This window comes from Hemiscyllium ocellatum, chromosome 11 (genome assembly GCF_020745735.1).
Source record: "Hemiscyllium ocellatum isolate sHemOce1 chromosome 11, sHemOce1.pat.X.cur, whole genome shotgun sequence".
NCBI classification, from domain to species: Eukaryota; Metazoa; Chordata; class Chondrichthyes; order Orectolobiformes; family Hemiscylliidae; genus Hemiscyllium; species Hemiscyllium ocellatum.
The window spans coordinates 12,219,869-12,291,957 of record NC_083411.1 but is presented as its reverse complement, the minus strand read 5'-3'; positions in this window follow the sequence as shown (position 1 = coordinate 12,291,957).

The window sequence follows — 72,089 nt, the reverse complement described above, 5'->3', positions numbered from 1 at the left end:
AGACTGCCTGACATTTCACAATTTCATTTCTGCATACTAAAAATAATGGACTTTCATTGATTGGACACTTTTCACAGGTACCAACCCTTCTAACAGCCAATGAAGTACTTCGGAAATGTTGTTACATGCAAAATAGATATTTCGTATTCTGCCAAACAATATGGCAGACAATATGTTCTCAGAAAACCTCCACAAACAACAATCTAATAAAGACCACTGTAGGGATTCTATTCTATGACTCTACTAGATAACTTGTTTAAAGTTTTGATTGAGGGATAAATATTGCACAGAACATCGGGAACAGCTCCACTGTTTTTCTTCAAGAGAATTCCTTGGGATCTTTTATCTGCACCTCAACAGACAGATACAGTATCAGCTTAAAGTTTTTGCCAAAAGAAGACATGTCCCTCGGTACTGTACTGGAGTGTCAGCTTGAGTTGCCTGCTCAAACAATGTGAATTGCAGAGTAGCTAACATAACCCCACTATTTAGAAAGGAGAGAGAAAACAAGGAAGTATAGAGCACTCAGCCTGACATTGGTAGTGGAGAAGCTGCTGGAGTCCATTACAAGACTTTTATAACAGGGGACTTAGAAAGCAATAGTAGAATCAAATACAAACAACATGGATTTACAAAAAAGAAGTCATGCTTGACAAATCTACTGGAATTCTTCATAGGTGTAACTCATAGAGTTGGTAATGAGGAGCCAATGGATGCTGTTGATTTGGACTTTCAGAAGGTTTTTGACAACGTCTCACACAAGAGACTACTGTGTAAAAATAAAGCCCATTTCATTAAGGGCAGTGCATTGAGATGGATGGAAAATTGCTTAGCAGACTGGAAACAAAATGTAGGAGCAAAGGGGTCTTTTTCCGAATATCAGATAGGCGGTTTTGTCGGGGTGAGAGAGACTCGTGTTTGGTATGTTGCCTCCCAGGTGCAAGGGTACGTGATGTCTCTGATCGTGTTTTCTGGGTCCTTAAGGGGGAGGGGGAGCAGCCTGAAGTCGTGGTCCACATTGGCACCAACGACATAGGTAGGAAGAGGGATGAGGATGTTCGGCAGGCTTTCAGGGAGCTAGGTTGGAAGCTCAGGGCTAGAACAAACAGAGTTGTTGTCTCTGGTTTGTTACCCGTGCCACGTGATATAGAGTCGAGGAATATGGAGAGAGAGCAGTTCAATGCGTGGCTACAGGGATGGTGCAGGAGGGAGGGATTCCGGTTTCTGGATAACTCGGGTTCTTTCTAGGGAAGATGGGACCTCTATAAACAGGATAGTGTACACCTGAACCTGAGGGGCATCAGTATCCTTGGGGGGAGGTTTGCTAGTGCTCTTTGGGGGGGTTTAAACTAACTCTGCAGGGGCATGGGAACCTAGACTGTAGCTTTAGGGTGCAGGACCTGGAGTGTAGGGAGGTTAGGAACATGGCATCAATCTCGAAGGAGGGTGCCTGTAAACAGGAAGGTGGCTTGAAGTATGTATACTTCAATGCGAAATAAGGTAGGTGAACTTGCAGCGTGGGTTGGTACCTGGGATTTCGATGTTGTGGCTATTACGGAGACATGGGTAGAACAGGGACAGGATTGACTGTTGCAGGTTCCAGGGTTTAAATGTTTTAATAGGGTCAGAGGTGGGGGTAAAAGAGGGGGAGGTGTAGCATTGCTTGTCAAAAATAGTATTACAGCAGTGAAAAGGACAATGGATGAAGACTCGCCATCTGAGGTAGTTTGGGCTGAGTTTAGAAATAGGAAAGGTGAGGTCACCCTGTTAGGAGTTTTCTACAGGTCTCCTAATAATCCTAGAGACGTAGAAGAAAGGATTGCAAGGATGATTCAGGAGAAGAGTGAAAGTAATAAGGTGGTTGTTATGGGAGACTTTAACTTTTCAGATATTGATTTGGAAAGCTATAGCTTGAGTACGTTAGGTGGGTCGGTGTTTGTACAATGTGTGCAGGAGGGTTTCCTGGCACAATATGTAGACAGGCCAACAAGAGGTGAGGCCATACTGGATTTGGTTCTGGGTAACGAACCAGGCCAGGTGTTAGAATTGGAGGTAGGTGAGCACTTTGGGGACAGTGACCACAATTCGGTGACTTTGACTCTAGTGATGGAGAAGGATAAGTGTGCACTGCATGGCAAGAGTTATAGCTGGGGGCATGGAAATTATGATGCGGTGAGGCATGATGTAGGATGTGTGGCTTGGAAAAGTAGGCTTCAAAGGAAGGGTGTAATCGATATGTCTAGCTTGTTCAAGGAGCAACTATTGAGTGTCCTTGATAAGTATGTACCTGTCAGGCAGGGAGGAAAGGGTCGTGTGAGGGAGCCGTGGTTTACTAAGGAATTGGAATCCCTTGTTAAAGGGAAGAGGGCGGCCTATGTAAAGATGAGGCATGAAGGTTCAATTGGGGTGATTGAGAGTTATAAGGTAGCCAGGAAGGATCTAAAGAGAGAGCTAAGAGCAGCAAGGAGGGGACATGAAAAGTCCTTGGTTGGTAGGATTAGGGAAAACCCAAAGGCTTTCTATAGGTATGTCAGGAATAAAAGAATGACTAGGGTAGGAATAGGTCCAGTCAAGGATAGTAGTGGGAAGTTGCGTGTAGAGGTTGAAGAAATTGGGGAGACACTGAATGAATACTTTTCGTTAGTATTCACTCAGGAACAGGACATTGTTGCCGATGTGAATATTGAGTCACAATTAATTAGAATGGATGGCTTTGAGGTATGTAGGGAAGAGGTGTTGGAAATTCTGGAAAGGTTGAAAATAGATAAGTCCCCTGGGCCTGATGGCATTTATTCTGGGATTCTCTGGGAAGCAAGGGAGGAGATTGCAGAGCCATTGGCCTTGATTTTAATGTCCTCGTTGTCTACAGGAGTAGTGCCAGAAGACTGGAGGATAGCAAATGTGGTTCCCTTGTTCAAGAAGGGGAGTAGGGATAACCCTAGTAACTATAGGTCGGTGAGTCTCACTTCTGTTGTGGGCAAAGTCTTAGAGAGAATTGTAAGGGATAGGATTTATGAACATCTGGATAGGAATAATGTGATCAAGGATAGTCAGCATAGTTTTGTGAAGGGCAGGTCGTGCCTCACAAACCTTATTGAATTCTTTGAGAAGGTGACTACGGAGGTGGACAAGGGTAAAGCGGTAGATGTGGTGTATATGGATTTTAGTAAAGCGTTTGATAAGGTTCCCCATGGTAGGCTACTGTGAAAATACGGGGGTATGGCATTGAGGGTGAGTTGGAGGTTTGGATTAGGAATTGGCTGGCTGGAAGAAGACAGAGGGTAGTAGTTGATGCTGAAAATGTGTTGCTGGTTAAAGCACAGCAGGTTAGGCAGCATCCAAGGAACAGGAAATTCAACGTTTCGGGCCAGAGCCCTTCATCAGGAATGAGGAGAGGGTGCCAGGCAGGCTAAGATAAAAGGTAGGGAGGAGGGACTTGGGGGAGGGGTGATGGAGATGTGATAGGTGGAAGGAGGTCAAGGTGAGGGTGATAGGCCGGAGTGGGGTGGGGGCTGAGAGGTCAGGAAGAAGATTGCAGGTTAGGAGGGCGGTGCTGAGTTCGAGGGAATCGACTGAGACAAGGTGGGGGGAGGGGAAATGAGGAAACTGGAGAAATCTGAGTTCATCCCTTGTGGTTGGAGGGTTCCCAGGTGGAAGATGAGGCGCTCTTCCTCCAACCGTCGTTCTGGCGATGGAGGAGTCCAAGGACCTGCATGTCCTCGGTGGAGTGGGAGGGAGAGTTAAAGTGTTGAGCCACGGGGTGGTTGGGTTGGTTGGTCCGGGCGTCCCAGAGGTGTTCCCTGAAGCGTTCCGCAAGTAGGCGGCCCATCTCCACAATATAGAGGAGGACACATCGGGTGCAGCGGATGCAATAGATGATGTGTGTGGAGGTGCAGGTGAATTTGTGGCGGATATGGAAGGATCCCTTGGGGCCTTGGAGAGAAGTAAGGGAGGAGGTGTGGGCGCAAGTTTTGCATTTCCTGCGGTTGCAGGGGAAGGTGCCGGGAGTGGAGGTTGGATTGGTGGGGGGTGTGGACCTGACGAGAGAGTCACGAAGGGAGTGGTCTTTGCGGAACGCTGATAGGGGAAGGGAGGGAAATATATCCCTGGTGGTGGGGTCCGTTTGGAGGTGGCGGAAATGACGGCGGATACGGAGGTTGGTGGGGTGGTAGGTGAGAACCAGTGGGGTTCTGTCTTGGTGGCGGTTGGAGGGGTGGGGCTCAAGGGCGGAGGAGCGGAAAGTGGAGGAGATGCGGTGGAGGGCATCGTCGATCACGTCTAGAGGGAATCTGCAGTCCTTGAAGAAGGAGGCCATCTGGGTTGTACGGTATTGGAACTGGTCCTCCTGGTAGCAGATGCGGCGGAGACGAAGGAATCCGGAATATGGGATGGCGTTTTTGCAGGGGGCAGGGTGGGAGGAGGTGTAGTCCAGATAGCTGTGGGAGTCAGTCGGTTTATAGTAGATGTCTGTGTTGAGTCGGTCGCCTGAGATAGAAATGGAAAGGTCTAGGAAGGGGAGGGAGGAGTCTGAGACAGTCCAGGTGAATTTGAGGTCGGAATGGAAGGTGTTGGTAAAGTTGATGAACTGTTCAACCTCCTCGTGGGAGCACGAGGCAGCGCCGATACAGTCATCGATTTAGCAGAGGAAAAGTTGGGGGGTGGTGCCAGTGTAGTTGCGGAAGATGAACTGTTCCACATATCCTACGAAGAGACAGGCATAGCTGGGGCCCATGCGGGTGCCCATGGCAACTCCTTTAGTTTGGAGGAAGTGGGAGGATTGGAAAGAGAAGTTATTCAGGGTGAGGACCAGTTCAGTCAGTCGAAGGAGGGTGTCACTGGAAGGGTACTGGTTGGTGCGGCGGGAAAGGAAGAAGCGGAGGGCTTTGAGTCCTTCGTGATGGGAGATGGAGGTGTACAGGGACTGGATGTCCATCATGAAGATAAGGCATTGGGGACCGGGGAAGCGAAAATCATGGGGGAGGTGGAAGGCGTGGATGGTGTCCCGAACGTAGGTGGGGAGTTCTTGGACTAAAGGGGGCAGAACCGTGTCGAGGTACGCGGAGATGAGTTCGGTGGGGCAGGAGCAGGCTGAGACAATGGGTTGGCCGGGGCAGTCAGATTTGTGGATTTTGGGCCGGAGGTACAAACAGGCGGTGCGGGGTTGTGGGACTATGAGGTTGGAGGCGGTGGATGGGAGATCCCCTCCCCCCACCTTGTCTCAGTAGATTCCCTCGAACTCAGCACCGCCCTCCCAACCTGCAATCTTCTTCCTGTCCTCTCCGCCCCCACCCCACTCTGGCCTATCACCCTCACTTTGACCTCCTTCCACCTATCACATCTCCATCGCCCCTCCCTCAAGTCCCTCCTCCCTACCTTTTATCTTAGCCTGCCTGGCACACTCTCCTCATTCCTGATGAAGGGCTCTGGCCCGAAACGTCGAATTTCCTGTTCCTTGGATGCTGCCTAGCCTGCTGTGCTTTAACCAGCAACACATTTTCAGGTCTGATCTCCAGCATCTGCAGACCTCACCTTTTACTCGAAGATTTTAACCTACTGCGAATCCTCTTGCAAGGATGCCTTCCTTGAAGAAGCTCTCTTCCTCCCTCTACAAGGATTTCAGTGAGTCTCTCTCTCACTGCACCCCCCAGGTCATCTCCTCTGCACAGAAGCTCTTCAGCCACATTCTCAAACAGACCCGTTACCACAGCCACATCTCCTTCCTCAGCACCTGCCTACGGAACCGACTGATCCCGCACGGACTCCGGACTACATTCCAACCAACAAAATTTGGACCCAACCAGGACAACCTGTACCTACAACAAATCCGAAGCCTCCAGCAACAGACCTCCCTCCGGATCCTCCGCTCCACCCTTGCAGCCATGCGTCACGACCTACATTCCCTGCAATCAGCCCTACCCCAGCTCAGGACAACACTGTCACAGACCTGCAAAGGACCTCTACTGTTCTTCATCTACAGAAGAATCCATACACTAAACAAACAGTTCTTCCTAGCCATATCAGAAATTAAAGACAGTAAGTACCGAAAACTTTCATGTACTTACCCCCACACTCGTGGTTCCTCAACTGTTCCAGAATCTTCCATCGGCCTCTACAATCTGTCGGACGCCATTACACACGCGGCCGCTACAGTGCCCGCGGCACCAACGGCCGACGACGACCGTGACTTCACTTCCGCCCCCACCGACCTCGCAGCCTCCGCGATCGCCGCCCAAACAACTGCCCCTGCGATCGCCGCACAGACAACCGCTTCCACGATCGCCAGGAAGATCGCCGACGGACTCGCGACCCCCGCGGCTAACGGAAATGACAACGGTTCTTTCGTCGCCACAACCATTTCCGCCCCTTCGGTTGCCGTCGCCGCAGCCACTTCCACCCCCACTGACATCACTAACCTGCAGGACCACAACGCCTCAGGTGTCTCCGCCCCCACGCCAACTTTCGTCACCACCCGTAACCCCGCCCCCACACTCACTTCCGTCACCACGCGTGACCCAGCCCCCAAGCTTAACCCCACCCCCACCCCAAGCTTCGTCACCACGTCTAACCCCACCCCTACGACGATCTCTGTCCCCGCCCCTAACCCCGCCCCCACTCCCAGCTCCAGTCCCACACCAGGTCCTAGCTCCCAGCCATGCCGGATCTTCACCATCCCTCCAGACCTCCCCCTCTCTGAGGATGAAAAATCAGTCCTCAGCAGAGGCCTCACCTTCATTCCCCTACGCCCTCGGATTAATGAGTTCAACACACGGCGAGATATTGAACAATTCTTCAGCCGCCTTCGCCTCCGTGCCTACTCTTATAACCAAGACTCCCGCCCACCCTCTGACAACCCCTTCTCCCACCTCCAACACACCCCATCCACCTGGACACTCCGTGCTGGCCTCTTACCCGCCCTCGATCTATTTATAGCCAACTGCCACCGCGACATTAACTGACTCAACCTGTCCACCCCTCTCACCCACTCCAACCTCTCACCCTCAGAACATGCAGCCCTCCACTCCCTCTGCTCCACACCTCCTCCCACCCTGCCCCCTGTAAAAACGCCATCCCATATTCCCGATTCCTTCGTCTCTGCCGCATGTGCTCTCAGGAGGACCAGTTCCAATACCGCACAGCCCAGATGGCCTCCTTCTTCAAGGACCGCAGATTCCCCCCAGACGTGATCGACGATGCCCTCCATCGCATCTCCTCCACTTCCCGCTCCTCCACCCTTGAGCCCCACCCCTCCAACCGCCACCAAGACAAAACCCCACTGGTTCTCACCTACCACCCCACCAACCTCCGTATCCGCCGTCATTTCCGCCACCTCCAAACGGACCCCACCACCAGGGATATATTTCCCTCCCCTCCCCTATCAGCGTTCCGCAAAGACCACTCCCTTCGTGACTCCCTCATCAGGTCCACACCCCCCACCAACCCAACCTCCACTCCCGGCACCTTCCCCTGCAACCACAGGAAATGCAAAACTTGCGCCCACACCTCCTCCCTTACTTCTCTTCAAGGCCCCAAGGGATCCTTCCATATCCGCCACAAATTCACCTGCACCTCCACACACATCACCTATTGCATCCACTGCACCCGATGTGGCCTCCTCTATATTGTGGAGATGGGCCGCCTACTTGCAGAACGCTTCTCTGGGACGCCCGGACCAACCAACCCAACCACCCCGTGGCTCAACACTTTAACTCTCCCTCCCACTCCATCGAGGACATGCAGGACCTTGGACTCTGCCATCGCCAGAACATAACAACATGACGGTTGGAGGAAGAGCGCCTCATCTTCCGCCTGGGAATCCTCCAGCCACAAGGGGTGAACTCAGATTTCTCCAGTTTCCTCATTTCCCCTTCCCCCTTCACCTTGTCTCAGTCGATTCCCTCGAACTCAGCACCGCCCTCCTAACCTGCAATCTTCTTCCTGTCCTCTCCGCCCCCACCCCACTCCGGCCTATCACCCTCACCTTGACCTCCTTCCACCTATCACATCTCCATCACCCCTCCCCCAAGTCCCTCCTCCCTGCCTTTTATCTTAGCCTGCCTGGCACACTCTCCTCATTCCTGATGAAGGGCTCTGGCCCGAAACGTCAAATTTCCTGTTCCTTGGATGCTGCCTGACCTGCTGTGCTTTAACCAGCAGTACATTTTCAGCTCTGATCTCCAGCATCTGCAGACCTCACTTTTTACTGGTAGTAGTTGATGGTAAAGTTTCATCTTGGATTGCAGTTACAAGTGGTATTCCGCAAGGATCTGTTTTGGGACCATTGCTATTTGTCATTTTTATAAATGACCTGGAGGAGGGGCTAGAAGGTTGGGTGAGCAAGTTTGCATATGATACGAAAGTCGGTGGAATTGTTGACAGTGAAGAAGGATGTGGCAGGTTACAGTGGGTATAGATAAGCTGCAGAGCTGGGCAGAAAGGTGGCAAATGGAGTTCAATGTAGGTAAGTGTGAAGTGATTCATTTTGGTAAGAGTAACAAGAAGATGGACTACTGGGCTAATGGTTGGATACTTGGTAGTGTGGATGATCAGAGGGATCTTGGTGTCCATGTACACAGATCTCTGAAAGTTGCCACCCAGGTAAATAGTGCTATGAAGAAGGCATATGGCGTACTGGCTTTTATTGGTAGAGGAATTGAGTTCCGGAGTCCTGAGGTCATGTTGCAGTTGTATAAGACTCTGGTGCGGCCGCATCTGGAGTATTGTGTGTAGTTTTGGTTGCCATACTATAGGAAGGATGTGGAGGCACTGGAACGGGTGCAGAGGAGGTTTACCAGGATGTTTCCTGGTATGGTAGGAAGATCGTATGAGGAAAGGCTGAGGCACTTAGGGCTGTTTTCATTGGAGAAAAGAAGGTTTAGGGGTGACTTGATAGAGGTGTACAAGATGATTAGGGGTTTAGATAGGGTTGACCATGAGAACCTATTTCCACGTATGGAGTCAGCTATTACGAGGGGGCATAGCTTTAAATTAAGGGGTGGTAGGTATAGGACAGATGTTAGGGGTAGATTCTTTACTCAGCGAGTCATGAGTTCATGGAATGCCCTGCCAGTAACAGTGGTGGACTCTCCCTCTTTATGGGAATTTAAACGGACATTGGATAGGCATGTGGAGGATAGTGGGCTAGTGTAGGTTAGGTGGGCTTGGATCGGCGCAATATCGAGGCCTAAAGGCCATGTACTGCGCGTATTTTTCTATGTTCTATGTTCTATGGCATAGTAGACAATAGATCAAATGCAGTTAAGTGGGATTTTTGAAGGTTGGTGTTTGTTTTTTGCCATAGATTAGATTAGATTAGATTCCCTACAGTGTGGAAACAAGCCCTTCGGCCCAACCAGTCCGCACCGACCCTCAGAAGAGTAACCCACCCGCACCCATTTCCCTCTGACTAATGCACCTAACGTTATAGACAATTTAGCATGGCCAATTCACCTGGCCTGCACATCTTTGGACTGTGGGAGGAAACCCACGCAGACACGGGGAGAATGTGCAAACTCCACACAGACAGTCACCTGAGACTGGAATCGAACCTGGGACATACGGCGGGCCGAAGGGTCTGTTTCTATGCCGCATGATTCAGTGGAAAATATCTCAAAATTTGGCAAAGACACAAAGCTGGGTGGAAGGGTGATCTATGAGGAGGATGCAGAAATGTTGAACATGATTAGGCAGAGTGAGGGGGCAAATGCATGGTAGACGCAGTGAATAAATGAGGATAAATGTGAAATTATCCAGTTTGGTAGCAAAAATAGAGAAGCGGATTATTTGTTGAATTTTCAAGAGCTAGATTTCCTCCTGCAACAGTCACTGAAAATAAGCATGTAGTTGCAGCAGGCAGTAAAGGAGTGTGTTGGCTTTCATAGCGAGAAAATTTGAGTACAGGAATTAAGATGTCTTGCTGCAATCATGCAGGGCATTGGTAAGGCCACATTTGGAATATTGTGTAGCAGTTTTGGTCTCTTTATCTGAGGAAGGATGTTCTTGCTACAGAGAGAGTTCAGCAAAGGTAAACCAAATTGATTCCTGAGATGGCAGGACTGACCTATGAGGAGAGAGTGTATTCACTACCTACTGCACCCTCCCATGCTTTCTTTCAATGATTGGTGCACCGGGGCACCCAGGAGTCATTGAACATTCTCCTTTCTCAATTCACTTTCATTCAACTAATAACCTGCTTTCCTGTTTTTGCTGCCAACCTGGATAACCTCACATTTATCCACATTATAATGCACTTAGGAAAGAGTGAGGAATGCAGTTGCTGGAGAGTCAGAGTCGAAAAGTGTGGTGCTGGAAGAGCACAGCTGGTCAGGCAACATCCGAGGACCAGGACAGTTGACATTTTGGGCATAAGCCCTTCAGCAGGAACGTGGAGGTGGAAGCAGACTGAGAGATAATAAATAGTGGGCTGGGGCTGAGTTTCCAAATCTCCCTTCCCATCACCTATTCCCAGATCCAACCCTCCAACTCAGCACCCCCCTCTTGACCTGTTGCCCCTGTCTGTCCTCCTTCCTACCTATCCGCTCCACCCTCACCTCCACCCTATCACAATTACCCTCCACCTGTACCTACCTATAACCTTCCCCCAGGCCCATCCCCAAGCCCCATTTACCTTCCCAAACCCCTCCCCCCTTCACATTCTGGTTGTAGGGCTTATGACCGAAATGTTGACTCTCCTGCTCCTCGGATGCTGCCTGACCTGTTGTGCTTTTCTAGCTCCACCCTTTTCAACCATTATACTGCATTTGCAATGTATTTGACCACTCACTCTGCCTGTCCAAATTATGTGAAAACATCTCTGCTCCCAACAACTCTCACAGCCCAAGAATGGAACATAAAGACTCATCATCGACTACTCAAAGGCAATTAGAAATGGTTCAAGAACATCAGTGACATTTCTTTAAAGAATACAACAAGAAACACTGCCAGTAGTAGGCCCGAAGCTAATTTGAATCAACAATAGCATTACAAGAAACAGGCAGAATAGATTCAAAAAGGGAGGGTTTTATGTGGCAAGTTTCCTTAACTTCTTTGTAAATGTTACAAACATAGTAGGCAGGAGAATTACTTTGAGTCATAGAGGTCTACAGTGCAGAAAAAAAGGCCCTTCAGCACATCGAGTCTATGTTGTCAACAACAAGCAGCTAACTATTTTAATGACTTTTGTTATACTTTTTTGGAATTTTGAAGAGATATTTTCCATGCAGAACCTTTAGTAATGGTATTAACCATTTGAGTTCAGGATATTGAATGATATATCACAAAATAAAATGCTTGAATAATGTGGGAATTTCAGGATAAATTCAGTAACTACTGGTTCCAGATGAGGATCCCAATTCAATTGGAGTCCAGGTCAGGGGATCAACCAGACAATGTTGCCATCCCTAACCATCTTAAACTCCTTTTAATTTCCTTGCTGGAAGGATGAATTTATTCTGACATTGTTTAACACAACAGTTAGATTAAAGTTCTGATAGAGATTTGACATCTGAAATGTAACATGGATGTTCTTTTGACAGATGTTGATGGTCTTTTTGTGTATTTTCAACATTTTTAATTTATCTGGTTGGAAATTAATAGCTACAGTGGTCTTTCTATAATATTACTGCAACTCTCATTTGAGAGTCAGTAATAAAATTTTCTTTAACATTATACTGATCTACATTTCCATTGATCAGGATAAATCACATCCTAAACATGTCACAGACTGACTTAATTATAGCCCTTAAAGCATGTCCCCCAACTTCATTGATATGCTGTTAATGCCTTTTATTGTTTTATATCGCTGAGTCAGATCATCTCAACTATCGTCATGTTTATGAATTACAAATGAAAATTATGAATATACTGATTATAGTTATTTTTAATTCCTTCATCTGAGTGTCTCTGGGTGATGTAACCCATTCTAGTACCACTATTGGCCATCTGGTGCAGCTACATCATCACATTTGTCAGAAGCGAGTTCCAGATCTTTGACCAGGAGATAGCGAAAGTATAGCGAGAGAGTTTCATGTCAAGATATTTGGAGCAAAGCTTGCAGATGGTAGTGTTCCCATGCATCTGCTGTCCCTGTTGTTTCAGCAGGGCCCAGACAAAGGGATATATCAATCATTAATAACAGGGTTCTAATGGTCCCAATGTTGTTAGGTCAGGGTGGGGCTGATATTTGTGGGTCAGGGGCATCCCTGGGATCTCCGTAATTTTTGTCCCTGCCATTGGTTTCTCGAGAGGTTGTATTGAGGTGAGCCAGGTGGACCTCAAAGGATATGAGTTCGCTTACTGGGATTTTTAACCTGGTCCTGTCAGGGAGCCCTGGCTGACAGATATAAGCAGAAGTGTCAGAGGCTCTGTTCATTCTGACAGCTGGCTTTGAGGGAGCTGGGTCAGTGTCAAGGACTCTCCACTTGTACATAAAGGGTGACTTGGTGACTGGATGTTCGCCCCTGTAGAGTTATTTCAGTTTCTAGGTGGTTTTTTTTAAGCTATTGGTTCTGAAAGGCTTGGTGATTAATTTCACTAAAACCACACAAATATCACGCATCGTCTTTTGGTAGTAACAAGGAGTTCTAGGGATTTCATAAAGAGCAAATGTATTCTGCACAACTCCTGAGAGTCCTTAGTTCCTATGTCTGACCAGTGCTATAAGTTGTACTTGCTGTTCTAATGCAATAAACTGTCTTGTGAACTAAGGCAAGTGCCTTTTATGTTTAAACTCATCAGTGATCCATTCTCTACCACTGATAATTAGACAGATCCTTGACACAGTATAGACAAATGAGAATTGGTGGCAGAAAATACCTTAAATAATTCTGACCCTGTGTCATATGCTTGAAGAGATGGCAAATGGTGTAAGTTACTTGCAGTGGTAATCAGGGTAATTCAAATTCTATGAAGTGACCACCACTATGAGGATAACTTTCCAGAGAAGCCATAAGCAACAACTGAAGAAAAGCGAATTTACCACTGTAAAAACATGCTGTATTTAAGATGATAACACAGTTAGCAGCTGAAATGTGGCTATCGAAGGCGACAACTGCAGTGTGGAAGCATCAATAAAGCAAGCTCAGCACTCCAAAGATAAACCGTCAGCAATAAGTGGAAAAAGATACAAGGGTAGGAGAATGAGCTAAGGGAAGAGAGTATAGGAATGTCACACTTTGGAAACAACAGAGGCCAGAGCAAAGAGGACTCTGAAAGGAGCAGGTAAAGACTCTAATGTAAAGGGTGAGAGAAAGCTCTTGGAATTAGTTGGATTTTTCCGAGGTGAAAATATGACAACTTTATGAAAATGGCATAAAGACTAGAAGGGGAAAGCAAATACATGTAAAAGTGTCACATCTACAACATGCTTCACCACTATTGAGAGTAGGCTGCACAAGGCAAACCTGTAAGGGGCAGTGAAAGGGCAAGTGACAAACTGGAAGACACTGAACCTATCTGTGTAAATGTACATCCTATGAAGTTTAAACTTGATGCAGGCAAAGAAATTATCACCCTATCCCCATTACCATGTCTGTAGAAGCAGACATTATTGCCGACAGGATTGAGACTATATGTTGTAGATGACTTGACTGTCAAGAGCACTAAAATGTTGCAAGGTACAATGCAATGCATTACTTAGAAGTGAACTGAGCCTGTAAATTATTTCCAATCTAAATCTTCACTTTTGAGATTATATGCATGTTTCAACCTCAAATTCAACAGAAGAGTGGAAGGAGGCCAATAATCTCCCAGAGAACAGGTGGTGCCGGAGCAAACGATGTTCCTCTAACCAGTCAAGGGATAACCAGGAGAATTCATTGGGCTTCCGAGAGCCATAGCAGAACCTAAACAAGAGAAAGGATCCATTGGGACTGGAGAGAGGTTTCATATTGTCAATGTAGATGAAGTCACAGACTTCATAGAATTAGTAGAAATATTCAGTCTCTTGTCTTCTGCAATAGAGAGTCGGTTCCAATGATAGATGTAGCGCTGAACAAGCAGCAGTTGATAACACAACTGAAAGTCTGAACAACTGGTCAAGCACAACAAGAGAGCAACTGAAGATATTCAACCTGATCAACAAATTGCGAGAAATGAGTTGCATGTAATTCCATATCAGCCAGACTAGTGTCTAAAGGTACAAGACAGGGTCAAAGCAAAGAAATTGCCTTGCAGAATACTGCAAAAGCAGGATTCTTCTTCCATTCAGAAAACTCCAGAACTCCAGCAAGAAATAAAATGTATGTTTTGACAGGGCAGCTTTGCTTTCCATGATGGACATGCATGGGTTTAAAGCTGCGTCCAGGTGATCTTATGGGGCACCTACTGAGTTAACACTAATAGAGTTCCACTTCAGGAAAACTGAGTAATTAAAGATCCTCTGAATACTCAAAAAGATCAATGACAACGGTTATAAGAAATGATACCCTCTAGAAAAGATATTTGACTTACAAAGAATCTCCAGTGGAGAAATGATATATGGATCTGACCCAAGATCACTGGTTCTCAAGCAGATGATTTAACATGTTTCAAAATCTAAAATTTTGAACAATGGGAAAATTATGAAATGTGCAGAAATTAAGTCATAGACTTTGGAGCGGGGGAGTGCGATGAGACAAGAATATAGGTGACACAATTACATCCGTGATTGTGTAATAAGTTAAAAATGGAAAATATGCTCGGGAAAACATTGTATCAGGTGTTAATTTTAATAGTAAATATTGAAGTTACATTATCTCTACCCAATCTGATGATATCACACACAGTCTTTGAATTTTTCAATAGAATTCAAATGGAGCAGATGTTTTACTAAGGACATGGGAGCTGTACAGAAAACAGCCTCAAGATACAAGACAAAATCTGTGTCTTAATCTATGTCTTAATTTCTGTACATTTGATAATTTTCCTACTCTTCAAAATTTTAGATTTTGAAGAATGTTAAGTCATCTGCTTGAGAACCAGTGGTGATAGGTAACAGACGATATAACCGATGCCTACTGCTATCATGCAATAAGCCATCTTAGTAACTAAGATTAGTGCATCGCTGTGCTGAAAATGTGTTGCTGGAAAAGCGCAGCAGGTCAGGCAGCATCCAAGGAGCAGGAGATTCGACGTTTCAGGCATAAGCCCTTCTTCAGGAATGGTGCATCATCTGTTTCAACTCATCTGTGGTCTACATCTACAGCTGATAATTAGACAAGCCCCTAGACACAATATAGGCAAAAGAAGTTTGTAAGTTTGCTCACTGAGACATTGCGTCACTGTGGTAGGTAACATCACCAGTGAGCCTCCAGTGAAGCACTGATGTCCAAACCGTCCAGTTTGCTATTGATTTCCAGTTCTTTTTCTCAGACGTTGGTAAATGGGGTCCAAATCAATGTGTTTATTGATGGAGTTCCGGCTTGAATGCCAGACCTCTATGAATTCCCATGTGTGTCTCTGTTTAGCCTGTCCCAGGATGGGTGCGTTGTTCCAGTCGAAGTGGTGTCCTTCTTTATCTGAATGTGAGGATACTAGTGATAGTGGCTCATGCCTTTTGGTGGTTAGTTGGTGCTCATGTACCTTGGTGGATGGTTTCCTGCTGTCTGTCTGATGTAGTGTTTGTTACAGTCCTTGCAGGGTATTTTGTAAATGACATTAAATTTGTTGATTGTTGAGAAAGAGTCCTTTACGTTCATCAGTTACGTTTCAGTGTGTTGATAAGCTTGTGGGCTACCATGATGCCAAGGCATTGAAGTAATCTGGTAGTCATCTTCAAGATGTCCTTGATGTATGGTCGTGTGGCTAGAGTTTCTGGGCATGTTGCTTGTCTACTTGTTTGGGTTTGCTTTTTAAGGATTGGCAGGCTGTGTTTGTCGGATACCCATTCTTTTAAATGCACTGTATAGATATTTTTCTTCTGCTGCTTGTAGTCCCTGATTGCTGCACTGTGTTGTGGCCCATTTACATAATGTGCTAATCCATTTGTTGGGATGATTGCTTCTGTAGTTGAGTATATGGTCTGTGTGTGTTGCTTTCCTGTAGAAGCTGTTTTTTTTCAATGAGAAGGCCTACAAACAAATCAACAGATTAAGGGATCACCCAATATCAGGATTCTTAGCAGAAGCAGTTATGCAGAGACTTGAAAGAACAGCCCTCCACACAATCCTTCCCAGACCTTAGGTCTGCTACATGGACGACACCATTGTCATCACAAAAGAAAACAAATTCGAGAAAACTACAACATCCTTACTGGCATAAATTTCATAAAGGAGAACAACAACAGACTCCCCTTCCCAGACGTTACCGTGGAACAAAAAGTTAATGGAGAACTGCAAACCAGGTCTGCAGGAAAGCAGCACACATAGACCAGATACTCAACTACAGGAGCAATCATCCCAACTACAGGAGCAATGATATAGAAGATGGTATCAGCAATAACATTAGCAAATTTGCTGATGATACAAAGCTGGGTGGCAGGGTGAAATGTGATGAGGATGTTAGGAGATTACAGGGTGACCTGGTCAAGTTAGGTGAGTGGGCAGATGCATGGCAGATGCAGTTTAATGTGGATAAATGTATGGTTATCCACTTTGGTGGCAAGAACAGGAAGCCAGATTACTACCTCAATGGAATTAATTTAGGTAAAGGGGCAATACAGAGAGATCTGGGTGTTCTTGTACACCAGTCAATGAAGGTAAGATGCAGGTACAGCAGGTAGTGAAGAAGGCTAATAGCATGCTGGCCTTCATAACAAGAGGGATTGAGTATAGAAGCGAAGAGGTGCTTCTGCAGCTGTACAGGGCCCTGGTGAGACCACACCTGGAGTACTGTGTGCAGTTCTGGTCGCCAAATTTGAGGAAAGACAGTCTGGCTATTGAGGGAGCGCAGCGTAGGTTCATGAGGTCAATTCCTGGAATGGAGGGATTACCTTACACTGAAAGACTGAAGCGACTGGCTTGTATACCCTTGGGTTTAGAAGACTGAGAAGGGAAAAGATTGAGACATATAAGATTATTAAAGGATTGGACACTCTGGCAGCAGGAAACATGTTTCCGCTGATGGGTGAGTGCCGAACCAGAGGACACAGCTTAAAAATACGGGGTAGACCATTTAGGACAGAGATGAGGAGAAACTTCTTCACCCAGAGAGTGGTGGCTGTGTGGAATGCTCTGCCCCAGAGGGCAGTGGAGGCCCAGTCTCTGGATTCATTTAAGAAAGAGTTGGATAGAGCTCTCAGGGATAGTGGAATCAAGGGTTATGGAGATAAGGCAGGGAGCGGATACTGATTAGGAATGATCATCCAAGATCATATTGAATGGCGGTGCAGGCTCGAAGGGCTGAATGGCCTACTCCTGCACCTATTGTCTATTGTCTATTAACACCAACAAATGAAGCTGTATCAACACATTATTTAAACAGGCCACGACACACTGTAGCACCCAGGGGCTATGAGTAGCGGAAGAAAAATGCCTATATAGCGTATTCAGGAAGAACAAGTACCCAATAAACACAGTCCGTCGATTCTTAAATAACAAACTCAAACAAGTAGACACGACCCAGCCAGAAACTTTAGCCACACTACCATACATCAAAGATATCTCAGAGATGACTACCAGACTACTCTGACCCCTTGGCATCATGGTAGCCCACAAACCCATCACTCCTCCCTCTGAACTATCACCTTCTCCCTCACCTTCTTCCACCTGTTACTTTCCCAGCTATCTTTCCCACAAGCTCACCCCCTCCCATTTATCTTTCAGCCCGACCAACAAAAAACCCTCCCAAAGTAACAAGGACCAAACCATCCTGGTCCTCACCTTCTATTCCACCAGCCTCCATATACATTGCATCATCCTCTGCCACTTCCGCCACCTCCAAACGGATCCCATCACCAAAGATATATTTCCCACCCTACCCCTATCAGCATTCCGGAAAAACTATTCCCTCCACAACTCCCTCGTCAGGTCCACATCCCCCACCAACCCACACCTTACTCCTGGCACCTTTCCCTGCCACTGCAAGAAGCGCAAAACCTGCGCCCATACCACTCCCCTCACCTCTGTCCAAGGCCCCAAGGGATGCTTCCATATCCCTCAGACATTTACCTGTACCTCTTATCAATGTCATCTACTGCATCCATTGCACCTCGTGTGGTCCTCTCTACATCGAGGAGACAGGATGCCCTCTTGTGGATCGTTTCAGAGAACATCTCTGCGACACCCGCACCCACCAATCCCACCGCCCCGGGGCTGAATACTTCAACTCCCCCTCTCACTCTGTCAAGGACATGCAGGACCTGAGCCTCTTACATTACCAAACCATTACCACTTGATACCTGGAGGAATGAACTCCTCATATTTCGTCTTGGGACCCTGCAACCACACGGATTTCAACAACTTTCTTATTTTCCCTCCCTCCACATTATGCCAGTCCCAAACCTCCAACTTGGCACTGCCCTCCAGACTTGTCCATCATTCCTCCCTCTGAGCTGGGCAGGACTGGCAGCTTAATGTTCCAGGAGACAAATGCTACAGGAAGGATAGAAAAGGAGGCAAGAAAGGAGGGGGAGTGGCATTTTTGGTAAGGGATAGTATTACAGCTGTGCTGAGGGAGGATATTCCCCCATCCAGGGTAGTTACTTGGGTGGAACTGAGAAATAGGAAAGGGATGATTACCTCATTGTGATTGGATATTAGACCCCCTAATAGTCAGAGGGAAATTGAGAAACAAATTTGTAAGGAGATCTCGGTTATCTGTGAGAATAACAGGGTGGTTATGATAGGGAATTTTAACTTTCCAAACAGTTTAACTATCTAGACTGGGACTGCCATAGTGTTAAAGGTTTAGATGGAGAGGAATTTGTTAAGTGTGTACAAGAAAATTTTCTGATTCAGTATGTGGATGTCCCTACTAGAGAAGGTGCAAACTTGACCTACTCTTGGGAAATAAGACAGGGCAGGTGACTGAGGTGTCAGTTGGGGAGCACTTTGGGGCCAATGACCATAATTCTATTAGTTGTAAAATGATGATGGAGAAGGATAGACCAGATCTAAAAGTTGAAGTTCTAAATTGGAGGAAGGTCAATTTTGACAGTATTAGACAAGAACTTTCAAAAGCTGATTGGGCGCAGATGTTCGCAGGTAAAGGGACGGCTGGAAAATGGGAAGCCTTCAGAAATGAGGCAACGAGAGTACAGAGACAGTATATTCCTGTCAGGGTGAAAGGAAAGACTGGTAGGTATAAGGAATGTTGGATGACGAGAGAAATTGAGGTTTTGGTTAAGAAAAAGAAGGAAGCATATGTCAGGTATTGACAGAATGGATTGAATGAATCCTCTAAAGTGTATAAAAGCAGAGGGAAATTAGGAGGGCAAAAAGGGGACATGAGATAGCTTTGGTAAATAGAGTAAAGGAGAATCCAAAGTGTTTTTACAAATACATTAAGAATAGGGCTCCTCAAAGGTCAGCAAGGTTGCCTTTATCTGGAGACATAGGAGATGGAGGAGATACAAATTAATATTTTGCATCAGTATTCACTGTGGAAAAGTGCATAGAAGATATAGAATGTAGGGAAATAGATGGTGACATCTTGCAAAATGTCCATATTACAGAGGGGGAAGTGCAGGATGTCTTGAAATGCATAAAACATAGAACATAGAACATAGAACATAGAAAAATACAACGCAGTACAGGCCCTTCGGCCCTCGATGTTGCGCCAATCCAAGCCCACCTAACCTACACTCGTCCACTTTCCTCCATATGCCTATCCAATGCCCGTTTAAATGCCCATAAAGAGGGAGGGTCCACCACTGTTACTGGCAGGGCATTCCATGAACTCACGACTTGCTGAGTAAAGATGGATAAATCCCCAGGACCTGATCAGGTGTACCCTAGAACTCTGTGGGAAGCTAGGGAAGTGATTGGTAGGCCTCTTACTGAGATATTTATATCAACAATAGTCACAGGTGAGATGCCGGAAGACTGGAGGTGGTCTAACGTGGTGCCACTGTTTAAGAATGGTGGTAAGGACAAGCCAGGAAACTATAGATGAGGGAGCCTGACATTGGTGGTGGGCAAGCTGTTGGAGGGAGTCCTGAGGGACAGGATGTACATGTATTTGGAATGGCAAGGACTGATTAGGGATAGTCAACATGGCTTTGTGCATGGGAAATCATTTCTCACAAACTTGATTGAGTTTTTTAAAGAAGTAACAAAGAGGATTGATGAGGGCAGAGTGGTAGATGTGATCTATATGGACTTCAGTAAGGCATTCGACAAGGTTCCCCATGGGAGACTGATTAGCAAGGTTAGATCTCACAGAATACAGGGAGAACTCGCCATTTGGATACAGACTGGCTCAAAGGTAGATGACAGAGGGTGGTGGTGGAGGGTTGATTTTCAGACTGGAGGCCTGTGAGCAGTGGAGTGCCACATGGATTGGTGCTGGGTCCTCTACTTTTCGTCATTGATATAAATGATTTTGATGTGAGCATAAGAGGTATAGTTAGTAAGTTTGCTGATGACACCAAAATTGGAGGTGTAGTGGACAGAGAAGAAGGTTACCTCAGATTACAACAGGATCTGGACCAGATGGGCCAATGAGCTGAGAAGCGGCAGATGGAGTTTCATTCAGATAAATGTGAGGTGCTGCATTTTGGGAAAGCAAATCTCAGCAGGACTTATACACTTAATGGTAAGGTCCTAGGGAGTGTTGCTGAACAAAGAGACTTTGGAGTACAGTTTCATAGCTCCTTGAACATGGAATCGCAGTTGATAGGATAGTGAAGAAGGCATTTGGTATGCTTTCCTGTATTGGTCAGAGTATTGAATACAGGAGTTGGGAGGTCATTTTGAGGCTGTACAGGACATTGGTTAGGCCACTGTTGGAATATTGTGTGCAATTCTGGTCTTCTTCCAATCAGAAAGATGTTGTGAAACTTGAAAGGTTTCAGAAAACATTTACAAGGATGTTAGGCGAAAGTGAGGACAGCAGGTGCTGGAAACCAGAGTTTAGATTAGAGTGGTGCTGGAAAAGCACAACAGGTCAAGCAGCATCCAAGGAGCAGGAAAATCAGGCCAGGGTTGGAGGTCAGGGTTAGGGCGGCACAGTGGCACAGTGGTTAGCACTGCTGTCTCACAGCGCCAGAGACCTAGGTTCAATTCCCAACTCAGGCGGCTGACTGTGTGAAGTTTGCATGTTCTCCCCATGTCTCTGGGTGCTCCGGTTTCCTCCCACAGTCCAAAGATGTACAGGTCAGGTGAATTGGCCATGCTAAATTGTCTGTAGAGTTAGGTAAAGAGGTAAATGTAGGGGGATGGGTGGGTTGCGCTTTGGCGGGTCAGTGTGGACTTGTTGGGCTGAAGGGCCTATTTCCACACTGTAAGTAATCTAATCTAATCTGATGACTGGTTTGCTGGTCAAGTGAGTTTTTTGGTCGTGAATGTGTTTGAGCATCCTGAGTGATATTGGGAGCTGTCGTCGTTCAGACACGTGGGTCATATTCCATCCATCTCCTGACTTAGATTGAGAAAAGGCTTTGATGAGTCAGGAGTTGAGAAACTCACCATCAAATTCCCAGTCCGTAATCTATTGTGACAGCTAAAGTATTTGAATGTCTGGTCCTATTATACTTCATTAAGAGAGGGATAGTCGAGAAATCAAGAGGTGTTGGCAGATCAAGGGAAAGGATCAGTATGAGTGATTGGTGAGGTTAGTTCCATAGCTACCCAAGAGTTAGATGAAGATTTTTCTACCCAATCCTTCCTGGGTGACTATTCAGATGAGTTGACACTGTCTGTCAGAACTCGACACAAATCCATATAACTACAGATGCAGTGGAATTGCATGTCAGAAGTTCAAACTTCTCTGATCATTCCCGTGATATCTCAAAGGATTTTGATGCACATTTTCAGCTTGATATCTGGTCTCTAACTTTTTGGAGACTGGGCAATCTGGGTCAATGCATCAAAGAAGACGACAACGTTTGCACAAGCACTGTTGCATGTTTATATGCTGTGGGTCGATTTTTGGAACAGATGCAAACATTGTGAAAACTGTGTGCCACACAAATTGATTCCCTAACCTTTATGGTCAATGCTGATGTGAGTAACATTATTGACAATGGCCTAGAGGGATGTATGGATACTTTAGGCTTGCAATGTCAACATTGTGGAGGCATTGACTATTAATCTATTTGTAAAGAATCACATGTTGCAGCCCCTGTGTGATCACCTGGTGAAGGGACAGTGCCAACAGTGCTCACTGTTCTGTGAGGGGACGGAATGACTGTAATTGAATAGTGCTGTGCATGGGCAGTATGACTGCCACAACTGAATAGTTGGAGATAAAACAGGCCAGCCAAGGATGTGGGTGATGTTGGCAGCATTGGTAGGTTTATAAGGAATAGGAGCTGAAAATGTATTGCTGGAAAAGCACAGCAGGTCAGGCAGCATCCAAGGAACAGGAAATTCAACGTTTCGAGCATAAGCCCTTCATCAGGAATGAGGAAAGTGTGTCAAGCAGGCTAAGATAAACGATAGGGAGGAGGGACTTGGGGGAGGGGCGATGGAGATGTGATAGGTGGAAGGAGGTCAAGGTGAGGGTGATAGGCTGGAGTGGGGTGGGGGCGGAGAGGTCAGGAAGAAGATTGCAGGTTAGGAAGGCGGTGCTGAGTTCGAAGGATTCAACTGAGAAAAGGTGGGGGGAGGGGAAATGAGGAAACTGGAGAAATCTGAGTGCATCACTTGTGGTTGGAGGGTTCCCAGGCGGAAGATGAGGCGCTCTTCCTCGTGTTGCTATGGTCTGGCGATGGAGGATTCCAAGGACCTGTATGTCCTTGGTGGAGTGGGAGGGAAAGTTAAAGTGTTGAGCCACGGGGTGGTACATCAATGACTGTATCGGCGCTGCCACGTGCTCCCATGAGGAGGTTGAACAGTTCATCCACTTTACCAACACCTTCCGCCTGGACCTCAAATTCACCTGGACCGTCTCAGACTCCTCCCTCCCCTTCCTAGACCTTTCCATTTCTATCTCGGGCGACTGAATCAACACGGACATCTACTATAAAACGACTGACTCCCACTGCTACCTAGACTACAACTCCTCCCACCCTGCCCCCTGTAAAAACGCCATCCCATATTCCCAATTCCTTCGTCTCCGCCGCATCTGCTACCAGGAGGACCAGTTCCAACACCGCACAACCCAGATGGCCTCCTTCTTCAAGAACCGCAGATTCCCCCCAGATGTGATCGACGATGCCCTCTACCACATCTCCTCCACTTCCCGCTCCTCCGCCCTTGAGCCCCGCCCCTCCAACCGCCGCCAGGGCAGAACCCCACTGGTTCTCACCTACCACCCCACCAACCTCCATATACAAAGTATCATCCGCCGTCATTTCTGCCACCTCCAAACGGACCCCACCACCACAGATGTATTTCCCTCCCCTCCCCTATCAGCGTTCTGAAAAGACCACTCCCTTCGTGACTTCCTCATCAGGTCCACACCCACCACCAACCCAACCTCCACTCCCGGCACCTTCCCCTGCAACCGCAAGAAATGCAAAACTTGGGCCCACACCTTCTCCCTTACTTCTCTCCAAGGCCCCAAGGGATCCTTCCATATCCGCTACAAAATTCACATGCACCTCCACACACATCATCTATTGCATCAGCTGCACCCGATGTGGCCTCCTCTATATTGGGGAGACAGGCTGCCTACTTGTGGAACGTTTCAGGGAACACCTCTGGGACACCCGGACCAACCAACCTAACCACCCTGTGGCTCAACACTTTAACTCTCCCTCCCACTCCACCAAGGACATGCAGGTCCTTGGACTCCTCCATCGCCAGACCATAACAACACGACGGTTGGAGGAAGAGTGCCTCATCTTCCACCTGGGAACCCTCCAACCACAAGGGATGAACTCAGATTTCTCCAGTTTCCTCATTTCCCCTCCCCCCACCTTGTCTCAGTCGAACCCCTCGAACTCAGCACTGCCTTCCTAACCTGCGATCTTCTTCCTGACCTCTCCGCCCCCACCCCACTCCGGCCTATCACCCTCACCTTGACCTCCTTCCACCTATCACATCTCCATCGCTCCTCCCCCAACCTGCTGGACACACTTTCCTCATTCCTGATGAAGGGCTTATGCCCAAAACGTCGAATTTCCTGTTCCTTGGATACTGCCTGACTTGCTGCGCTTTTCCAGCAATACATTTTCAGCTCTGATACTCCAGCATCTGCAGACCTCACTTTCTCCTTAAAAGGAATAGGTATGAGTATAAGGATGCTTGGCATGAGTACCCAAGGCTGTTGCAGAGTAATTGATAGGAATCAGAGAAAGATCAGAATTAACATTAAAGAGGTCTGTTCAAAAATCTGATAACAACAGGGAAAAAACTGTTCTTGAATCTGTTTGCTCGTGTATTCAAACGATTATATCTTCTGCCTGACGGAAAAGGGTGGAAGAGGGTATATCGAGGTGGGAGGGGTCTTTGATTATTTTGATTGCTTTCCTGAGGCAGCGGGATGGAGTTAATGAATAGAAGGCTGGTTTGCATGATGGACTGGGCTGTGCCCATGACTCTCTGTAGTTTCTTGCGCTCTTGAGAACAGCTGTTGCCATACCACACTGTGATGCATCCAGATAGGATATTTCTTATGGTGCCTCTACTAAAAATTGATAAGAGTCCTTGTGGACATGTTGAATTTCCTTAGCCTCCTGAAGCTGTAGAGACATTATTGTATTTTCTTGACCATCGTGTCAACCTGAACGGACCAGGTACAGATGGTTGGTGATCGTCACTCCCATGAACTTGACACTCGCAAGTATCTCCACCTCAGAATCACTGATGTAGACAGGGCATGCCGTCCACTCCCCTTCCTGAAGTCAAAGACCAGCTCATTTGTTTAGCTGATATTGATGGAGAGATGGCTGTCTTTATACCATTCCAGTAAGCACTCAATCTCTTTCTTGCATTCTGTCTTATCATTGTTGAAGATGTGATCTACAATGGTGGTGGCATAAGCAAATGTGTAAATGGAGTTAGGGTGGAATTTGGCCACACAGTTGTGCATAAGGAGTATACCAGGGGCCTGAGTACACAGCTTTGCTGGGAACCAGTGTTGAGGATTATGGTAGAGGAGGCATTGACGTCTATCCTTGCTGGTTGTGGTCTATGGGTTAGGAGTTCAAGGATCTAATTACAAAGGGGCAGGAATCCATGATCCGGGCATCAGAGTCTAGATATGAATTTGTTTGGAATCATGGTGCTGAAGGCAGAACTGCAGTTAATAATTAAGAGTCTGACGTAGGTATCCTTATTATCCAGATGTCCCAGAGATGAGGTAAGGCCAAGGAGCAGGCGTCTGCTGTGAATCTATTGCTAAGAATCAAGGCTGGAACTTGTGCAGCATGCAGTCTTCCGCACACTTGCTAATGTAACAGTAGTGGCACACTCATTTGGAAGAATTTCCATTGCCTCAGACAAACACTGCACAACTTTCTGTCCTGGGACCTTATGATTCAGTTTCTGCTTGTAAGCCGGGAGGAGGAAAACAACATTATGATCTGATTTTTCAAAATATGGTGCTATGGACCAGGCCAGACCACTCAAAACATTCTTCAGCAGGCAGCCCAGACCATAACTTTGTAATTTGTTTCGGTAAAACAGAAATAAAACAAAAAATAGATGCAAACCACAGAGAGCAGGACAGTACAGGGAGAGGGATCAGGAAGTGTGAGAGATAAAGAGCAGTCATGGGGTGGAGGAGAGGGAGGGGGAGGGGAAGAGAGGCAGGAGCGGGGGGTGAGGAGGTGAGGTGAGGGTGAGACAAGGAGAGGAGGGTGGGAAGAGTGGGGCCAAGGGGGAGGTTGATGATGGGTGAGGGAGAGACAGGGGTTTGAGGGTGGGAGAGGGTTGAGGGGGTGAGACGTTGAGGGTAAGGTTTGAGGGAGAGGTGGGTTGAGAGTGAGGGGAGCAGGGTGGGGGGGTGAAGGGTGGGTGCTAGAGGGGAGGGAGGATTGAGGGTGGGAAGTGGTGGGAGGAGCATGAGGGTGGGGGGTGGAAAGGGTGAGAGGGGGTGAGGGTCAGAGACGTCAAGAGAGGCAGGGGTTGAGGGTGGGGTCGGCAAGGGTGGGGTTAACGGTGGGGATGGGGAGGTTGAAATAGGAAGTCAGAGAGGTTTAGGTTGGGACAGGGGTTGAGAGAGGGGAAGGGGTGTAATGGCGGTTGGGGTGGAATTGGGGTCAGCTGGGTGGGGTGTGCATTGAGGGATAGGGAAGAAAAAGATGAACTTGTGAAGTGGAGAAGGGTGGAGAGGGATGGGTGGGGAGAGGGGAAAAGGCAAGGCTGGGTGACGGGTGAGCAAAGGAGCGGGAGCAAGTGGGTAAAGGGTGGGAGGGTGATCAGAAGGGGTGAAGGGGAGAGCGAGGGGGTAAAGGGTGGGAGGTTGGACAGGAGGAGAGAAGGGAGGGGAAGGAGGAAAGGGTTAGGGCTAGAGAAGGTACGGGTTGAAAAATGGTTTGGGAGAGGGAGGGCAGCTGGGTGGAGAAAGGAATGAAAGTGAGGGGAGGGGTTGAGGGGGGATGCAGAGGAGGGGCTTATAGGTGCAGGTAAGAGAGAGGCAGACAAGGGGATGAGATGAAGGGAGGTGAGGAGTACAGGATGGAGTTGTGGGTGAGTGGGTAGGGAGGCGAGAGAAGGAATGGGTTTGGTGGATGAGAGAGGAGGAGGTGAAGAGACAGCGAGTATGAGTGAGGTTGGGAGGATTAGGAGGTTGGGGAGAGATGGGTTAGAAGGCAGTTTGGGGAGAGGGAGTGGGGAGTGAAAGGGTTGTAGGGGACGGAGTGAGAGAGGGAGGAGAGAGTGAGAGAGGGGTGGTGGGTTTGACAAGAGAAGAGAGAATGGGAGGTTGTCAATGAGGAGGAGGGAGGGAAGAGATTGGAAGAGAAAGTGTAAAGAGGGAGGGGGTGGAAGGGGAGAGTAGCGGAGTGTAATAAGAGGAGGGAAGGTGAAAGAGTGGAATGGGAGAGAGTGCAGATAGGGAATAAGGGAGTGAGTTTAGAGGAGTGTGGGAGGCGAGGGTGGAAAGAGGGCGATAAAGAGAGAGACTGATAATTGAGAGGTGAGCCAGGTAGGGAATGGGAGAGGGTTGGTGTCAGAGAAGGGATGGAGGCAGCAGGGACTGGGACAGAGAGCAAGATGTGGAGAGGAGGGGAGAGTACATGATGAGTGAAGAAGCAAGGGAGAGATTGTGCAGGGATGGAAGGAAAAGAGAGTGGGTGGGCAAAAAGGAAGGGAAGAGGGGATTAGGCAAGTGGGGCATTTCTACTCCTCAGCTGGCTGTGAAACATCCCAGAGCACAAACTCAAGAAAGGAGTTGGAGTTTCCGAACTCTCTCGCATTGTTGTCCTCAGCATCGGCTAAAACAATTCTGCTGGTGTATGGGATCTTTCTATGTGCAGGTTTTTTTTGCTGCATTATGCTTTAGAAGTGCCTCATTAGTTGTAAGGAGCTCAATAATAGCTTGAGGTCATAAAAGGTCCTATAAACATACCAGTCTCATTAGTTTGTGCTTAATTCTTTATATCACTGATTTCTTGAATAGAGGGGGTCAAGAACCTGGCTGATATGAAATATATGCACAAGGAGATTGATGAGAGTCCCAAATGGGCTCCAAAGCACCATTGATTAGCTGCTGCTGATATGTTAGTTAAAGGCAAGCATGAGGTAACATTGTTCCGTGTAAAGTGATCCACAGTTGAACTGGTTTACCGTGTTTAGCAGTGTAGGTGAAATCAAAGTTCATTGTTTCCTCTGAGCTGGCTAGTCACTGAGCAACCTTTCAGTCTCCCTCACACATGTCTGACTCATTTAAGTTAACTGAAGTGCTGCAAATGATTTAAAGGGGCCTCTAGTAAAATTTCCCACACTCTCCCAAAGCCAACTATTGGATCGACTGGATAGAGTGGGCTGTATAGGTCCCCTCACTTTAATGTACCAAGAATGTCAAAACCTCATCCCATTTGTAGGTCACATCTAAGCTTATTGTAACTGACTCATCAAGGTAGTCTTATTTCTTTTGGGTGTTCAAAAGAGAATCTTCTTTCCAGACTGCTAGGTACTTCCCTGAACCTGAAACCTTACTTTACAACTGCTTCTGCCAGCCATTGTGCTCGCTAGTTCCCAGGCTTGAGTCTTCCAACTCTCCATGCTTTCCCCTCCCCAATCATCTTTCAAAACCTTCCCCCTTAGAAATAGTTTTCTCCCGATTCAAACCAAAATCCTGTTTTTCTCTGCCCTTTGGGAACATACAATCACAAGCCTGGTTTGCTTGTTTCTTTCCCTTCGTAAAATAAATAGCAAGCACGAGGCAAAATGACCCTTTGAACCCACTCTGCCTTTCGACAAGATAATGGCTAGTCTTCAACTCCCCACCTGATTTCCAACTCCCTTAATTGCCTTGGTGTTGATCTATCATATTGGGTATCTGTTAGCTCAGTTGGCTGGGTGGCTGGTTTGTAATGCAGAGTAGCAGTAATAGCATGGGTTCAGTTCACGACTGAGATTACCATGATGGGCTCTCCTTCTTAACTTCTCCCCTCTTCTAAGGCCTCAGGTTAAACCACCACCAGTCGTGTCCCCCTCTAAAGACGGAGCAGCCCTATGTTCCAGTCATATACAGTCCCTAAGATGACTTTATGTTTGTGATCTTTAGTAACTCATTGAATTTAACAAAAATGTTTCCTCATGTTAACTCTTTTTTTTAAAGTGTTTACAAGTAAAAATAGCCCAGTGGCCTGTGGAGAATGCACAAGTGGACACCATGCTGGAATTTCATTATCAAAGTAGGCCTGAGACAGAAGAATATAATGTCCTGACTTTTTCTGCTGCATTGGATTGAACCCATTCTAGCCTTATTTTCATGCTCTGTCAGCGAAGATGTCTACCTGGATAAATCTGATTACGCTAAAGGTGTTCCCACTTAGATAGATCGAATATTTTGATCATAACCAGGTTAGTTAGGAAACTTGCAGAGATATTAAATTGAGTTCGGCAAAATTCACATATTTTGGTTGAAGCACTTCAGATAGAATTAGCCAGATGTACAACTTTACATCTGGCTCAGTGGTTAGCACTGCTGCCTCACAGCACCAAGGACCGAGGTTCGATTCCAGCTTGGGCGACTGTCTGTGTGGAAGTTGTATGTTCTCCCTGTGCCTGTGTGGGTTTCCTCCAGGTGCTCTGGTTTCCTCCCAAAATCCAAAGATGTGCAGGTCAGGTGAATTGGCCGTACTAAATTTCCCATAGTGTTAGACACAGTAATCAAGGGTAAATGTAGGGAATGGGTCTGGGTGGGTTACTCGTCAGAGGGTTGTTGGGCCAAAAGGGCCTGTTTCCATACTGTGGGAATCTAATCTAAAAAAAAGTGTACAGTAAAAATTACCTGGAGTAAGGTAGCTAGGATGACTACCAAGTTTTAAAACATACAATTTTATTCACAAAATAACACAAAGAACAGAATAAAGAACACCTACATAACTCAGTCTATCCAAACTAGAATTAATTATGCTGTTCCAAATATACACAACAGTCCCAATAAGCAAATCCCCTTAAAACACGGTTTAAAAAATGGAACAGATGCTTACAGGTTGAAATTAGAAGGGTTGAAAGAGCTAGAGAGTTTCCACATAGCTCAATTTGAACTCCCAACTAGTTCTGGAATGAACTGATCTGCTCAGCTAGAGACCATTCCCCTTTCATTGGACAGGTCACTTCTAAAACATGACCCCTTTGCTCAAGTCTTACCTGTTTACATATAAACAAAAAGGCCTCAGAATACCCTTTAATCTCTGTACCAAACCGGTCTAATCAGGGGAGCATTTACAACCCCTGTGAGAAAAAACCAAGGACATAGTGTCCTTGAGAAAAGGAACACTTTTAGAAAAAAGGGACCAGCATTGTGACAGTGGACAGAGGATGGAGCAATGGGCATACTTGATAGTTGGGTAGCAATGATCAAAGATGCTCCATCTCCTGTCTGCATTTTGGAAAATCACACTGTGCTCCACCTTACAGGCAGGAATTGGAGTGTGAGGACCCAGCACAGAAAGAACATAAGAACAATAAGAACTAGGAGCAGGAGTAGACCATCTGGCCCTTCGAGCCTGCTCCACCATTCAATAGGATCATGGCTGATCTTTTTTGTAGCCTCAGCTCCACTTACCCACCCTCTCACCATAATCGTTAATTCCTTCACTGTTCAAAAAAAAAGTATCTGTCAAAACATTTATTGAAATAGTATCAACTAGTTCACCTGGGCAGGGAATTCCACAGATTCACAATTCTCTGGGTGAAGAAGTTCCCTCTCAATTCTGTTCCAAATCTCCTCCCCCTAATTTTGAGGCTATGCCCGCTTGTCCTAGTTTCACCCACCAGTGAAAATATCCTCTCTATTTGTATCTTATCTATTTCCTTCATAATTTTATATGTTTTATAAGATCCCACCCCCCCCCCCCCATTCTTCTAAATTCCAATGAATATAGTCCTTGTCTACTCAGACTCTCCTCAAAGCCAACTACCTCAACTCCAAAATCAACCTAGTGAAATTCCTCTGCACCCCCTCCAGTGCCAGTACTCCAGGTGTGTCCTCACCAGCACCTTGTACAGCTGCAATATAACCTCCCTGCTTTTAAACTCAATCACTTTAGCAATGAAAGACAAAATTTCATTTGCCTTCGTAATTCCCTGTTGTACCTTCCATGATTCATGCACAAGGCCCCTCTGCATAGCAGCATGCTTCAAATTTTTCAAGTAATAATCCTTTTTACTGTTATTCCTACCAAAATGTATGACTTCACATTTATTAACACTGTATTCCATTTGCCAGACATTTGCCCACTCACTTAAAGTATCTATGTTCCTCTGTAAAGTTTCACAGTTCTCTGCACACTTTGCTCTGCCACTCATCTTGGTGTCATCTGCAAACTTTGACACACTACACGTGATCCCCAATTCCAAATCATCTGTGTAAATTGTGAATAATCACAATTCCGACACTGAACATTGAGGCACACCGCTAGTTACTGATTGCCAACAAGAATAGCATTCATTTATCCCCACTCTTTGCTTCCTGATCATCAACCAATCCTCTATCAATGTAATACTTTACCCTTAAAGCCATGCATCTCTATATTATGCAGCCGCATTTTATATGGCATCTTGTTGAAGGCCTTTTGGAAATCTAGATACACCACATCTTCTGGGTCCCTGTTGTACACCATGCTTGTAATGTCTTCATAGAATTCCAGTAGATTAGTTAAGCATGACCTGCCCTCCATCAACCCAAGCTGCATCTGCCCAACAGGACAATTTCTACCTAGATGTCTTGCAATTTCTTTCTTGATAATAGACTCAAGCATTTTCCCCGCTACAGAAGTTAAGGTAACTTGCCTATAATTTGCCATCTTTTTTCTACTGTCCTTTTTAAACAATGACATCACATTTGCTGTTATCCAATCTGTGGAACTGCCCCAGCGTCCACTGAATTTTGGAAAATTACCACAAGTGCGCTTGCTATTTCTCCCACCATCCCTTTTAGTACCCTGGGATTAATTCCATCAGAGCCAGGAGACTTGTCTATCCTGAGCTCCATTAGATTACTCAACGCTACCTCCTCTGTAATTTTTTCCAGGTCCTCACCTGCCTTCGTCTCTTTGTCAACGACTAGCTTGTCCTCCACCGTGATTACTGACACAAAATACCTATTCAATGCCTCAGCTATTTCATCATTTCCCATGACTAAATGCCCTTTATCATCCTCTGAAAGACCAACGTTTACTTTAGCCCTCTTTTTCATTTTATATTTTTATAGAAACTTTTGCTATCTGACTTTCTATTCTGTCATAATTTTTTCTCATGTTTACCTTACTTTTCTTTATATCTGGTTTTGTGACTTTCTATTGACCTTTAAAGCTGTCCCAACTTTCTAGTTTCCTACTGATCTCAGTCACTTTGTATGCCTTTTCTTTCAAATTGATAGCCTCCCTTACTTCCTTAGACAAACATGGCAGATTACCCCATTTTCCTACAGTACTTCCTTTTCACTGGAATACACTTATGCTGAACAGTTTTAAAAATTGCTTTGAAGGTTGTCCACTGCTCATCAACTGTCCCACCATAAAGAATTTGTTTCCAGTATACTTCAACCAACTCCTCCCTCATCCTATTGTAGTCTTCCTTGTTTAAGCACAGGCCTCGGTTCTGCATTTCTGTGATGAGGTCAGGCTTGCGGGAAGCCCTTCATTCACCTGCACTTGCAGTTCCAACGACGGTTGTAGAATCTTTAAACCTGAAAGTAAATTTAAGAGAACATTGTTAGCAATTTTGATTGTCCGAAAACTGTGGTTTAGATTAGACTTACAGTGTGGAAACAGGCCCTTCGACCCAACAAGTCCACACCAACCTGCCGAAGCGCAGCCCACCCATACCCCTACGTTTACCCCTTACCTAACACTACGGGCAATTTAGCATGGCCAATTCACCTGACCTGCACATCTTTGGACTGTGGGAGGAAACCAGAACACCCGGAGGAAACCCACGCAGACACGGGGAGAACGTGCAAACTCCACACAGTCAGTCGCCTGAGTCAGGAATTGAACCCGGGTCTCAGGCGCTGTGAGGCAGCAGTGCTAACCACTGTGCCACCGTGCCACCCACAATCGAAAAGCAGAATGATTATCAGATATGTAAGAATAAGATCTGCTGTAGACAGTTCACAAAATGTTGGCACCATCTTGTGAATGGCACCGTGGCACAGTGGTTAGCACTGCTGCCTCACAGCGCCAGAGACCCGGGTTCAATTCCCACCTCAGGTAACCGTCTGTGTGGAGTATGCACATTCTCCCCGCGTCTGCTTGGGTTTCCTTCGAGTGCTCCGGTTTCCTCCCGCAGCACACAAAGATGTGCAGGCTAGGTGAGTTGGCTAAATTGCCTGCAGTGTTAGGCAAAGGGTAAATGTATGGGAATGGGTGTGGGTGGTTTGCGCTTTGACGGGTCGGTGTGGACTTGTTGGGCCGAAGGGCCTGTTTCCACACTGCAGGTTAGTAATCGAATCTAATCTTGAAAAATTCAATTCTTTGATAAGCAAAGGGAGGTTATCAGGAGGTTAGACAGATATTTGGAGTAATTAGATTAGCCATGATCTTTGGTGCTGCACGGCACTATTTTAAAAATTGTAGAAATAGTGGACCCCAGAAATATTCTGTTATTCAACGAAGCTCCTCTTTGTGAGGCACAGATACCTTAAAGCACAGAAGGTTGGCTGCACTGTATGCTCTTAAGCACAATACAGTTCATTCTGCTATAACGTGTGTTTCCTTCACTGCAACGCAATTGACGAATAGGGGATGCTGTTTCTGAAGCACGAAATCTTTAAAAATGTGTTGGCTGTAACGTGATTGCATCACCGACACTTTAAGTGCTATTTGTATTGTATAATGCTTGTATAGCGCAGGGTTGCAACTATCGCACTAAAGAAGAAATGATTGTACTTGGTACAACAGCAGCCAATAGCACAGCAAGATTCGAGGTCCTGTGCTATAACCATAACTATTCAGCAATAGCACCAAATTTGCATATTGGACATTTGCAAACAATGTGGAGTAAGTTAGTCACTGGTTGAAGACCTCACTCGAAAGAAAGAGTAAGCCACTTATTGCTCCATCAGGTTTTGATGACAGCCCTCCTCTCACTGGGAAGAGAAGATCTTATGGCACTCTTATGCTTCCCCCAAATGATTATAAGACTATTGAGGGCAGAGACGGTGGAGTGGGTGCTGGTGGTAATTGCATGCAGCAGGTTATTTTCCTGCCATTCAGTATAACCAGATTTATTAAGCTATTAATGAAATAACAGGAAGAATCTACACAGTCCCTTGAAGGTATTGGTACTAAAGTTCCTGCATGAAAAATATCTCTTTAAAATTCCAATAAAGTATATCACGAGCGATTAAGATAGATGGTTGATTTTGACCCGCACGGACTTGATGGGTATTGACAGCATGTGTTTCCTGCAATATGGCCATAATTAGACCATAATTAGGTCAATGTGTGACAGGTTAAGGTTGTAATTTATTCCAATCGATGTAATGGAAAAGAAAATGTAATAACTGCAGACAGGAAATTGACTCTTAAATTGGAAATGCATTAAGATTGCTGTAGATACTGTCAGAGAGTCATAGAGATGTACAGCATGGAAACAGACCCTTCGGTCCAACTCGTCCATGCCAACCAGATATCCCAACCCAATCTAGTCCCACCTGCCAGCACCCGGTCCATTTCCCTCCAAACCCATCCAGATGCTTTTTAAATATTGCAATTCTATCAACCTGCAACACTTCCTCTGGCAGCTCATTCCATACATGCACCATCCTCTGCATGCAAAGGTTGCCCCCTAGGTCTCTTTTATCTTTCCCCTCTCACCCTAAACCTATGCCCTCCAGTTCTGGACTCCCCGACACCAAGGAAAAGACTTTGTCTATTTATCCTATCCAGGCGCCTCATAATTTTATAAACCTCTATAAGGTCACCCCTCAGCCTTCTACTTTCCAGGGAAAACAGTCCCAGCTTGTTCAACCTCTCCCGATAGCTCAAATCCTCCAACCCTGGCAACATCCTTGTAAATCTTTTCGAACTCTTTCAAGTTTCACAACATCGTTCCAATAGGAAGGAGACCAGAATTACACACAATTTTTCACCAATGGCCTAACCAATGTCCTGTACAGCCGCAACATGACCTCCCAACTCCTGTACTCAATACTCTGATCAATAAAGGAAAGCATATCAAATACCTTCTTCACTATCCTGTCTACCTGCGACTCCACTTTCACGGAGCTATGAACCTGCACTCCAAGGTCTCTTTGCTCAGCAACACTCCCTAGCGCCTTACTATTTAGTGTATAAGTCCTGCTAAGATTTGCTTTCCCAAAATGCAGCACCTCACATTTATCTGAATGAAACTCCATCTGCTACTTCTCAGCCCATCAGATATTGTACCCAATCAGGTGAATTCAAAAACATTGAAAATAGAAAGACTGGCAGCATCTGTCAAAAGAACATACAAATTACATTTCAGATGTCAAACCACGATCAGAATTTTAGCCCCCTAATTCATTCTTCCAGCAGGGAAATTAAAAGGAGTTTAAGATGGTTAGGGATTTCAAAATTGTCCAGTTGATCCTCTGACCTAGACTTTTGTTGGATTGGATCCTTAACTGGAATCACACAGTCACTGAATTTATCTTCAAATCCCTACATTATTCAAGCAATTTATTTGTCATATTTTATTCAGTATCCTGAACTCTAATGGGTAGCGCTTGGCCATTCATTTGAATTTGGCATAATTTATATAAAAGAAAGCAGCTTCAGTGTACTGTTTTGGGTTATGTATAAATACTTAAGTGTTCTCTGTGCTATAAAGATAGACACAATCATGCATAATCTGCTCTATTTAATTACATATACTTACATGCTAATTTTGTTTTTTTTTAAAGAGAATTTGTGCAAGAGTGTTATAATATACCATTAGAGCAGGTGTTATTTGAACCCATGTCACAAAGCTTAGAGGGAGGGGCACTACTATAACAACCTCTTATTGCCAGGCTAATTGCTTAAGAATTATCAGTGTTCCTGTAATTGAATAAGGAATGTTAGTGAGTAAGGACAACTGCGTCTGAGAATACGTTGTTAAATCAGAGAAGATTCAATAAAGTTGAAATAAAGAATAGAAACTTTCCATCATCAATAGTCATCGAAGCTTATGAATCATTGATTGATTGATTTGATTTTTTTGTCACATGTACCTTATGAGGTACAGTGAAAACCTTTGCTTACGAGCAGTACAGCCAGATCATAGTAAGCATCGACATACAGATCATGGTGAAAAAGTATTTGGACAGAGTTAGGCTTACAGGTTACACCACACAGGATGTGCACTAGGCAAGATCATCATTAACAAGATCAGTATTATTTGAAGTTAGAGAATCCATTCAGCAGTCTAATAATGGCAGGGAAGAAGCTGTTCTAGGACCTTCTGACGTGTTCATCTTCTGTATCTTCTGCCTGGCAGAATTGTTACAAAGGTGTAGAAGTGTACTGTACCTTTACGTGAGTTAGAAGCTAGCAGAGCTACCTGGCAGCACCAAGTGTTCTGAACAAGATAAAACGTAAATTTTAGGTCCAGCAGCTAGTGTAGCTGGTTGCCTAGAGACAAAAAAAACAAATTCAAATTAGGCCAATCAGTTTAAATTATAACCCAAAAAAAGCCAAACTCCAATCCAGTTTGAATTTAGTATTTTGGCAATATTAAAAACCAATGACATAATCCTTTGGGAGTATAAGACCCAGAAAATGTTGAACAGTTGAGAGACAACTGCTAAGCCTCCAACATCTGCAAACTGTCCAGAGAATAGCTCTCTTAAAGGTACCTTTATCGATCAGTGACCTGTGAAACAAAACTCCTTATGGAGAAGAAAATCTACAGAGGAAGATATCAAGAGAAGATTCAACAGCTGCCTGGTTTTGAAATTTGAATCGTTTGGTAAATCTTAATTGGGGGTTTTATCAGACGAATGTTGTAAAAGGGGAAGGTAAAAGATAGGTTCGAGGAAGGAGTTGTAAATAGTTGTTAGTTAATTATTTTCTGTTATACTTTAAGAAATAAATCTGTTAATTTTTACTTTAAATGGTCCTTGGCCTCTTGAATTTTCACAGATTACTGCACAGGATAAATCTTTTCTGTGTTGCTGGTTAAATTAGCCGGGAGCCTTACCCATGTCATAACAGAATGGAAACCAAGATTTTCAAAGGATAAACATGGTAACATTTGTGGAAATCACACCACTTAGGAACTAGAACCAGGAATGAGTGGTCAACAATAATTTTGAGATAATCCACAAGGGAAAATCAAAGGATTTAAGAAACTTTTTGAATGATTCAACCCTCATAATATGAGGCATACCACTACAATATGAATGTGCAAAGATGAGGCAAAATTGGAAAGGATTCAGAAAAGATTATCAAGATGTTGCCAGGAATGAAGGGTTTGAGATATAAAAATAGCCTGGAAAGGCTGGGTATTTTTTTAACTAGAGTGTAGGAGGTTGAGGGGTAACTTTATTGAGGTTTACAAAATCATGACGGGCTCAGTTTTAAGTAGGGTGGGCAAGTTCAAAAATATCAGGCATATTTTAAGCTAAGAGGAAAAAGATTTTAAAAAGGACATGAGGAACTACTTTTTTTTGCACAGAAGATGACTTGTGTGTGGAATGAGCTGCCAAAGAAAATGATGGATGCAGGTACAGTTACAACATTTAAAAGACATTTGGATAAGCACATGAATAGGAAAGGTTTGGAAGGATATGGGCCAAATGCAAGCAGGTGGTTCAAGATTAGTTTGGGAGCATGGTCAGTATGGGCTGATTGGATGAAGGGTCTGTTTCCATGCTGTAGACTCTCTGACTCTCTCAGTGAACCTTACTTCTGTGTAAACCAGCATGAATCCAATTGTAGCAGCTGCAACAAAGGCACAATAATTATTCCATAAGAAATGAATGGTTTTTTAAGATGATCAGGATCTCTTCTGAAGCAGAAGTTGCCTGTTCAAAAGTGACAAGTTTCACCTGAACTAGAGGGGGACTAATACCCTGCGGGAGATTTGCTGGTTCTATTCAGGAGCCTTTAAAGTAGCAGTGGGAGTTGGGTGATGGAGGGGGAATCTAAGTCGTCATGGAAATAGACAGATAGACGAGGATGATTCTGAAGTTAAAGAGAGCAAGTTAATTAGAAAAGTTCAAGAGAGCAAGTTAATTAGAAAAGTAAAAAATGAGGTCTGCAGATGCTGGAGATCACAGCTGCAAATGTGTTGCTGGTCAAAGCACAGCAGGTTAGGCAGCATCTCAGGAATAGAGAATTCGACGTTTCGAGCATAAGCCCTTCATCAGGAATAAGAGAGAGAGCCAAGCAGGCTGATATAAAAGGTAGGGAGGAGGGACTAGGGGGAGGGGCGATGGAGGTGGGATAGGTGGAAGGAGGTCAAGGTGAGGGTGATAGGCCGGAGTGGGGTGGGGGCGGAGAGGTCAGGAAGAGGATTGCAGGTTAGGAGGGCGGTGCTGAGTTGAGGGAACCGACTGAGACAAGGTGGGGGGAGGGGAAATGAGGAAGCTGGAGAAATCTGAATTCATACCTTGTGGTTGGAGGGTTCCCAGGCGGAAGATGAGGCGCTCCTCCTCCAGCCGTCGTGTAGTTGTGTTCTGCCGGTGGAGGAGTCCAAGGACCTGCATGTCCTCGGTGGAGTGGGAGGGGGAGTTAAAGTGTTGAGCCACGGGGTGATTGGGTTGGTTGGTTCGGGCGGCCCAGAGGTGTTCTCTGAAGCGTTCCGCAAGTAAGCGGCCTGTCTCACCAATATAGAGGAGGCCACATCGGGTGCAGCGGATGCAATAGATGATGTGTGTGGAGGTACAGGTGAACTTGTGGCGGATATGGAAGGATCCCTTGGGCCCTTGGAGGGAAGTGAGTGTGGAGGTGTGGGCGCAAGTTTTACATTTCCTGCGGTTGCAGGGGAAGGTGCCGGGGGTGGAGGTTGGGTTGGTGGGGGGTGTGGATCTGACAAGGGAGTCACGAAGGGAGTGGTCCTTGCGGAACGCTGATAGGGGAGGGGAGGGAAATATATCCTTGGTGGTGGGGTCCGTTTGGAGGTGGCGGAAATGGCGGCGGATAATACGTTGTATGCGCAGGTTGGTGAAGAGCAAGTCAGAGAACAAGGTAACGCTGAAGAATTCAATTGCATTACTTCAATGTAAGGAGCCTTCCAGGTAAGGCAGATGAACTCAGAGCATGTATGGGAACATGACTATTATAGAAACATGGCTGAGGGAGGGACAAGACTGGCAGCTCAATGTTCTAGAGTTTCAATGCTAGAGGAAGGATAGAAAGGGAGACAAGAGAGGAGGCTGTATTGTGTTTTTGATGAGGGAAAACATTACTGCTGTACTTAGAGAGATTATTTCCGAGGGATGGTCCAGTAAAGCCATATGGGTGGAACTCAGAAATAAGGAGGAGATGCTCACCTTGATGGGATTGTATAATAGCCCGCCTGCCAATGGTCAGGGGAAAATTGAGGAGCAAATATGTCAATAGATCTCAGATGTCTGTAAGAATAATAAGGTTGTACTAGTAGGGAATTTTAACTTTTCAAAAGCAGACTGGGACTACCATAATTTTAAATGCTTGAATGGTGAGGAATTTGTTATTAGTGTTCACGAATTTTTTCTTTATTAATACGTACATGTACCCACCAGAGAAGGAGCAAACGTTAGGCTTCTCTTGGGAAATAAGGCAGTGTTACAGGGGAAGTACTTTGGCACCAGTGATCATAATTCTATTACTTTTAAAATAGTTATGGAAAATAATATGCATTGTATAAAAGTTAAAGTTCTTAGTTGGAGTAAGACAAATTTTGACGGTATGAGACAGGAGCTTTCAAAAATTGATTGAGGTCGACTGTTCACAGGTAAAGGGACAACTGGCAAGTGTGAGGCTTTCAAAAGTGAGATAATGAGAGCTTAGAGGCATGTGTTCCTGTTAGAGTGAAAGGTAAGACCAGTAACAATAAGGAACAATGGATGAATAAAGATATTGAGGCTCTGGTCAAAACTAAGAAGGAGACATATATCAGGCATAGACAACTGGGATCAAGTGAATCTCTTGAAGAGTATATGTGGTGCAGGACCATTCTTAAGAGGGAAACCAGGAGAGCAAAAGGGGGATAGCAGATAGCCTTGGCAGATAAGGTCAAGGAAAATCCAAATGGATTCAACATTAAGTGCAAAAGAGCAACTATGGAGATAATAGGGCCTCTTAAAAATCAATAAGGTTATTTATGTATGGAACACAGGAGATGGAAGAGATATTAAATGAATATTTCAGGTCCATTTTCACTGTGAAAAAGGCATGGAGGATGGGGACCTGGGGAAATAAATATTGACGTCTTGAAAGCAGTGCACAGTACAGAAGAGGAGGTGCTGTTGGTCTTAAAAAACATAAAGGTGGACAGATTTCCAGAACCTGATCAAATGTATCCCAGGACGATATAGGAAGCTAAGGAAGAAATTGCAGGGCCCCCAGCCAATATATTTGTATCATCTAATGTCACTGGTGAGATGTTGGTGGACGAGAAAGTGGGTAAGGTTGTGTCTTTAAGAAAGACCCGAAGGTGAAACTGGCAACTACAGATGGGTGAAGCTGTGGGTTGGTAAATTTTTGGAAGGGACAGTGAAAGACAGAATTTATGTGTATTTAGAGCTGCATGGACTAACTAAGGATAATCAGCATGGCTTTATGCGTGAAAAGTCACGTCTCACAAATTGATTGAGCTTTTGATGACAATCAAAAAGATTGATGATAGCAGAGCAGAAAACATGTTTTACATGAACTTTAGTAAAGCTGTGACAAGGTTCTGCATGGCAGACTGCTTAGTAAGGTTAGGTCACATGGGATTCAGAGGGAACTTGTCAATTGGATACAAAATTGCTTGATGGTAAGAGATAGAAGGTGGTGGTTAACAGTTGTTTTTCAGACCGGAGACCTGTGATCAGCAGTGTTCTGTAGAAACTGGTGCTGTGTCCATTGTTGTTTATCATTTATGTAAATGATTTGGATGAGAATGTAGGAGGTATCGTTAGCAAGTTTGTGGATGACCCCAAAATCAATGATATAGTTGACAGTGAAGAAGGTTACCTAAGATAGCTTCGGCGGGTCGGTGTGGACTTGTTGAGCCAAAGGGCCTGTTTCCACACTGTAAGTAATCTAAGTAATCTAATCTAATTACAAAGGGATCTTGATCAATTGGGCCAAGGGCTGATAAGTGGAAGATGGAGTTTAATTTGGGTAAATGCGAGGTATTGCATTTTGGTAAAATAGAATCATAGTGATGTACAGCACGCAAACAGACCCTTCAGTCCATGCCGACCAGATATCCGAAATTAATCAAGTCCCATTTGCCAGCACTTGACCCATACCCTCTTTCCAGAAACCTTTTAAATGTTATAGTTGTGACAGCCTCCATCACTTCCTCTGGCAGCGCATTCCAAGCATGCACCACTCATTGTGTGAAAAAGTTGCGCCTTAGGTCCCTTTTCAATCTTTCCCCTCTCACCCTAAACCTATGCCTCTAGTTCTGGACTCCCCTCCACCAAAAAAAATACCTTGTCTATTTATCCAATACATACCCCTTGTGATTTTATAAACAACTATAAGGTTTAAGAAGGGTGATAAAGACGAGCCAGGAAACTATAGACCGGTCAGCCTGACCTCAGTGGTGGGCAAGTTGTTAGAGGGAATTCTGAGGGACAGGATGTACATGTATTTAGAAAGGCAAGGATGATTCGGGATAGTCAACATGGCTTTGTGCATGGGAAATCATGTCTCACAAACTTGATTGAGTTTTTTGAAGAAGCAACAATGAAGATTGATGAAGACAGAGCGGTAGATATGATCTATATGGACTCCAGTAAGGCATTCGACAAGGTTCCCCATGGGACACTGATTAGCAAGGTTAGATCTCATGGAGTACGGGGAGACCCAGCCATTTGGATAAAGAACTGGCTCACAGGTAGAAGACAGAGGATGGTGGTGGAGGGTTGTTTTTCAGACTGGAGGCCTGTGACCAGTGGAATGCCACAAGAATCGGTGCTAGGTCCTCTACTTTTTGTCATTTACATAAGTGATTTGGATGTGAGCATAAGAGGTACAGTTAGTAAGTTTGCAGATGACACCAAAATTAAAGGTGGAGTGGACAGCGCAGAGAGCTACCTCAGATTACAACAGGATCTGGACCAGATTGGCCAATGGGCTGAAAAGTGGCAGATGGAGTTTAATTCAGATAAATGTGAGGTGCTGCATTTTGGGAAAGCAAATCTTAGCAGGACTTATACACTTAATGGTAAGGTCCTCAGGAGTGTTGCTGAACAAAGAGACCTTGGAGTGCAGGTTCATAGCTCCTTGAAAGTGAAGTCACAGGTAGATAGGATAGTGAAGAAGGTGTTTGGTATGCTTTCCTTTATTGGTCAGAGTATTGAGTACAGGAGTTGGAAGGTCATGTTGCGGCTGTACAGGACATTGGTTAGGCCACTGTTGGAATATTACGTGCAATTCTGGTCTCCTTCCTATCTGAAAGATGTTTGAAACTTGAAAGGGTTCAGAAAGGATTTACAAGGATGTTGCCAGGGTTGGAGGATCTGAGCTACAGGAAGAGGCTGAACAGCCTGGGGCTGTTTTCCTTGGAGCATCGGAGACTGAGGGGTGACCTTATAGAGGTTTACAAAATTATGAAGGGCATGGATAGGATAAATAAACAAAATCTTTTCCCTGGGGTCAGGGAGTCCAGAACTAGAGGGCATAGGTTTAGGGTGAAAGGGAAAAGATATAAAAGAGACCTAAGGGGCAGCTTTTTCACACAGAGGGTGGTACGTGTATGGAATGAGCTGCCAGAGGATGTGGTGGAGGCTGGTACAATTGCAACATTTAAGAGGCATTTGGTTGGGTATATGAATAGGAAGGGTTTGGAGGGATATGGGCCGGGTGCTGGCAGGTGGGACTAGCTTGGGTTGGGATACCTAGTCGGCATGGATGGGTTGGACCGAAGGGTCCGTTTCCATGCTGTACATATCTATGACTCTATGACTCTAAGGTCACTCCTCAGCCTCTGACGTTCCAGGGAAAACAGCCCCAGCCAAAATGAGCAAGGGCAGCACTTATGCAGTTAATGGTAGGGCTCTGGGTTGTATTGTTGGGAGACCTAGGGGTTCCAGTACATAGTTCTTTGAAAGTTGCATAACAGGTAGATAGGGTGGTTAAGAAGGCATTAAGCGCACTTGTTTTCATTGCTCAGCCAATTGAGTATAGGAGTTAAGACATCATGTTGAGGTTGGAGAGGACATTGGTGAGGTCACTTTTGGAGTACCATGTACAGTTCTGGTTGCCATGCTATCGCAATTGTTAAATTGCGGAGGATTCAGAAAATATTTACCAAAATGTTGACAGGACTGGATTGTTTGAATTATAACGAGAGAATGGGTAGGCAAGGATATTTTTCACTGGAGTGTAGGAGGTCAAGGGGTGACCTTGCAGATGTTTATAAAATCATGAGGAACACAGATAAAGTGAAGAGCACATACCTTCACCCTAGGGTAGTGGATATCAAAGCTAGAGGGCATATTTTTAAGGCAAGAGGAGAAAAATTTAAAATGGACCTAAGGAGCAACTTTATCACACAGAGGGTAGTTTGTACATGTAATGAACTGCCAAAAAAAATGTAGATGCAGGTACATTTACAACATCTTAAAGGCATTTGGCTAGGAATGGTTAAGAGAAATATGGGCCAAACACAGGAAAGTGAGACTAGTTTGGGAAATTTGGTCAGCATGGACAAGTTGGATCGAAGGGTCAGTTTCTGTGCTGTATGACTCTATGATTCTATGATTTCATTCTTCAAATGAAACATGCCAATGTGCAACTCCAATGGAATGTTTGATTCCTAAACAAAAGATTAGCATTGGGCTGATTCTTACATTTTTTTGGTGTAAATGTTAACTACCTTAGGTTTTAAGGAGGTTTCTCTCTCCAAATGTTCCAGTGAGCTTATTGTATCTTCCCAAATTCACTTCATTAATGCCACTAAGAAGTCCATCCCATCTGATTCTAACCCAATTCTCCCACTTGTCATACCCACAACGACTCACCACTGTTGGGTTATCCAAAGATTGACTGCCAGCCCTGGTAACTTTGCCAACTTTTTTGCTGTTTTTGCACACGGGCAACCACTTTCAGTCAGGGACTGCCCTGCACATTCCTTGACATTTTCCCTGAATGTGGCAGAGTAGTGGAAACTGGCACCTTGTTTTGTTCTGGTCGATGGGATGGTGACATTAAAGGATGTCCTCTCCCCTTAGATTGGCAGAGGAGGCCACAATATCAGACCATGCCAGCCTGCTCTGGGTTTGCCAACTGGGTTGGTACAGCCTCAGCCATCTTGAGGAATTCAAAACAATGTTTTAAAGAAGTCCCACTCTCAAAGAACACACAGTAACAAATTGTGATGAAACATCATGGGTATAATCTGATATCCATCGAACTTTCATGAAAGTCAGGAACCTGTAAATTAGATTACTAATTTGGCAAATCTACCTTGGTGATGTTTAGCATGTATACACATACAGAAACACACGCACACATACATGCATGCATACACATGCATGCAAATACAGAGTCATAGAGTCCTCGCATGGGAGACAGGCCCTTCGGCCCAAACTGGTCTGTGCCAACCAAAATGTCATCCACGCTAACCCCATTTCCCTCCACCTGGCCCATATCCTTCTAAACCTTTCCTATCCATGTATTTGTCCAAATGCTTTTTAAATGTCATTAATGTACCTGTCTCAACCATTCCACTGGAAGTTCATTCCATATGCGTACCACCCACTGTGTAAAAAAAAGTTCCCATCTATTCTTTCCCCTTTTACATTAAACTGGTGTCCTCTCGTCCTCAATTCCCCAACCCTGGGAAAAAGACTAAGTGTATTCATCCTATCCAGGTCTCTCATGATCGTATACACTTCTTTAAGATCCCCTCCTCAGTCTCAGCCTGAAAGAAAAAAGTCCTAGCTTGTCCAACCTCTCCCTATAACTCAGTCCCTTGACTCCTGACAACATTGTTGTAAATTTCTTCTTCATTCTTTCCAACTTAATAACATCATTGCTACAGAAAGAAAGTTCATACTTACATATGCAAATGGAATTATTTTGAGATTCCAATGCAAGTGTGGTAGAACATATTTCCCTCACAAACATTTCAGTGACTGACTCACATATGAAATGTTTGCAGTTTTTGTGACTGATTATATTTTGTAACTGTAATTTGCTGCATCGTGCAAAGGTACTTTGTTATTTTATAATATTTTCCTCTAATTAACTATGTAAGGATTTCTTATAAAGCCACCTACACTGTAAAAAGCCAGCATAGCCATAGGTTTGATTCCTGGTATTTGTGTGTAATGGTGGTCTAATGAGAATTCTTGTGAAGAATGTAATCCTTATCTCTCTCTGGAGAACACACACCCCGTAAAAGATAAGGCTGCCCTTCCAGACTGAGAACATCGTAAGGAACAAGTCTGGTGATAACAGGAAGGGATCACATTAAGATGATTACTAATTTGGCAAATCTACCTTGGTGATGTTTAGCATGTATACACATACAGAAACACACGCACACATACATGCATGCATACACACGCATGCAAATACAGTCATAGAACACTCAGAAATTGGTCACACACCAACTAGCTAATCATTACAGCCAATACAGGGGAGGGCAACATTTGAAACAGGGCCACGGGATCTTTTACATCCACTTGAGCAAACAGATAGGCTCATATTTAAAAGCCATATGCAAAAATGAGGCCACCCAGCATTCCCCTGCAACATCAACCTGCACTCAATCAGGGTTTGTATCCAGAACTGTCTGAGTTAGATGTACAAGCACTCCCAACTGGACTCTCCAAATGCAAGTTCTGTTTTTCATCAGCAGCAGCAGCTCGAAGGGCAGGAGCTTGGACCAGGAGCCTGCCGGGAGCAGTGAATCACTGATTTGAACCTTTAAACACTTGTCTCGAGAGCGGGAGTCCTCCATTTCTGTTTTTCAGCAGCAGCTCAAAGGGTGGGAACGTGGACCAGGGGCCTGTCAGGAGCAGTGAGCCACTGATTTGAGCTTTTATGTTTGACATCAGAGAGCAGAGATTTCTGGGAAAGGAGGGACTTTTTTTTATTTCTGTCCAACTATATAAGTAAGTGCTTTCTATAACCAAGACTCTACCTTTGTAGGGCCTCCACCCAACCACCTCCTCTAACTTTAAACACCACGGACATATCAGGTAAGCTTCTTTTCTTTTTTACTTTCTGATAAGAGATTGAGCAGGGATGGCGGTGCAGGGAGAGGAATGTTCCTCCTGCATGATGTTTGAGGTGAGGGATGCCACTAGTGTCCCAACGACATCGGTTGAAAGAGGGATAGGGATGTAAGGCAGGATTTCAGGGAGCTACGGTGGAAGCTGTGAGCTAAAACAAACAGAGTTGTTATCTCTGGTTTGTTACCCGTGCCACGTGATAGCGAGGCAAGGAATGGGGAGAGATATCAGCTAAACATGTGGCTGCAAGGATGGTGCATGAGAGAGGGTTTCAGGTACTCGGATAATTAGAGCTCATTCTGGGGAAGGTGGGACCTGTACAAACAGGATGGTTTTCACTTGAACCAGAGGGGTACTAATATCCTAGATGGGAAATTAGCTGGTGCTATTCAGGTAGGTTTAAATCAGCTCAGCAGGGGGATGGGAACAGGAGGATAAGAATAGGGAGGACAGGGACAGGATTTCAGGGTCACAGGAATGTGCTGGCAGACAGCAAGCTGGTTTGACATGTGTCTACTTCAACGCCAGAAGTATCCGAAATAAGGTAGGTGAGCTTGCAGCATGGATAGGTGCCTGGGACTTCGATGTTGTGATCACTTCAGAGACATGGATAGAGCAGGGTGAGGAATGGATGTTGCAGGTTCCAGGGTTTAGATCTTTCATTAAGAACAGGCAAGGCAGGAAGAGAGGGGGAGGTGTGGCCTTGTTAGTCAACGACAGTATAATGGTGGTTGAAAGAACTTTTGACGAGGATTCATCTACTGAGGTAGTATGGGCTGAGGTTAGAAACAGGAGAGGAGAGATCACACTGCTTGGAGTCTTTTATAGGCATCCGCAGAATTCCAGGGATGTGGAGAAGAGGATTGGCAAAATGATTCTGGGTAGGAGTGAAAGGAACAGGGTGGTCATAATGGGGGGCTTTAACTTCCCCAACATTGACTGGAAATGCTATAACTCTAATACCTCAGATGGCTCAGTTTATGTCCAATGTGTACAGGAGGGTTTCCCGACACAGTATGTCAAAGGGCCGACAAGAGGGGAGGCCACACTGGATCTGGTGCTTGGTAATGATCCCGGACAGGTGTTTGATTTAGTTGTAGATGAGCACTTTGGAGAGAGTGACCATAATTCAGTTACATTTAGTTTAGTGATGGAAAGGGATAGGTACATGCCACAGGTCAAGAGTTATCTATGGGGAAAGGGCAATTATAATGCAAATAAGCAAGAATTAGGATGCATAAATGGGTCAGCAAAATGCAGGGGATGGGGACAATGGAAATGTGGAGCTGCTTTAAGGAACAGACATTGCTTGTCCTTGTTAGGTATGTCCCTGTCAGGCAGGGAGGAAGTGATAAGGTAAGGGAACCATGGTTTACTACAGAAATTGCATCTCTTGTTAAGCAAAAGATGCGTGCTTATGTGTTGATGAGACAAGATGGTTCAGATGAGATGATGGAGAATTACAGATCTGCTAGGAAGGATTTAAAGAGAAAGTTAAGAAGAGCAAAGAGAGGACATGTGCAGTTTTTAGCCGGTAGAATAAAGGAGAACCCTAAAGCTTTCTATAGGTATGTGAGGAATAAAAGGATGACTAGGGTAGGTATAAGGCCAGTCAAAGACAGAAGTGGGAAGTTGAGTGTGGAACCTGTGGAGATTGGAGAGGTGCTAAACAAACATTTCACTCAGGAAAAGTAGAATATTGTAGACGAGAAGAATGAGGTGCGAGATATTAGACTAGAAAGGGTCGAGGTTAGTTTTGAAGAGGTGTTATCAATTCTAGAAGGAGTGAAAGTAGGTAAGTCCCCTGGGCCGGATGGGATTTGTCTGAGGATTCTCTAGGAAACTAGGGAGGAGATAGCAGATTCTTTGGCTTTGATATTTGGGTCATGATTGTCTACAGGTTTAATACCTGAGGACTGGAGGATTGCAAATGTTGCGCCCTTGTTTAAGAAGGGCAGTAGAGATGACCCAGGTAATTATAGACCAGTGAGGCTTATTTCTGTTGCAGTAAAAGTTTTGGAAAGGATTCTAAGAGATAGGATTTATAATTATCTAGCAAGCAACAATTTGATTTCAGATAGTCAACATGGTTTCGTCAAGATCTGGTCGTGTCTCACAAACCTCATTGAGGTTTTGAGAAGGTGACCAAGCATGCAGGTGAGGGTAGGGCAGTTGATGTGGTGTAAATGGACTTCAGGAAAGCCTTTGATAAGGTTCCACTTGGTATGCTGTTGGAGAAAATGAAGAGGCAGGGGATTGAGGGTAATTTAGCAGTTTGGATTAGAAACTGGCTTTCTGAAAGAAGGCAGCGAGTGGTGGTTGATGGAAAATATTCAGCATGGAGTCTGGTTATTAGTCGTGTGTGCCACAAGGATCTGTTTTGGGACCACTGCTGTTTGTCATTTTTATAAATGACTTAGATGCAGGCAAAGGTGGATGGGTTAGTAAGTTTGCAGATGACACTAAAGTTGGTGGAGTAGTGGACAGTGTGGAAGAATGTTGCAAGGGGACTTGGATAAACTGCAGAATTGGGATGAGAGGTCGCAAATGGAGTTCAATGCAGATAAATGTGAGGTGATTCACTTTGGGAAGAATAACAGGAAGGCAGAGTACTGGGTCAAAGGAAAGATTGTGGATGTGCAGAGGGATCTTGGAGTCCATATACATAGATCCCTGAAAGTTGCCACCCAGGTGGATAGTGCTGTTCAGAAGGCATATGGTGTGTTAGGTTTCATTGGTAGAGGGATTGAGTTCCGGAGCCGCAATATCATGCTGCAATTATACAAAATGTTAGTGCGGCTTCACTTGGAATATTGTGTACAATTCTGGTCGTCCCATTTCAGACAGGATGTGGAAGCATTGGAAAAGATGCAGAGGATGTTGCCTGATCTGGAGGGAAGGTCTTATGAGGAAAGTCTGAGAGACTTGGGTCAGTTCTCATTGGAAAGAAGAAGGCTAAGATTTGTTAGAGGCATACACGATGATCAGAGGATTAGATAGGGTAGACAGTGAAAGTCTTTTTCCAGGATGATGACGTCAGCTTGTAAGAGGGGGTCATAACTACACATTGAGGGGTGATAGATTTAAGACAGATGTCAGAGGCAGGTTCTTTACTCGGAGAGTGGTAAGGGCATGGAATTCCCTACCTGCCAATGTAGTTAACTCAGCCACATTAGGGAGATTTAAATAATCCTTGGGTCAGCACACGGATGATGATGGGATAGTGTAGGGGGATGAGCTTAGAATAGTTCACAAGTCGGCGCAACATCGAGGGCCGAAGGGCCTGTTCTGCGCTGTATTGTTCTATGTTCTATGTTCTTTCCTTTGTTTTCGTGGGATGCAGGTGTCATCATATAATGCCCATTCCTAATTGCCCTGATAAGGTGCTGGTGAACTGTCTTCTTGAATTGCTACAGTCCATGTAATGTGGATACCCCCACAGTGCTGTTGGGTTCGAGAGTTTTAACCAAGTGACACTGAATGACTGGCAGCATTGTTCCAATCAGAATCTGTGTGACTTGGAGAGATACTTGCAGATGGTCCACATTAAATTTTACAGCTAGTCAGAGCATAAAATCCTCTCCTGATCGTAAAATATCCTTAAATCTATTTTTAAAAAGCCAGAAGATTTCTTGTTTGTTATTTGGAGAAAACAGATTAAGATTGTAGTGTACAACTTCATGGAAAAGGGAGGAAATATTTCCTTACATGTCTGAGGGAATTTTTCTATATTCTCTGCCTCCTCCACTTGTATCTGATGAGGATCAGTGCAGCTTAAAGTTCCCTCAGTCATTTCACCAATAGCCACTAGGTGGTGCAGACAAATTAAGATTGGTACATGTATATTACTTTGGTTGTCCATGCAAAGAGCTAAACAGCTTCGACATAGAGATATGATTTAAATGTCAAATAATGCAATATATGCCATTCATTAACATTTGAATGAAAACTAGTCCAGTAAGAAGAGTAAGGCATTGTCCAAGTTCTTCTGGTCTCCAGAACATTGGAGAATAGACACATGATCCAATGGCACCCCACAGAAATCCTAATGCCCTCACATTGTGGAAATTGCCTTGGTAGTTTAAATTTCTGAGGGCAATTCTGCTCACTCTGACCCTCCAACAGTTTTTACAACTTGAGGTGGAATCAGACAGTTCCGAGTCTCTTGTCCTGACAATTACCTAAGACATCTTAAACAGAAAAATTTCCTAGGTACATCACAATCAACCATCACACCCCCAGCCCAATTACTCACAGACCCCTCCCATGCATCTTCCTTAACCCCTTGATGGCTACCCCAGAACCCCTTAGTTTTTCCACTCTCCCACTCTCCTCAGTGACTCACCTAACTACCTTACTCACCTGGAGCAAACTCACCTGGCACCCTACCCACTTGACACCCTACCCACCTGCCATCCTACTCAGCTACCACCCTGCCCACCTGCCACCATACCTACTTCCCCACTCACCCATTCACACACTCACCAACTCTCTCATCCACTCGCTGATCATTCACTCACATACCCACTCATTGAGAAGCTTAGAAACGTCTCAACAATGACCAGAACAGGGTTACTGGTGCTGTGGAAAAGGGGTTATCTTCTTTGATGAACCTCCTCCCTACTCTCTCTATCAATTCCTCCACTGAGGGAGCTCTTCTGGACTTTTTAAATATTTGCAGGTACACGGTTAGTTTTCTATCTCAACAGTATTGGACATAGTATTCCAACACACAAGAGAAAATATGGACAAGTATTATTGGGCTTACTTAGGTGCCTAATTCTAATTCAGATTACCAAATCCAGCAGTCAAACCTTGATTCTCCATCTCTTTGAAGCCAAGGCTGTATTTTTATTTATACTTTTTTTATTTATTGTTTTGTCTTGCTTGATTTTTGCTGACTTTGACTCACTCACTTTCTTCAATCTGGCATTTGGTCTGTGCATTTGAACAGGTAAAGTTTCAACTCTTCAATCGCCTCTCTAAAGGCTTTACACTACTCCCCCTGAAGTCTTTCCTACAGATCTCTTTGAGCAAAATCTTAGTCCTCTATCTGAAGAACTCCATTTGGGCTCAGTGTTAATTTTTGTACCATGATGGTGAGAAGGACCTTTGCATATTTTACTATGTTTGGAGCACTATGTCAATGTAAGTTGTTAGGCGGAAGTGGGTACTGCTGATGCTGGAGATTAGAGTGGTGCTGAACAAGCACAGCAGGTTAGGCAGCATCCGACGAGCAGGAAAATTGACATGTTGGGCATTTCCTGATGAAGGGCTTTTGCCCAAAATGTCAATATTCCTGCTCCTCAGATTTTCCTGCTTTTCCAGCAGCACTCTAATCAATGTAAGTTGTTGTTGAGGTTTGGAAAGGTCTGCTTTTGGCACTGCTGCCTCAGTGGTGGTAGCAATTCTAAAATTGAACAACATCAAGACCTTTTTATTAAAAAAAACACTGGGAAAAATGGACAAATACAGAATCTAGATATGGCAATTGGGAACTCCTCTCAATATCCCCTTTTCACAGGGGTTCACCCGAGGCTGGGAAGGTGAGTAACTCGAAGAGAACTTACTCGAATAAGACAGAGAGTGGCCCAATAGTCCTTTCCAGCAGTAACCGTAGTGTGTGCATCTTGACCCAGTGGGTAGCACTCATCATTGAGGCAAAAAAGGTTATGGAACAAGACTCAAGCCAAAGATTTGAAAGAATCTGGACTGACACTCTGGCTCTGTACTGAGGGAATGCTGCACTTTTGAAGGTATAGTCTTTCAGATGGGACATGAAACTGAGGCACTGCAGGCTCTCAGGTAAATGTTAAAGATTTAGTGGCACCATTTCAAAGAGCAAGGGAGTTCTCCTTTATGATCTGATGAATATTTGTCCTTCAACCAACATTGCAAAACAGGATAACATCTGGTTGGTATCACATTGCTCCATGTTGGAGCTTACTGTGCACAAATTGACTGTGACATTTCCTCTTGGCTATAGCACAAACATGCTCCATTAGCAAGAAAGGGTGTTAGGATATTTGGAACTTGTGAAAGGGATGTCATAACTCACTGGGATAGTGCACTGGAAATCAAGAAAGTCATATACCTAAACTTGCTGACGACACAAAGTTAGGCGGCATGTAGACAGTGTAGATTATTGAGATATAACATTGCAAAGGGATTTTGATAGACTAGATGAATGGGTAAAATTGTGACAGATGGAGTTCAATGTAAACAAGTGTGAGGTTATACATTTTAAGCTGAAAACGGATAGATCAGGGTACTGTCTAAATAATATGAAGTTCAATACAATGAATGTCCAAAGAGATTTGGGGGTTTTGGTGCATAGATCTTTCAAATGCCACAAACGGATAATAATCAAGAAATTTAATGGAATGTTGTTCTTATGCTGCAGTTACACAAAACCCTGCTTAGACCCCAGTTGGACCTCTGTGAGGAGACCTGGGCATCACACCACAGACTAAAGTTAAAAGAAAGCATTCGCAAGTTTCCTGACAAGAAACTAACTGTTGTTGAGAACAAATTTTCTTTAACCAATGACTGTTGAGAAATATGAATTGCTTACTTACAATGCTGTGACTTCAATTCTCTCCTTCTCTCCTGCCTTGCTCTCACATTGCTTTAGGTCCAGGAGAAAGCAACTTTGTACACAACTCTCAATGTGCACCAGCAAACATGATTTTTAAAACTTGAACCATCCCTTTGCATTGTCTGTTTGGTTTAAACCAACATCTCTTCTTTTTCAGTCCTCTCCTTTTTGGCTTATAAAGGCAGTGAAAAGGGCAGCATGGTGACACAATGGCTCAGTGGCTAGCACTGCTGCCTCACAGTGCCCAGGACATGAGTTCAATTCCAGCCTTGGGTGACCATCTATGTGGAGTTTGCATGTTCTCCCTGAGTCTGTGAGGATTTGCTCTGGTTCCCTCCCACAATCCAAAGATGTCCAGGTTAAGTGAGTTGGCCATGCTAGATTGCCTATAGTGTTCAGGGATATATAGGTTAGCTGCATTAGTCAGGGGAAATGTAGAGTAATAGGGTAGGGGGAATGGGTCTAGGTGGGATACTCTTTGGAGGGTCGGTGTGGACTTGATGGGCCTGTTTCCACACTGTAGAGATTCTATGTATTTCTTTACATGAGCCAATAAATTCAAAACCATCTTTCCACCAATGTTTGTGTATAGCAAGCAGAGGAATATATTGCCCTGCATGGAGAATTTATCACTGCACATTCAGTACCAACTTTGGTCACATGGTGTCGGCTGATTGCTTTTCTGATAACACTGCTGTAATTCTAGTCACACCACTGGGAAAATAGTCAGATTTAACTATTTATATATTAGTCACAATATATGATGAGACTCAAACCGAGGTATATCTAAGGTTAAGATTTCTCTTAAGAGCATCCAAGCACAACAACTGCAATAATTTAATCATGAATAAAGCAAAAGGTTTTATTTCAAACCATGATTCAATGGATACCGAATGAATTGATTAACAAGATCAATGGAATGGATAACTTTAGTTTTATTCCAGACTTCTGCCTCAATTCTTCTCTTTTTGGCTTCTCATCGCTCCTCCTCCCAAACAACAAATCACTCGTTCTTCCAACAGCATCTGGTGGCTGAGATCTTAAACTTGCATGCTGTCATGTAAGAGTGAGAGATGGAAAGGACTTGCACCTCAAGATTTCATTAAAACTCTTTACAGTCCATGGATTACCATTTGCCATTCTAGTGGCAATAGGAGCCAGGACAACAATCAATTTCCGCAGAACGACATCCCATACATTAACCAAGAGGCAGAGAGTAAGAATAAATTGATCTTTTTTCCAAGTGACAGCCAGTGACTAGTGAGAAACTGTAGGGATCATTGCTACAAGTCCAGCTATTCACAATATGCATATATTAATGATTTAGATGAGGGAACAAAATGTGATATCTCCAAGTAGCACAAAACTGTAAGGAGGATATGGAGTTGCTCAGGTGTAATAGGACATGCTGAGTTACAGGGAAAATGCATGGCAAGTGATGCATAATGTGCTAAATGTGAGGTTGTCCACTTTGAGAGCAAAATCAGGAAGGCTTTTGTTATCTGAATGGCAATAAATTGACAGAGATGAATGCGCAACAAGATCTTTTTGTACAACAGCCACTGAAGGTAAATATGAAGACGCTTAAGAAAGCAAATGGTCTTCATTACAGGAGGATTCGAATATAGGTGCAGTTTGGTCTCCCTAACTCCCTCCATCTTGCGATGGAGGAAATGCAGCAAAGTTTTAGCAGACTGATTCCTGCAACATCCAGACTGACATATGAGGAGACGTTGAGTTGTTTAAGATGATAATCACTAGAGTTCAGAAGAAAGAGGGGGATCTCATTGAAGCCCCCCAAAAACAACATTCAGACAGATCTAGTCAGGTTAGATGCAAGAGGGATCTTTTTGATAGTGGGGGAGTCTGGTACAAGGATTCATAGTTTAGGGATAAGGATTTAGGACTGAGATGAAGAGAAAATTCTTCACCCAGAGAGTGGTGAGCCTATAGAGTTTCCTACCACAGAAAACAGTCAGAGCCAAAGCATTGTATGATTTCAAAAAAGAGTTGCTAGAATTCTTGAGGATGTAATGAGCAGGTTAGACAAAGGAGAGCCAATGGCTGTTATCTATCTGGACTTCAAGAAGGCTTTTGACAAGGTGCAGCACAAGAGGCTATTGAGTAAGATAAGTGCCCATGGTATTAGAGGCAAGGTGCTAGCATGGATAGAAGCCTGGCTGTCTGGCAGAAAGCAGAGATTGGGGATAAAGGGGAATCCCCACAAAATGGAGGCCAGGCCAGGTTAGTATATTTAAGACTGAGATAGATAGGTTTTTGATCAAGGGTTACCAGGAAAAAGCTGGAAAATGGGGTTGAAAAATGTATTGGTCATGATTGAATGGCAGAGCAGACTTGATGGGCTGAATGGCCTAATTTCTGCTCATGTATCATATGGTGTTATGGTCTTATGAAAGGATATGAGAGAGACAATTGAGTTGGATGATCATAATGAATGGTGGAACAGGTTTGAAGGGTCAAATGGCCTACTCCTACTCCTATTGTGTGTTTCTATATTTAACCTAAAAAGAGATTTGTAACCAAATTAGATTGATGGCAATGTTTGTGTCAAGAAAGTTAGCAAAGTCATCAGTAAAAATCTCTATTTTCCTTCAAATAAATTTCAGCACATTCTATCACAGCCAGTAGAAGTGTTTAAAGTGTACTCATTGTGAAATGTAGAAAATCTGGCAGCCAATAAATGCTCAGCCAGCTCCCACAAGTAGCAAAATCTAATGATGAGAAAAGCTGTTTTTATGAGATGGATGGTGGGATTGGTGGACAGGACATTGTGTAACATATCTGCCTCTTTACATTCTGCCACTGAATCCTTTTTCACATCCAATTAATGTGAGAACAACCTTGCATCAGTGGCTCACCTGCAAGAAAGCATCTCCTATTGTGTTGCACTCCCTCAATATTGCATCAAAGAGTCAGCTTGGATTATATTTGATAAGGTTCCCCATGGTGGGCTAATTCATAAAGTCAGGAGATATAGGATACAGGGAGATTTGGCTATCTGGATTCAGACTTGGTTGGCTGACAGAAGGCAGAGAGTGATTGTAGATGGAAAGTATTCTGCCTGGAGGTCAGTGTTGAGTGGTGTCCCTCAGGGGTCTGTTCTTAGGCCTCTGCTCTTTGTAGTTTTTATAAATGATGACTTGGATGAGGAGGTTGAGGGGTGGATTAGTAAATTTGCAGATGACAGGTGCTGTTGATAGTATCAAGGGTTATTGCAGACTGCAGCATGACATAGACAGGATGCAGAGCTGGGCTGAGAAAGGGAAGATGGAGTTCAACCTGGATAAATGTGAAGTGATGAATTTTGGAAAGTCGAACTTAAATGCTGAATATAGGATTAAAGACAGGATTCTTGGCAGTGTGGAGGAGCACAGGGATCTTGGTGTACAAATAGATAGATCCCTCAATGTTGCCACCCAAGTGGATAGGGTTGTTAAGAAAGCATATGGTGTTTTAGCTTTCGTTAATGGGGGATTGAGTTTAAGAGCTGTGAGGTTTTGCTATAGCTCTACAAGTCCCCGGTGAGACCACACTTGGAATATTGTGCCCAGTTCTGGTCGTCCTAGTATAGGAAAGATAAGAGGCTTTGGAAAGGATGCAAAAAAAGGTTTACCAGGATGCTGCCTGGATTGGAGGGCTTGTCTTATGAAGAGGTTGACTAAGCTCAGACTTTTCTCTCTGAAGAGAGGTGACCTGATTGAGGTATCCAAGATAATGAGGCATGGATAGAGTCAATAGCCAAAGACTTTTCCCCAGGGCAGGATTGACTGGCATGAGGGGTCATAGTTTTAAGATATTAAGAGAAAGGTATAGAGGGGATGTCAGAGGTAGGTTTTTAACACAGAGTTGTGAATGCATGGAATGAGTTACCAGCGGTGGTGGTGGAAGCAGAGTCATTAGGAAAATTTAAGCAACTGCTGGATATGCACGTGGACAGCAGTGAATTGAGGGGTGCGTAGGTTAGATTATTTTATCTTACATTAGGATTAATCCTTGGCACAACATTGTGGGCTGAAGGGCCTGTTCTGTGCTGTACTTTTCTATGTTCTACATTCTATGTTCTACACTTTCTTGAGTCTCTCAAGAAGGACATGCATTGACAAATTTCTGATTCGAAGGTGAGAGTACTACCTGTACAGCCATGTAGCAACCACTGCATGTTGTTCACAGCATGGTGGCTCAGTGGTTAGCACTACTGCCTCACAGTGCCAGGGACCTAGGTTCAATTCCCACCTCAGCCAACTGTCTGTGTGGAGTTTGCACATTCTCCTCACGTCTGCGTGGGTTTCTTCCGGGTGCTCTGGTTTCCTCTCACAATCCAAAGATGTGCAGGTGAGGTGAATTGGCTATGTAGTGTTAGGTGGATTAGCTAGGGGTAAATGTAGGGGAATGGGTCGGGGTGGGTTGCTCTTCGGAGGGTCAGTGTGGACTTGTTGAGCCAAAGGGCCTGTTTCCACACTGTAGGGAATCTAATCGAATTTAATCTATAAATTTTCAACTTGCATAATCTGGTTTCACTACCTCAGACTTACATGAACTGAATTGGTTTTGAAAAGGCAAAGCGTTGTCTAAAAGACTGGCCTCAGTAATCATGTGACCATTGCTTAAGCCTAAAACCAAAAGTCAGTCTGAATCGAAACTAACATGCTTCTGTCAAAGGAGATTGAAGCCCATAGACCCAACCTACAATTCTTGTTTGATTTATATCTTTCAGAGAAGTTCACATGCTGGAGATCAAAAAACACCAGCAATTATCCAGCCTGAAAACAAGGTACACCGACATGAGAGTAAGCATGGCTTTTTTTCAGAAGCTACTTTTAGAAGAAGCAAGGAAAGATGGATTTGTAACGTTGTAAATGTTGTTCTATGTGCATCTGGCCTTTAAGATAATTCAGCTTGACGATCTCCATATGATTTGTGTATTCAGTGTTACAACTTTTCCTCATAGTTAATCTGCTGCAGCAGTGCAAGCTTTATACACACACATCAGGTGGTTTTCTGTAATGCCTGTTTCATACCTTGCCACATGTTTTACTGTGGTAAGTAAACTAAACACAACATTAATCAATCCCTGATGATCAGATGTTTATTAGTCCAAGATCATTAACATGTTAATGCTCTCCCTCAGCTTCTCAAAAGCAAAGCACATGGTGATAATGCAATCAGGTGAAGAACATCCAAACACAGAGAACTCAAAAATATCTGTAATCAATCTTATGTTAAAACATAACACCTAAAGAACAAACTAAAGAAGTTAAACTGCAGATTCATTCATCTTTCTATATGTACTGGGCGCTCTTCCCTTTTTAACTTCGTTAGAACATAAGGACTAGGAGCAAGAGTATGCAATTCAGTCCTTTGAGCATGCTCTGCATGGGCTCATAGAGTCATAGAGATGTACAGCACTGAAACAAACCCTTTGGTCCATCTCATCCATGCCAACTGGATATCCTAAATTAATCTAGTTCCAATTGCCAGAACTTGGCCCATATGCCTCTAATCCCTTCCTATTCATATACCCATCCAGACGCCTTTTAAATGTTTAATTGCACCAGCCTCCACCACTTCTTCTGACAGCTCCTTCCACACATGTACCACCCTCTGCAAGAAAAAGTAGCCTCTTAGGTCCCTTTTAAATTTTTCCCCTCTCAATCTAAAACTATGCAATTTTACATGATCATGACTGATCTCAAATCAGCCTCGACTTCATTTTCTTACCCACTTTTCATAACCCTTCAAATTAATGCTGACTAAAAATCTGTCTATTTGCTCCTTGAATTTACTTAGTGTCCCACCATCCACTACATTCTGGGGTCATAAATTCCACACATTCACAACCATTTGGGGGAAGTATATTTCTCCACATTCTCACATTTTAAATTGCACCACGTGACGGAACATCATCGCTGCATCGACTTTGTCAATCCCCTTTAGGGGATACTTCAATTAGATCGCCTCTCGTTCTTCAGACAGTATAGGCCTAAATTGCTCAATCTCTCTGCATAAGAAATATCTCTGGAACCAAACTAGTGAACCTCCTCTGAACTGCCTCCAATGCAACTATATCCCTCTTCAAGTATGGTTACCAAACATTTACACAATATTCCATTTGTGGTTTCACTAATGCTTTTTACAGCTGCAGCAATACTCCCCTATTTTTATACTCTATTCATAGAGTCATAGAGTTATACAGCACAGAAACGGACCCTTTGATCCAGCTCATCTAGGTCCCCTCTCACCTTGAATCTGTGCCCTCAGTTTTGGACTTTTCCAACCTGAAAGAAAACTTTGACTATTCAAATTCCTTAGCAATGAATGTCAAAATTACATTTACCTTCTTTATTACTGTATATTTGTGTTTGGGGGAATGTTTGATAGGACATGTTGAAAAATAATAAAAATTCCTCTGCATTTTACAAGGAAAAACTTGCAATTATCTCCTTATTTCTTTCTGCCAAGCTGCATTCTAAATAAAGTGGGGTATAGCTACTTACTAAAAAAAAATAAGCTTTTTTATTTTGACCAGCTAAAAAGGTTGAAAAGCAGTGAAATGATTCAGCCCTCAGCACCTAGTTATAACAACATATGTGAACAAAAAACCCAAGAATCCCACCCAACTGCCTTTTCAGACATCAGCTGCTCCACCTACGGCAGGGTTTGGCCACTCCAGAAATGACTATTTAGTCACGTCTGTGCCAAGGGTTAGGCCAGACCATTCACAACATTCTTAAGCCAACAGGTCAGACCATAAATTTGCAATTTGTTTCGATAAGTGTACAGTGAAAATTACCTGGGGTAAGATATCGGGGTTGACTACCAGGTTTTAAAACAGACAAGTTTATTCACAAAATTACACAATGAAACACAAAGAAAAGAATAAAGGACCCCTACAGAAATCAGCCTATCCAAATTAGACTTAATTATGCTGTTCTGAATATACACAGCAGTCCCAATGAGCAAACCCCCTTTAAAAAAAAAAGTAAGAATGGAACAAATGCTTACAGGTTGAAATTAGAAGGGGAAAAGGAGAGACAGAGAGCCTGTTTCCACACAGTTGAGCTCCTAACTAGTTCTGGACTGAACTGCTCAGCTAGAGAGCTGACCACTCTCCTTTCATTATACAGGTCACTTCTAAAACATGACCACTTTGGCCTGAAGTCTCATCTGTTTACGTATAAACAAAAAGGCCTCTCAATACCTTTTAATCTCCACACCAAACCAGTCTAATTGGAACCGGGAGCTGATTATGAGTCCTCTGAGAAAAACCAAGGACACAGTATCCTTGAGAAAAGGAACAGCTTTTAGAAAAAAGGGTACAGCTTTGTGATACCTCCCTGCTTAAAAAAAATGAGCCATCAATAACACAAGATCGCTTCATTTTAAAAACTCTTCAAAAACAAATTGGTTAGTAGTCACATGTACACTATATTAACTATATACATGCAGACATGCGCAACCACATGCGAATTCAGGCCGTGCCATACCCGCCACCGAATATCTCTGTATCTCATTCAAGTCTCGATAATGCATCAGCACTCTCGCTTCGCGACCTGCCACATATACAATTGTCAAATCGAATGGCTGCAACAACAAGCTCCATCTAAATAGTCTGCCATTTTTGTCCTTAACTTTTTTCCATAAATGTCAATGGGTTATGATCAGCGTATGCAATTATCTCAGATGCATTGCTGGTACTATAAACCCCGGAATGTTGCAATGCCAACACCAAGCTCAAAGTCTTTTTCTCCACCATTGAATATTTCTGTTGATGAATGTTCAAGTTCCAGGAAAAATGGACTGAATTTGGTCCATTCATTTGATGCATCTCTGATCGTAAAACGTACAAACAGAACTCTCTTATCCCAATCATCTGGATAATCCTGACCATAAGCCCTCAACATAGTCTTTAGTATTTGACGCCATCTCTCTAGTATTCCCTGCGATTCTGGATGGAAAGTAGTAGATTTGAATCGCTTTATTTGCAAATTGTCCATAACCTCCTTGAATAGCTTCGATAGAGTCATAGAGATGTACAGCATGGAAACAGACCCTTCGGTCCAACTAGTCCATGCCAACCAGATACCTCAACCCAATCTAGTCCCACCTGCCAGCACCCAGCCCATATCCCTCCAAACCCTTCCTATACATATACCCATCCAGATGCCTCTTAAATGTTGCAATTGTACCAGCCTCCAACTCTTCCTCAGGCAGCTCATTCCATACATGTACCACCCTCTCCGTGAAAACGTTGCCCATTAGGTCTCTGTTATATCTTCCCCCTCTCACCCTAAACCTATGCCCTCTAGTTCTGGACTCCCCGACTCCAGGGAAAAGACTTTGCATATTTATCCTATCCATGCCCCTCATAATTTTGTAAACCTCTATAAGGTCACCCCTCAGCCTCCGACGCTCCAGGGAAAACAGCCCCAGCCTTTTCAGCCTCTCCCAATAGCTCTAGTCCTCCAACCCTGGCAACATCCTTGTAAATCTTTTCTGAACACTTTCAAATTTCACAACATCTTTCCAATAGGAGGGAGACCAGAATTGCACACAATATTCCAACAGTGGCCTAACCAATGTCCTGTACAGCTGCAATATAACCTCCGATATCCTGTACTCAATACTCTGACCAATAAAAGAAAGCATACCAAACGCCTTCTTCACTATCCTATCTACCTGCGATTCCACTTTCAAGGAGCTATGAACCTGCACTCCAAGGTCTCTTTGTTCAGCAACACTCCCTGGGACCTTACCATTAAGTGCATAAGTCCTGCTAAGATTTGCTTTCCCAAAATGCAGCACCTCGCATTTATCTGAATTAAACTCCATCTGCCACTTCTCAGCCCATTGGCCAATCTGGTCCAGATCCTGTTGTAATCTGAGGTAGCCCTCTTCGCTGTCCACAACACCTCTAATTTTGGTGTCAACTGCAAACTTACTAAACGTACCTCTTATGCTCGCATCCAAATCATTTATATAAATGACAAAGAGTAGAGGGCCCAGCACCGATCCTTGTGGCACTCCACTGCTCACAGGCCTCCAGTCTGAAAAACAACCCTCCACCACCATCCTCTGTCTTCTACCTTTCAGCAGTTCTGTACCAAATGGCTAGTTCTCCCTGTATTTCATGAGATCTAACCTTGCTAATCAGTCTCCCATGGGGAACCTTGTCAAATGCCTTACTGGAGTCCATATAGATCACATCTACCACTCTGCCCTCATCAATCCTCTTTGGTACTTCTTCAAAAACTCAATCAAGTTTGTGAGACATGATTTCCCACGAACAAAGCCATGTTGACTATCCCTAATCAGACCTTGCCTTTTCAAATACATGTACATCCTGTCCCTCAGATGTGAAGTTTGATCCATGATCTGACTGGATCTCTACTGGTAGTCCATATTTAGTAAAACATTTAAGTAATTCTTCTGCAACCCTTTTAGCTGTGATGTTATATAATGGGATTGCCTCTGGAAATCCAGTCGACAATCCATTATTGTTAATAAATACTTATTTCTACTTTTTGTTTGAGTTGGGGACTATGCAATCAATAAAGACAGTTGTAAAAGGTTCCTTAAATGCTGCAATAGGTATTAAAGGTGTAGATTTTATTACTGCCTGTGGTTTTCCACTTAGCTGTCATGTATGATGCATCTGGCAAAATTCAACTACATCATTGTGTCGTCCAGGCCAGTAAAAATGTCTTTGTATTTTAGCTTGCATTTTCCTCATCATTAATAACCTCCAAGTTGTATCTTATGCGCCACTTGCAACACCACCTTTCTATACCCTAGTGGCAAAATAATTTGATGAATCTCTGCCCATTTCTCATCTGCTTGAACATGTGATGGTCTCCATTTCCTCATTAAGACATCATTTGTTGAGTATTAACACACACAAGAATGCATTCACTCTCCTTCTGTATATATGCCTTTTGATACAATTGTTTTAAGCTCTCATCTTTCCAGTATAACTCAATAAGCGTAGCAGAGCTAACGATATTTGCATGCTTACCTATTTGCTCCTGCTCTGTCCCATTTATCTGATCAAAAAAAGTCTCAGATAAAGCTATGTAAGCTTCCTTATCTGTGCCTTTTGATCTTTCCTGCAGCGGAATGTGCCTCTGTGATGTTGTGATCACACAATCTGGGAAAATTCCTTCATTTCTTCAGTTGCCCGCATCTCCACTGGCTTTTCAACTAGAGTAGGCAGCACGACTTCTGGTGACTCAGCTATATCATTTGCAAGGACAAATTGTTTTCCTGGAGCTGAGAGTTTGGCCAGTACTTCTACCATAAATTCCCCACTCTTCTCTGGACTCTCTACCTCACTTACATAATTGAGCACTTTTTGTCTCACCATGAATTCCTGTTACCAGTACCTTTTCTGACAATAGTCCCTCAGGAGTACAGATCTCCTCATCCTTCAGCATTACAGACTGAGAGGAACCTGTGTCCTATAATATTGAAACTTCTTTACCTCAAAGTTTGGGAGAAGATTTGTTGCTCGGGTGCTCATTGTTGTGGTTCTGTTCGCCGAGCTGGGAATTTGTGTTACAGACATTTTGTCCCCTATCTAGGTGACATCCTCAGTGCTTGGGAGCCTCTTGTGAAGCACTTCTGTGATGTTTCCTCCGGCATTTATAGTGATTTGTATCTGCCGCTTCCGGTTGTCAGTTCCAGCTGTCCGCTGCAGTGGCCGGTATATTGGGTCTAGGTCGATGTGCTTATTGATTGAATCTGTGGATGAGTGCCTTGCCTTTAGGAATTCCTGGCTGTTCTCTGTTTGGCTTGTCCTATAATAGTAGTGTAACACTATTATATAACACACATAAAAGAAGTTCCATCAAGACACTATTCAAAAGGGCCACAACACACTGCAGTACACCAGAACTGCAAAAAGAGGAAGAGGAACACCTATACAATGTATTCGCCAAAAACAGATACCCGCGCAATTTCATCAACAGATGCCTAAGGGAAAGACAATGGAATGAGGACATGCCACAACCCAAAGGACTAGCCACACTACCATACATAAAAAACATTTCTGAACTGACAGCCAGACTACTGCGACCACTAGGACTCATAACAGCACACAAACCAACAGCCACTCTCAGACAACAACTCACTGAAGGACCCGATACCCAGCATGAGCAAAACCAATGTAGTGTACAAAATCCCATGCAAGGACTGCAAAGAACTCTACATAGGACAAACAGGAAGACAACTAACGATCCACATCCATGAACACCAACTAGCCATGAAACGACACAACCAGCTATCCTTAGTAGCCACACATTCAGATGACAAGCAACATGAGTTCGACTGGGACAACACTACTATTATAGGACAAGCCAAACAGAGAACAGCCAGGGAATTCCTAGAGGCATGGCACTCATCCACAGATTCACTCAATAAGCACATCGTCCTGGACCCAATATACCGGCCACTGCAGCAGACAATTGGAACTGACAACCGGAAGAGGCAGGTACAAATCATTACAAATGCTGGAGGAAACATCACAGAAGTGCTTCACAGGAGGCTCCCAAGCACTGAGGATGTCACCTAGATAGGGGACGAAACGTCTGCAACACAAATTCCCAGCTCGGCGAACAGAACCACAACAACGTCTTTACCTGCTACTCCTTGCCTACGTGAATAATCTTTTCCCTTACATTGTATTTTTGAAGCAGATCTGGAATTTTCTCCTTATTCAACCTCAAATCACTTGTACATTCTGAAGCAGTTGTCTAACTTCCCTTGTTATTTTTGTTACTCATCCAACAAAATGTCCAGGCTTGTCTGGTTTTCCTACATGTGGCTTTCTCCTTGCCCACCAACACTGATTTTGTGTGGCCCACGTTATTGCAATGAAGACATTGGAGCTTTTTAACTTCTTTGTCCCCCTCAAAGGTTTATTTTTTAACCTTTGGTAAGTCATCCTTATGATCTTTACTGAGATCTACCTTTCCCTTTCCACATGAGGATTTCTCTTTGCCCAATTTCTATCCTTCATGGATTGATATTGATTCTGGAAGCCAAACTGTGTTTTATGAACCAGCTCATAATCATCAGCCACTTCAGCTGCTAACCTTGCCATTTGAACTCTCTGCTGAAAATGTGTTGCTGGAAAAGTGCAGCAGATCAGGCAGCATCCAAGGAACAGGAAATTCGACATTTCGGGCATAAGCCCTTCATCAGGAATTCCTGATGAAGGGCTTATGCCCGAAATGTCGAATTTCCTGTTCCTTGGATGCTGCCTGACCTGCTGCGCTTTTCCAGCAACACATTTTCAGCTCTGATCTCCAGCATCTGCAGACCTCACTTTCTCCTCGAAGATTTGAACTCTCTGCCCTTCCACGTGAGTTCACGCTACTTCCTTGCTGAGGTTATCTTCAGCCTTTGTCTCCAGCCTTTTAAGCTGACTTTCCTTTTAAAGTGTCAGTTTTTGAAGTTCAAAATCTCACTTTTTCTTTCTCTTCTGCTGCTCTCTCTTTTTCTCTCTGTTCTGCTGCTCTCGCTTTCCCTTTCTCTTCTGCTGCTCTCTCTTTTACCCTCTTTTTTGCCTTTAGTCATAACTCAAACTGATTCATTTCTGCTGCCCTTTCCTTATCTCTCGCCTCTGACTCAAGCTGCTTCTTTTGCAATTGAATTCTTGCCCACTCTATAGATTCTGATGGTTTCTCCAGCAAGGTTAAATGCTGAGTTACTGCTGTAATATCTCTCCTTCCCTCACAGAAGCAGGCAGGTCCAATCCCAGCTCCCCTGCTCATACCTGCAGCTTGGTCTTATTCAGCTTTTGCAAAATTTCCAACATCACCACATCCACTGCCAGAAACCTTTTGGTGACTGAAAGAGCCAATACTTCCCTCCCCACCCCTTTCCACCTTCTGCAAAGACCGTTCCCTCCGTGACTACCTGGTCAGGTCCACGTCCCCCCTACAACCCACCCTCCCATCCTGGCACTTTCCTCTGCCACCGCAGGAACTGTAAAACCTGTGCCCACACCTCCTCCCTCACCTCTATCCAAGGACCTAAAGGAGCCTTCCACATCCATCAAAGATTTACCTGCACATTCACTAATATCATTTATTGTATCCGTTGCTCCCGATGCGGTCTCCTCTACACCGGGGAGACTGGGCGCCTACTAGCAGAGCGCTTTAGGGAACATCTCCGAGACACCCGCACCAATCAACCACACCGCCCCGTGGCCCAACATTTCAACTCCCCCTCCCACTCTGCCGAGGACATGGAGGTCCTGGGCCTCCGTCACTGCCGCTCCCTCACCACCAGACGCCAGGAGGAAGAACGTCTCATCTTCCACCTCGGAACACTTCAACCCCAGGGCATCAATGTGGACTTCAACAGCTTCCTCATTTCCCCTTCCCCCACCTCATCCTAGTTTCAAACTTCCAGCTCAGCACTGTCACCATGACTTGTCCGCACTTGTCCGACCTACCTAACTCCTTTTCCACCTATCCACTCCACCCTCTCCTCCCTGACCTATCACCTTCATCTCCTCCCCCACTCACTCATTGTACTCTATGCTACTCTATACCCACCCCACCCTCCCCGAGCTTATCTCTCCATGCTTCCAGCTCACTGCCTTTATTTCTGATGAAGGGCTTTTGCCCGAAACATCGATTTCGCTGCTCGTTGGATGCTGCCTGAACTGCTGTGCTCTTCCAGCACCACTGATCCAGAATCTGGTTTCCAGCATCTGCAGTCATTGTTTTTACCAATACTGCATCAAGCTTTGTCCAACCAACCGAACCAACACCCGAAATAAAGACACTAGCACCTACCACTCACCGTTTAAAATATTGCAAAGAGCCTCATTCTGTTATGGACTATGCCAGACCAGTAAAAACATTCTTAAGCAGATTGCCCAGACAATAACTTTGCAATTTGTTTCGGTAGTGTATAGTGAAAATTACCTGGAGTAAGTTAGCTAGGTTGACTACCAGGTTTAAATGCAGACAAAAAACTATTCGCAAAATTACACAAATGAACACAAAGAACAGAATAAAGAACGCCTACAGAACTCAGTCTATCCAAACTAGACTTAATTATACTGTTCCAAATACACACAAAAGTCCCAATAAGCAAGCCCCCTTTAAAAAAAGCATGGAACAGATACTTACAGGTTGAAGTTAGAAGGGCAAAAGGGGAAGGAGAGCCTGTTTCCACACAGCTGAACTCCTAACTAGTTCTGGCCTGAACTGCTCAGCTAGAGAGCTGACCACTCTCCTTTCACTATACAGGTCACTTCTAAAACATGACCACTTTAGCCTGAAGTCTCACCTGTTTGCAAATGAACAAAAAGGTCTCTCAATACCTTTTAATCTCTGTACCAAACTAGTCTAATCAGAACTGGGAGCAGTTTACGATCCATCTGAAAAAAACCAAAGAGACAATCTCCTTGAGAACAGGAACAGCTTTTAGAAAAAAGGAAACAGCTTTGTGACATCAGGGTCCATGACATCAAGGTGGGCAAAAGTCATCCTTGATCCCAAAGGACTATCGAAGAGAAAGAATGACATACAGTCATAATATATTCTAGGTATTGGAATTTATACTTTCTACAATCTTTTCATCTCTTATTATGAATATTTACTATGAATATCAAAATAATCCCTCAATTCAAGCTGCAAAAAGCACAATACCTGAAACTGATACAGAAATCTATGATAAGCACATTGGAAGGCAGGTTTACAAGGCATGTATCATTTAAAATTATTTTTTATTGTTTTCGACAATTCTGATGTCTAAGTTAACTTTACATACCATCCTTATTATGTAAGGTACAGTCACTGGGAAGGCAAAATACCAATTGGGCTTTGATTGTCATTCCATGATTCCAGTTCTCTGTAGCATGGCTTACTGCAACTTATCTCTTCATTAGTACACACTCGAGTATTTCAATCTGTTCCTTTCAAAAGAAACTAGCCTCTTTTCTCTGAAAGAAAATCAGAAGATTATGTACAATGCTGTGAATCTATGGAAAGGCAGTTGCTCCCTTGTAATACAATGAATAATTACCGCAACGCACCATTGAAATCCGTCCACCAACCATAATCACAATTTTACAGGTTACAGACAATAGAAGAGACATGCTTTTATAATACCATGTCACAAAACTAGCCTTTGAAATCTATTACAAGTGCATTGTGCTGCCACTGTACTCACTTCCTCTGAATGTGTCTCACATGTACTGCCACATCATTCTTCCAGGATGCTCCTTTCAGTTAACAGGCACTCACAATGTGAACTTCTTATTTCCTTGTTTTCCTTAGAACTTAGAAGGTTGAGGAGTGATCGAACTCTTCAAGGTATCAACAAGAAAAGGCAGGGTAGATAAAGATAAACTACTTCCATCGATTGAAGATGCAAAACTGCATTCTAGATTAGAGTGGTGCTGGAAAAGCACAGCAGTTCAGGCAGCATCCGAGGAGTAGAAACATCGACATTTTGGGCAAAAGCCTTTCATCAGGAATGTTCCTGATGAAGAGCTTTTGCCCAAAATGTCAATTTTCCTGCTCCTTGGATGCTGCCTGAACTGCTGTGCTTTTCCAGCACCACTCTAACCTAGAATATGGTTTCCAGCATCTGCAATCATTGTTTTTACTAGTGCAAAACTATAGGGTATTGTCTGATAATTAGGGCCAAACCATTCACAGGAGATATTAGGAAGCACTTCTATACACAGAGTGTGGTAGAAGTCTGGAAATACTCTTCCACAAGTGGCAGTGGATACTCAGTCAGTTGTTAATTTTAAATCTGCTATAGTTAAATGTTTGTTAAGCAAAGGTATTGAATTGAATTGAATTTATTATCACGTGAACTGAGGCACAGTGAAAGACTTTGTCTTGCGAACAATACAGGCAGATCACAGAGTTAAGTAGCATAGATAAGTAAATAATAGATAAACAGCAGCAAAAACAAAAACACAGGTACAGGTAAACGTTAAGAATGTCAATGGATTGTGAGTCCATTCAGGATTCTAGCAACAGTAGGGTAGAAACTGTTTTGAAACCGGCTGGTGCGTGTGTTCAGGCTTCCGTACCTTCACCCCGATGGTAGAGGTATTAAGAGATATGGGCCAAAGGCAGTTATATGGAGTTTGATCTAAGATCAGCCATGATCTCATTGAATGGCAGAACAGGCTGGAGGGGCCAAATGGCCTACTCCTGTTTCTATGTTCCTATTGGTTAGATTTTCATCAGTACAGGTAAAAGTCACAATTATAGTTTTCCTTATTAGCCCTGAGATAGCAATTGTAGTCCTAACAATTAAAGTGGTTGCCAGGCTATTTCAGATAGCGTTAAGAATCAAACAAATAATGTATGACTGGAATAGTATATGGGACACGGCGTTCCTAGATGTTCTGATGATCAACCATAATATTCAGTAATGGTCAAATTTAGGTATAGGTGATAAGGTCACTTACCTGACAGACATTAATGAGTGTTTTGGGATTTTGGAACAATCCAGCAGCTTTATTTAATTCATTTGGTTTCCATTGTTCTTGAATTGCCAGTCTGTTGTGTTATGTCTCACAGTCAGTATGTCAGTCTACCTTTAAAAGACATGCTCACGATATTATCGCTATATCACAACATGTGTGACCTGAGTGCGAAAAGGTCTCAGACTGCATCATATCTGAGTCACTTGATGCTTGACATGCTAATAGAAGCATATTGTTTTTTTAAATCAATAGCTTAATTTGAACCCCGTCACAATGTGGCTGTGAATCTAGTATTTGTATATATTAGTAAACTGTAATAAACTGCTGGTGGTTAAACCATGCCAGTTTCCTTCCTTTATGAGGAATGACATAAGCATTGCCACATCAGACGAAATATCCTGTTGGAGGCACAACCCCTACTACAGTCCCGAACAAAAATCATTGCATGCCAAGAGCCAAATTTAATCCTTTATACCTCATATTTATCCACTGGCTGTCGTTCTGGAGTTACCTCCTAATGCCTCTCCATCTCTATACTTCTGTCTCTTTCTTTAAAGGCATTCCTTAAAACTATCTTTTCCTGACTTAAAATAAAATCAAAGCACTGTGAAGGCTGGATATCTGAAATTATAAACAGAAATGCTGGAGAAACTCAACAAGTTTGGCAGCATATATGGAGAGAGAAATAGAGTGAATATTTTGAGTCCATTATGACTCTACTTCAAAGAAAAATTCAAAGCATTAACTCTGTTTCTCTCTCACTAGATGGTGACAGACCTATGGATTTCTCTGGCACTTTCTGTTAGTATTTCTCCCTGTCCTAAAACCTCCTCACATGGCACTGCATAATTTTTTATTAGTGTTCCTGGTGAAACACCTTGGAACATTAGGACTTTTAAGACATATGATTGTAATTGTTTCCATTTTACTATGTCAAAGGGTCTACATAAAAGCTAATTGTTGGTGTTGATAGACTCATGGCAGGAAAAAAGCAAGTCAATGTGCATGACATTAAGATATCAATATCAACATTGGATTTTGAATTGGAGATGCCAGTGTTGGACTGGGGTGTACAAAGTTAAAAATCACACAACACCAGGTTATAGTCCAACAGGTTTAATTGGAAGCACACTAGCTTTCGGAGCGACGCTCCTTCATCAGGTGGAGGACCACCTGATGAAGGAGTGGTGCTCCAAAAGCTAGTGTGCTTCCAATTAAACCTGTTGGACTATAACCTGGTGTTGTGTGATTTTTAACTTGGATTTTGAATGTTGTATCAGCTTTGAATGTTTCCCTGGAGCCAAATCAATACTCCTCAGCAACCAAAAGAATATTTTATGTGGGTTTTGTGCCAGTGTTGTTATTAAATATGTGGTAAAACTGACAGCTTTATTCAATCATGGCATGTACTCAATATGGAAATGAGAATAAGGCCAAAAAGAATGAAGCTCATCAGGACATTCCATCAACTGGTGGATATTTCAACAATAACATTAACCTTAACTTCTAACAATTATTCACCAGAGTACCGAATGAAATATTATTGATTAATTTAGGTCACTGGATTAATATTAATTGAACATAACTTGGAAATTTAAAGTCTGGTTGAAGATTTGCAGCTCGGGTGTCCGTTGTTGTGGTTCTGTTCGCCGAGCTGGAAGTTTTTGCTGCAAACGTTTCCAATAGCACTGATGATGTTCCCTAGCCAGGGAACGAAACGTTTGCAGCAAAAACTTCCAGCTCAGCGAACAGAACCACAATAACTTGGAAATACATAAAAGTTAGTAATGGTTAGGAAGCAATATGCACTGTTAAAGAGGGTCTCCTTTGGGTAAGTATGCAGTCATTTAACTATCTCTTGTTCATAATAGATAAGGGACTCACTAAACTTAGGTGAAGAAAGATGGCCACACAAAGTCTTGGTGGAAAAGTCTCATTCTTAAGTAACAAGAATAGTTTAGTATGTAGCAGCAAGATAGCAAGTTGGCAGAGTTTACCTCTTATGAGATGCCAAGCTAACATAGCTCACCTTTTTGTTAAGAGTATGGTCAGACTATAGTTTAGAACTCATTAGAACTGAGCTGGCTTCTCCCAGAGATGCACACTTTTAGACTGGTGGACAGATCTATACAAAGGCTTCAGAGTCATAGAGTTTTACAGCATAACAAAAGGCTGTTCAGCCCATCAAATCCAGATTGGTCATCAAGCATCAATCTATTCCAATCTCACTTTCAGCACTTGCCCTGCCGACTTGGATAAGTTATAAATGCATTAATATGAATAGTAGGTCAAAGGCTCAGATCAAAGCTAAAGAATGGCAAAGAAGGACTAAAAGATGAATTGAGAAAAATATATCAGAGTATGAGAGGACGTTAGCTAGAAATGTAAATGTAAAAGATAGCAAGAGTTTCTACAGATATGTAAAAAGGAAATGAGCTAATATAAGAGTGCTAATCCTCTAAGGAGTGAGAATAGAGAGTTAGTAGCAGATAAAGAGTATAGTTACTATAGACCATAGGTTGGACCGAAGGGTCTGTTTCTATGCTGTACATCTCTATGACTCTATGCTGTTCTCTTATTAAAGAATGAGAACTGGTGGTGGCTTAACCTAAGGGTCATCACACCTCAGGAGCACAGAGAGGCTGAAATGGGGAATTCTTCATGGTACCTTGGCCATGCTGTTGGCATTATACCACATTGTAAACCAGCCATGCAACGGAGCTAACCACCCCCCGAAGAAAGTAAAAGGATGTATATGCAATATTAAATATGAAGTGCAGTGAGAAGTTTTTTTTATTGTTGAATGTTGTATAATTGTGGGCTAGACAGAGGTAATGACTGCAGTAGTGACTATTTGTGAATAGATCTAACAATTTGTCAATGGGAAATAGGATAATGCAGCAAGAGTAAAGGGACGTGGGGACCCGTCTGATACAACTATGGGGACGGTACAGGTCCTGATGATACAGAGCTGAAAATGTGTTGCTGGAAAAGTGCAGCAGGTCAGGCAGCATC